At 45.4% G+C, this 71031-nt stretch overlaps 4 protein-coding genes and 1 long non-coding RNA gene across 10 annotated transcripts in view; 4 read left to right on the forward strand and 1 right to left on the reverse strand.

The window, feature by feature from the left end:
* Window positions 1–17114: 17114 nt before the first annotated feature.
* Window positions 17115–23552, reverse strand: LOC123093105 (protein CLT2, chloroplastic). The gene is made up of 10 exons (XM_044515014.1): window positions 23034–23552; window positions 22648–22793; window positions 22348–22385; window positions 21874–21989; window positions 19240–19339; window positions 19127–19162; window positions 18949–18999; window positions 18660–18783; window positions 18173–18298; window positions 17115–17875 (listed from the first exon to the last, which is right to left on the reverse strand). Exons 1-10 carry the CDS (start codon window positions 23408–23410, stop codon window positions 17718–17720), a joined length of 1272 nt encoding a protein of 423 aa, XP_044370949.1. The 5' UTR covers window positions 23411–23552; the 3' UTR covers window positions 17115–17717.
* Window positions 23553–23597: 45 nt separating this feature from the next.
* Window positions 23598–26817, forward strand: LOC123093106 (methyltransferase-like protein 2). 5 transcript variants are annotated; one of them, XR_006445050.1, is made up of 10 exons: window positions 23598–23888; window positions 24279–24492; window positions 24613–24743; window positions 24857–24890; window positions 25014–25089; window positions 25647–25824; window positions 25954–26040; window positions 26150–26249; window positions 26405–26637; window positions 26762–26817. XR_006445050.1 is itself a non-coding variant. In XM_044515015.1 (9 exons), the coding sequence occupies exons 1-9, from the start codon at window positions 23598–23600 to the stop codon at window positions 26542–26544; spliced, it is 1251 nt and encodes a 416-aa protein (XP_044370950.1). In that variant the 3' UTR covers window positions 26545–26817. The 5 variants fall into 5 exon arrangements, 4 of the variants coding, with proteins under 4 accessions (XP_044370950.1, XP_044370952.1, XP_044370951.1 ...); XM_044515015.1 differs by having other exon boundaries at window positions 26405–26817; XM_044515017.1 differs by having other exon boundaries at window positions 26417–26817.
* Window positions 26818–27569: 752 nt separating this feature from the next.
* On the forward strand, window positions 27570–50130 carry LOC123090193 (probable GMP synthase [glutamine-hydrolyzing]). Its single transcript, XM_044511604.1, has 3 exons — window positions 27570–27867; window positions 28191–28477; window positions 49831–50130. Exons 1-3 carry the CDS (start codon window positions 27570–27572, stop codon window positions 50128–50130), a joined length of 885 nt encoding a protein of 294 aa, XP_044367539.1.
* LOC123093107 (uncharacterized) lies at window positions 30572–47091 on the forward strand. 2 transcript variants are annotated; one of them, XR_006445051.1, is made up of 10 exons: window positions 30572–30991; window positions 39963–40074; window positions 40198–41796; window positions 41877–42221; window positions 42475–42565; window positions 42637–42721; window positions 43496–43714; window positions 44204–44315; window positions 44403–44527; window positions 46883–47091. It is a non-coding gene; the product is annotated as an uncharacterized lncRNA (long non-coding RNA). The 2 variants fall into 2 exon arrangements; XR_006445052.1 differs by having other exon boundaries at window positions 41877–42565; window positions 44210–44527.
* Window positions 50131–70322: 20192 nt separating the features above from the next.
* The window catches only part of LOC123095118 (homeobox-leucine zipper protein HOX12), a 1516-nt gene continuing 807 nt past the window's right edge, over window positions 70323–71031 (forward strand). Inside the window, exons 1-2 of the mRNA XM_044516939.1 lie at window positions 70323–70599; window positions 70731–71031. The exon at window positions 70731–71031 is cut by the window's right edge and continues 37 nt beyond it. Of these exons, the coding sequence (XP_044372874.1) occupies window positions 70509–70599; window positions 70731–71031 (392 nt within the window). The 5' untranslated portion in view covers window positions 70323–70508. The remainder of the gene's footprint in view (window positions 70600–70730) is intronic.

Genomic DNA, 71031 nt, shown 5'->3' on the forward strand with positions numbered 1-71031 from the left:
GTGGAGGCTATATATACCCCTCCACCTCCTCTTCATTCATGGAGAGAGCCATCAGACTAAACCTACACTTCCAACTTACCATTTCTGAGAGAGAACCACCTACTCATGTGTTGAGGCCAAGATATTCCATTCCTACCATATGAATCTTGATCTCTAGCCTTCCCAAGTTGCTTTCCACTCAAATCCTCTTTCCACCAGATCCAAATCATATGAGAGAGAGTTGAGTGTTGGGGAGACTATCATTTGAAGCACAAGAGCAAGGAGTTCATCATCAACGCACCATTTGTTACTTCTTGGAGAGTGGTGTCTCCTAGATTGGCTAGGTATCACTTGGGAGCCTCCGACAAGATTGTGGAGTTGAACCAAGGAGTTTGTAAGGGCAAGGAGATCGCCTACTTCATGAAGATCTACCGCTAGTGAGGCAAGTCCTTCGTGGGCGACGGCCATGGTGGGATAGATAAGGTTGCTTATTTGTGGACCCTTCGTGGGTGGAGCCCTCCGTGGACTCGCGCAGCCGTTACCCTTCGTGGGTTGAAGTCTCCATCAACGTGGATGTACGATAGCACCACCTATTGGAACCACGCCAAAAACATCTGTGTCTCCAATTGCGTTTGAATCCTCCAAACCCTTCCCTTTATTTTCTCGCAAGTTGCATGCTTTAATTTCCGCTGCCTATATACTCTTTGCATGCTTGCTTGAATTGTGTGATGATTGCTTGACTTGTCCTAAGATAGCTAAAATCTGCCAAACTCTAAAATTGGGAAAAGGTTAAGTTTTTAATTGGTCAAGTAGTCTAATCACCCCCCCCCTCTAGACTTACTTCAAGGTCCTACAAGTGGTATCAGAGCTTTGGTCTCCATTTGCTTTGATTTCCATAGCTTTTGGTGGTCATAGCCTTGGTTTCACAACCTAGGAGATTATGGCGTCTAGCGAGGGAAATTATCACCGTAGAGGTCCTTACTTTGATGGTACTAATTTTGCTAGTTGGAAGCATAAGATGAAAATGCATATTCTCGGACATAACCCCGCCATTTGGGCAATTATTTGTATTGGCTTGCAAGGTGAATTCTTTGATGGGAGAGAACCGAACCGTGAAGCGAATGCGGAAGAATTGAAGATGCTGCAATACAACGCTCAAGCTTGTGATATCATCTTCAACGGATTGTGCCTCGAAGAATTCAATAAAATCAGCCGTCTTGAGAATGCAAAGGAAATTTGGGATACTTTGATTGATATGCACGAATGTACCGAATCCGTCAAGGAATCCAAGTTGGATGTGCTCCAAAGTCAGCTTGACAAGTTCAAAATGAAGGATGGTGAAGGTGTCACTGAAATGTACTCTAGGCTTGCACTTATCACAAATGAGATTGCTAGCTTAGGGAGTGAAGAGATGACCGACAGATTCATCATCAAGAAGATCCTAAGAGCATTGGATGGAAAGTATGATACCGTGTGCACATTGATCCAAATGATGCCAAACTACAAAAATCTCAAGCCAACGGAAGTCATTGGAAGAATTGTTGCTCATGAGATGTCACTCAAGGATAAGGAGGAACTTCACAACAAGTCAAGTGGTGCTTACAAAGCCTCGAGTGAAGCCCCCACATCATCAAGTGAGAAACAAACCTTCAATGAAGAATTGAGCTTAATGGTGAAGAACTTCAACAAATTCTACAAGAGTAGAAGCAAAGAAAGAAGCTCCAAGTCAAGGTCTTATCATGACAAAAGATCTTCTAGTCAAGAGCGCAATTGCTACAATTGTGGGAGGCCTGGACACTACTCCAATGAGTGTACGGCACCCTACAAAAGAAGAGAAGATTCTCCAAAAAAGAAGCAAAAGAGAAGAATCACCACCAAGAGAGAGGAGGAGTAGAGATGATCGTTATGAACGAAGACCCTCATGGAGAAGCAAGGATTCGGAAAGGAAGGACAAGTCATCAAGGAGCTACACAAAATGAAGACATCAAGCTCATGTTGGTGAATGGGTATCCGGCTCCGACTCCGACAATCACTCCGAGAGAAGCTATCACTCCGACTCCAAACATACTCAAGATGAAGGTGTTGCCGGTCTAGCACTTGTGTCAACCAACTCCTACGACATATTTGATTCACCAAATGAAGGAATTGGAAGATGCTTCATGGCCAAAGGTCCAAAGGTAACACATCCTGAGTATGTTGATTTCAATAGTGATGAAGATGAATTGCTTGTGGATGATGATTTACTTGTTGACAACTCTAGTGATGAATACTATGATGAAACGTCAATTAATCATGCTAATCAAACGAATGACAATGATAAGGAGAAAATTGAGCTTCTAACTAAAGAACTAAACACTCTAAAGTTGGCTCATGAAACTATCTTCGAAGATCATCGAGAACTTTTAAGGGCTCATGAGAAGTTACGCTTTGAAAAGCTCAATCTTGAGCAAGAGCATGAGTTCTTAAAGGCAATCAATGATGATCTCCGAAAGAAAAGTTCTTCTTACATTGCCAAGTGTTTACTCTTATCTACTTACATGCCTCAAGTCAAGTCTGGTAACAAGTACAAGAAAGATACTTCCTCTAGTAGTAACAATAATAATGTTAAATCCAATATTGTTACTTCTAGTAGTTCTCTTGATTCCACTAATGATTCTCTTAGCCAAGTTACACTTTAGCAAGAAAATAGCTTATTGAAGGGAATTATAGAGAAAGGTGTTTACAAGAGCCTTGCCGGGAGTAAGCAATTCGAGGAAATTGTACGCAAGCAAGGAAGACACCGGAAGAATCAAGGTGTTGGTTTTGAACGAAAGTTCAATGCCAATGGAGTTGAGTGGGAAGAAGATCAATACCCCAAGACGAAGTTTGTTCCTCAACAAGAGAAGTATGATCTTACTTCCTTCAAGGGAACACAAGCTCAAGATGATCTTCCTCCACAAGACCACAAGAACAAAGGCAAGGATAAGCTTCAAGAAGAGATTGATGCATTTGAAGAAGCACCTAAGGTCTTGGTCAAGTGGATTCGCAAGACTACGTCAAGTTCTACTTCATCAAGTACAACTACAACTCCAAGGATTCCAATCAAGATGATGTGGATCCCTAAGAAGAAGAACTAGAGAGTTCTTGAGGGTGACTCCGCCAACATTCTTCACTCATATCTTTATGGCAAGGACAAGTGCAATCAACTTCCACATCTTGCACGAGTTCAAGGAGTCACAAACCCTCATGTTGGTAAGGCAAGGGACAAGGTAACCTAATGATTTCATGGACATCATCTTGTGTGTGCATCACTCTATGTCTATGGATATTCTTGTTTGTTCCTTGTGGGACTAACCCATGTAGGCAAGTTGAAAGTGCAACTCACTCCAAAGGATTGCTCTAAATGATCTACTTCAACATTGAGCATCCACATCTTCAACACCTACATGAAGTCATCATCGACAAAACCCAAGGTTAGTTCATCCCTCTAAAGGGGGGATCTCACATCTAGGGGGAGCTTAACTCAAAAAGATTGAGTCAAAGCAACTCTAATGGTGTGAACACATAAATGCATTATGTAAAAGTGGTAACCCCACTTGAGCTTAAATGATGAGTATGACCTATGATCAAATGTTCTCATTTGACTCCTAAGTCAATATACTCATATATAGATGACCTAGTCATCGCAAATTGTTTGATAGATGCTAGAATTGGTTGTGCATGCTTTGCCACATATTTCATTTGCCATTTCATTGTGTGAGCATGTTGGTGCATATTTTACTCATTCAAGGACATCCACTTGTTGTTTTGATTGTTTGGTTCTTTCTTCATTTGGCCAAGTGGATGGACAAGAATGCCTAAGAACCCTCTCTAGCTATCTATGCTTTTCTCGTCTCAAACTCTATTCATGCTACATCACAAAATTTGGTCAAGTCAGATTCGAACCACTCTGTGTGAGGAGCACTCGGAGTCCCCGATTCGTCATAGACTTAAACTTCCAAAACCTCTTTGTGATTCTCGGTCTGACCGATTCCTCCACTTCGGTCCTACCGAGATCATTAAGTTGATCTGAGTTTTCCATCTCGGTGCAACTGATTTGAACTTTTCGGTCACACCGAGTTGCTGTAACTGAACACAGTTATGCATCTTGGTGCCACCGAGTTGTTCCACTCGGTCACACCGATAGGGTCAGGCTATATATAGACACGGGCAAAATTTTGGAAATTTCTCCGAACCCCTTCGCCCGCGCAATAGCTCGCTCTGCCATCAAAGGTCTCCGGATCGTCTCCTCGTCGCCAGCCGCCTCCTGTCGCTGGTCTCCGCCGCTGTCAACAGAATTCAACCCCACCGTTGTCGCCGTAGCGAGTTCATCGCCGCACTAGGGTATGGACTCGATCATTGTGCTATCCACATCTGATTCCTAGCACATTGTACTCTTATTGATTCTTGCCACGATTGAAACAATCCTATCCAGCCAAAGTAGTCTGTACAGTAGATTAGATTCAAATTTTTAGGGTTAGGTTTCCGCCGAAACCATCTCGAACCTACCGAGTTGAAAAACTCGGTCTCACCGATTTGGCGTATGCCATTGCACAAGTGACTCTCGGTCTGACCGAGAATTACTAATCGGTGCGACCGATTTTAGGATTCTGTGAAACCCTAGCAGTCTCGGTACCATCGAACTATGACTCGGTCCAACCGAGTTCATCAGTTTAGGTTCCAAAAACTGCTTCGGTATCACCGAGTTTGAAAATCGGTTGATCCAAAATGCTTTCTGTGGAAATCAGTTGATACGAAATGCTTTCTGCATTTTGTGATGCTCTTCCACTCTATCTCATCAATAACTCTTCACAGGGTCAGCAGTCAGCTTTTGCAGCATGTCAGACCAAAGTGACAGTCAGAACAGGTCAGCAGAGCAGATTCACTTGAGTGAGGGCACTAGTCCCTCTAGCACTTCAGATGAAGGGAGCAGAAGCACTCCTAGCAACCTGCCTAAGGCTGCTAGCAGGCAAAGGAGAAAGAGAACCTCAGACTTAGAAGATGAGGACTACAAAGCTGAAGAAGATGAGGCTACTTTCAAGAAAGTGGTGCTCAAGAAGGAATATGGCTCGGCAAAGGATATAAAGCCAGGCATGAAGATTAAAAGGCCTGCAAGAAGACAACCAATGCCCAAGACCAGAGCATCAACTCAACTACCTGAAAATCATGATCCCAAAGAGCCAGCTGCTGAAAGCAAGAAGAGGAAGGAAAGGGTCAAAAAGACCATGGCCAGAGTTGCTGGGCAACCTTCCATGATGGAAGAGGAAGAGCTTTCTGCACCAGCACCAAAGGCACCAAAGCTTATGGGTGATGCTATTAAATCTGGGGTTGCAACATCTAAGCCAAAGAAGCACCCAAAGCTGCCCCCAAGGCCAAGTCTGCACCAAAGAGGAATACCAGGAGTATTCCAGCTGCTGAGAAGAACAAGGCCCCAGTGCCTGAGGTTGCTGAGGAAGAAGATGAAGAAGGACAGGTTCTAAGAAAGCTCAAGCCAAAGATACCAGATCACAATGATGCCCATCCTGTGGCTGAGGACATGAACATCAGAAAAGACTCAGGATTGAGGCTATGGAGGATGGCAGATCCATATGCCACAAGGAAAAGAACTGCTGTTGATTACAGGTTCCATCAAAGGAACAGCAGGACTTCTATGAGACAATCTTATTGGACAAGAAGCCCATAGTTTGTGATATGAGGTGGGTCGACTGGACCTACATGAAGGAGAATGAAGAGCACTATCCTGGAGTGCAGGACAGCTTTGTTGCTTGTGGAGTTGCAGATTTTGTTGGGCAAAAGCTCACAAACTGGAATGATGAACTTATCATGCAATTCTACTCCACGACACATTTTTACCCAGATGGAAGAATTGTTTGGATGTCTGAAGGTACAAGGTACCAATCCACTGTAGAAGAATGGGAAAAACTGATAAATGCCCCAAAGGAAAATGATGATGATTTGGATGTATATGCCAAGAAGAAAATGGGACACAATACCATGGCACACATGTACAAGGAGATCCTAGACAAAGCCCTAGAGACTTTCACTTTTGAAACAGTCCATTTTCTGTTGTCAGGGCTGCCTACTATCAATTGGATTCTGAGGCACACTCTGTTGCCCAAGTCAGGTGACCACAACATGATCAGAGGGCATGCCATCAATATGTTGCATTTAATTGATGTGCCACAGAAATTCAAATTCATGAGCCTTATAGTTGAAACCATAAAAAGGACTGCAGCAGATCATAAGAGGAGCTGTGGATATGCCCCTCAGATTCAGGAATTGATCAACTCAAAGATGGGAACTGACAAATATCTATTGGATAGGGAATATTTTCCACTCTATCCAAACTTTGAAGACAATGAAGTTGTCATGAATGAGGATGATCCATCATCAGTTCAAGCTCAAGAGAAGAAGGAGAAGGCTGCCAAGATGCCAACTCAAGAGGTGGCATCTTAGTATTTCTTGAAAAACAAGCAGGAGCAGCTTGGTTACTTGATAGCATCATCTTTGAGGATTGAGAAGGGGTTGGCCACCTTAACTCAAAACCAGGAGAGCTTGGAAAGAATCATGGAACAAAAATTCTATGATCTAGATGTCAAAGTAACTGAGATTCAGTCAGTTGTGGAGCAACTGCAGGATGACATGCAGGAGAGGAAGGGCAAGACAACCACAAATGTCTTTGCCAGAGTGCCTAGAGCTCAGAGGTCAGCTGCTGTGCCAGTGCCAGACACTAGAGCAACATCTTCAGCACCAGCTACTGCCCCTTCAGCTCCAGTGCAACCAGCTTCAGCATCAACTCTAGCACCCTCTACATCAACTGAAGCCTTCATCCTTGGAGTTATCCGGACACCACCAACTGAAGATCAAGCCTGAGAGTCAATCTAGCACTATGCATTTTCCATGAACTTTTTGGTAACTTGTTGCCAAAGGGGGAGAAAAATGTATAGATCATAGGCTTCGAGAGAGAGTGTGTTGCTTTTGTTCTCTCTTGCTTTGTTGGTTTAAACTTGTTTTCTTTTTGATTGGTTGAGATACTATGCTTGTGAGACATTGATGATCATGTGTTTGATCATAAGCTACACTTATGCATTTTTGATGATATTATCCTATCTATCTTATGTGATCATTCACTTTGCTTGGTGATGAGTGCATGTATTCAATGCTTATCATTTTGAGCGCTCCACCAAGATGTATGTGACATGGAAGAGTAACCCATGAGCCTAATTCCTTGTGCATTTGCAGTCCAAAGCAAATTTCAAACTATGCACAAATTTAAGGGGAGCTCTTGCTTATCACATACTTCTCAAAGCGACGATGTTTTTATTCTTATTATCTTTTGTCGAAGCTTTGATCTATATGTTGTCATCAATTACCAAAAAGGGGGAGATTGAAAGTGCAACTATCCCTAGGTGGTTTTGGTAATTCATAACAACATATAGCTCATTGAGCTAATGCTATTCCAAGACTATTATTTCAGGAAAGCTCAATGAATGGCATGGCATGGATGATGAAAGTGGATCCCTCAAAATACTAAGGACAAAGGATTGGCTCAAGCTCAAAGGCTCAAGACTCTTCATTTTATATTTTAGTGATCCAAGATCACATTGAGTCTATAGGAAAAGCCAATACTATCAAGGAGGGATGAGGTGTTGCTTAATGAGCCTCTTGCTTCATGTGCTTTGTGATATGCTCCAAAAACCTCAGCTACTTTCCCACATCCACAAATGACCTAAACCCAAAGCCAAAATCAGTCACACCAATTCTTCCAATCCGGCGCCACCGATTCCAAAAGTCATAGCCACTGCCACAAACCCTAAGCAAATCGGTCCTACCGATAGGGATCTCGGTCTCACTGAGATGGGATTGTAATCTCTCTGTTTCCCTTCGTAACGTTTCGGTCTAACCGAAGTGAGCGATCGGTCCCACCGAGATTGCAATGTAAACTCTCTGTTTCCCTTTTGTAACATTTCGGTCTCACCGAAAAGAGCAAATCGGTCCCACCGAGTTTACCTGACCAACTCTCTGGAAAGCTTATTACCAAAATCGGTCTTACCGAGTTTGTGTAATCGGTCTTACCGAGATTAGTTATGCCCTAACCCTAACCGAATCGGTTAGGGTTAGGGCATAACATAATCTCGGTAATGTGATACCCCGAAAATCTTAAAAAGATGCAAATAAGATCAAATATGAAATAGTTAATGGACTATTTAGATTTTGAATTTTCTCATGAGAAGACATACCACATAGAGACTAGATAATCTTGTATCAATAATAGGTGGTATTCCTCATGTACACACATTTATAGGATCATGAAGTGCACAAAGCACATCACTCCCCCAAAATGGGATGTTCCATTAATCTCTCACAAGAGCCAACTAAGATACAAACACTATGCAAAAAGGCTCAACACAAGACTCGCATGTACATGACGTGCAAACCAACATACACATGCTTGATTACTCAATATAAGCAAATTGTAAGCACAACATATACAAACACATGCAAGGTACAAAACCAAAACATGTTAAGGGGCAAGTAACTTTCGATGTAAACAATTAAAGTACAAGCTACCGCAAGGAGGCACATTGGATATAAGATATAAACTTGATAATCCAAATGACTTGGCTTGAGACACGATGAATGATGAAGACCCCTTAATTCTTCATAGTGTAGCCAAGTCTCCAATGCCCTCCAAAAACACCTATTGATCAAGTTTGAGCTTGTTGGTCCACAACCAAGTTGGGTCCTAAGAGGTTAGTCACAATAGTCTTGGCTACTCAAATGGTTCTTTGCTTGACACCACTTAGAGTACCAACAAACTTGGCAAACACATTTCCAACCTTATCCTTCAGAAGAGAATAAATATCATCAGTTAGAATCGGGTTGGATAAGGTACCACATGAAGAAGCAAGTTGACCCTTCTCATGGCATAAGTAACAACATCTACTCTTTTCTTTCTTCTTAGTTGACTTCTCAACTTGAAGATCACTACCTTGAGTCTTCTTGGGAAGTGGCCTTTCTACAACTTGTGGTTGAGCATGAGATTGAACTTGTGGTCTCTTCCCTTCTTGCTTGTCACTAATGGACTTCTTCCTCAATGGGAAAGATTTGACATGATGCCCTTCAATTTTGCACTTGAAGCAAATAATCTTGGCCGAATTCTTGACTTGTTCTTGGCCCTTCTTCTTGTTGATCTTGGACTTATTCTTATTGGAGTTGAATCCAAGTCTACCTTTGTCATTGGGGGATTTTTGTACATTCAAGATATTGTTGAGTGTGGACTTCCCTTCATGACACTTTTTCAAGTCTTTCTTCACATAAGTGACTTGGGCCTTGAACTCTTTTATTTCCTCTACATGGTTAGTATCAACACAAGTACTAGATAAAGTATAAGCTTCATCGTTAGAGCAACAAGGAAAGGAAAGAAATTCATCACAAGAAGTAGCAACATTGTGAGTAGATGAATTACAAGGACTGACACATGGCAATATAGCATTTTGACTTGAAGTAGTGCTAGTATCCCCATGAGGCTCACTAGATGTTACCTTAGTAATCATAGCCTCATGAGCTATCTTTAGCACATTATGGGATACTAGAAGAACATCGTGAGAGCCTGTGAGTTGTACATGACTTTCTTCCAATTTCCCATAATTGCTCGATAGCAACTCGAGTTGAGCCCTTAGCTCAACATTCTCCTTCAAAATGGATGCTTCACAAGAAATAGAGTTAGTAGCGCAACCATCATCATTAACAACAGAGGATAAGGAAACTTGGCAAGCTATTTTGAATAAGAAGCTTTAAGTTGAGCATGAGACTACCATGTGCAACCTCAAGCTTGGCAATTTTAGTTTTGGAATCATTGGCCACCTCAAGGGCTCTATCACGGGATTCCTTTATTCCAGATAGTTCTAGAGCAAAAGTCTCCTCAAGAGATTCCTTGGTAGTTTGTTCAAGTTCAAGAGCTTGAGAGAGGTACGTGATCTCATTAGTCTGATCACGCTCATGACCTTCCATTTTATCAATGGTGACCTCATGGTCCTCGAGATGATATTCCAGCTCATCAATGTATTTCTTGCCCTCAATGGCAATAGACATGATTTCCATGAAGTTGGAACGAGCAATTTTATTCTTATGAAGAGATCTAAAAATCATCTCCCCCTTAATTTTTAAGGAGGCAACATTATCATTCTCTTCATCAGTATCCTCATCATCAGCAGCATCGACATCATCATCAAGAGACATATTGTGGTTCAAAGTAGGAGATACATTTGAAGCCTTAGCCATAAGGCAAAAGTGAGACACAATAGATGATGATGTAGGATTCCTAGAGGCACCATTCAAGACCAAGTCTTGTTCCATAGACATTGGTTTTCCTCTACATTGTTAGCACAACAACTCAAGGAAATACAGGCATTTTTATCATGGCAACAAGATATAGCAAGCATATCATCAGAGATTCAGTCAAGCAATTTCTACATGATATGCACGGACTATCAACACAATCATGTGAAACATGTAAGGTGCTCGAAGTCTTAAAGTCCAAAGATGGAGAATTGCAATAAGATTGTGATGAGGCCTCATCAACGATAAGCACACTATCATCATTGCAATGACCAACACTACTCACCATATCATTACCTTGTGGAAAACCACATGTGGGTGAAGTAGAAGAAGTTGAGAACACAACACGGCCAGAGGTGGAGGGAGAACAATCATCCCCATAAATCTTGGACACGCCATATTTATCTTGAAGCTTTGTCCACAACTCATGAGCATCCCGGAACGACATGAGTTCAAATATAACTACATTGCTCAAAGCATCGAAAAGCACATTAGAACCTTGAGCATTGAGATAAGAGTTTTTATCATCCTCTAAAGATATGGTTTGAGGATCCTTTGGAGGATAAAACCCCATATCAACAATTCGCTCTAAATTTGGGTCCATCACCCTAAAGAGATTAAGCATGCGAGTTACCCAAACATCAAAATTTGTGCCATTGAAACTAAGTGTGTTAGAGAATCCTAATCCCCTAGTCGACATCTTTACTCTCTAGGAAGTTAAGCCTAATAAAGAGAGATGAGGCTCTGATACCAATTGAAATATCATGGATGTCGTCTAGAGGGGGGTGAATAGGTGCTTTAAAATAATTACGGTTTAGGCTTGAACAAATGCAGAATAAAACTAGCATTTAATTTGTCAAGCACAAAACCTAAAACAACTAGGCTCACCTATGTGCACCAACAACTTATGCTAAGCAAGATAAACAACTGAGTGATAGCAAGATATATAACATGATACATTATGGCTATCACAAAGTAAAGTGCATAAGTCAAGGGCTAGGGTAAGAGATAACCGAGGCACGCGGAGATGGCGATGTGTCACGAAGTTCACACCCTTGCGGATGCTAATCTACGTTTGGAGTGGTGTGGAGGCACAATGCTCCCCTAAAATGTCACTAGGGCCAGTGTAATCTCCTCACACCCTCGCACAATGCAAGATGCCGTGATTCCACTAAGGGACCCTTGAGGGCAGTCACCGAACCCGTACAAATGGAAACCCTTGGGGCGGTCACCAAACCCGTACACTTCAGCAACCATTGGGGGCGGTCAACGGAACCCATACAAATTGCTCTCCACAACTTAATTGGAAACCCCGATGCTTTCCCGGAGCTTTACACCATAATGACTGATATCTGAGACACCACCAAGCGTCTAGGGCGCCCAAGCACCCAAGAGGAACAAGGTCTAGGGTACCAAGCACCCAAGAGTAATAAGCTACTCAAACTTCACTTCCACATATCACTGTGGAGAACTCAAACCTATGCACCAAATGCAATGGCAAGGGCACACGGAGTGCCCAGGTCCTTCTCTCCCAAATCCCACCACAAAAACTAATTCTATGGAGGAAAAGGAGAGGAAGAACAAAGAAGAGAACATAAAGAACTCCAAGATCTAGATCCAAGGGGTTCCCCTCACTTCGAGGAGAAAGTGATTGGTGGACATGTGGATCTAGATCTCCTCTCTCTTTTCCCTAAATAACTAGCAAGAATCATTGGAGGTATTGAAGATAGCAAGCTCGAAGAAGGTCAACAATAGGGGAAGAACACGAGCTAGAAGTATAGGGACCATTGGGGAAGAAGGCCCCCTTAAATAGGGCCCCCCCCCCCCGGATCCAACCGTTATGCCCACATTCGTGCTCAAGCGGTACTACCGGTCTAGGGAGCGGTAATACCGCTTAGCACGGTCAAAATAGCCAAACAAGACAGAAAAACATGAGCGGTAGTTTTGCTAGGAGGTAGTACCGCTCGGGGGAGAGGTAATACCGCTTGAGAGGTGCTACCGCTTGGGGGAGTAGTACTACCTCTTAGAGAGGTACTACCGCTCAAGCAGATTGTGTAATAGAAGCATAAAATAAGCGGAAGCGGCATCAGGTGAGAGGTACTACCGCTTGAGAGGTGCTACCGCTCAAGCTGAAAAACTACCCAAGCAAAACAGAAGGATGCGAGAAGACCAAAACTGCCATAACTTCTGCAAACGAACTCAAGCTTGATAGAAAGCTGATGACAAGAGTTTCCAAATCACGACTGGAAAACTTCAGAAGTGGCAATAGATTATGCCTATGATATAGAGATGTGAAACCTCCATGAGTGAAGAACCGACATAAACTTCAACATCGAAAACATCATAGAAGATGCATATGAACTCCATTTTTGACGAACTCGAGCTTGTCTTGAAGATGACCATAAGCTCTAAAACTCATAAAGAGAAACACCAAATAAGAACCAAGAAAGATGATGCAAGAATGTCATGGTTTGAGCTCTATACAAACGATACGATCAAGCCACTCACTTGAGAGCCCCCATTGATAGTATGGCAATCGATGATATAACCCGGTCTCCCAACTACCACCATGAGACCGGCAAAATAGAAAACCTATCAAGGGAAAACCTTTGCCTTGCACATAGTCCACTTGAGCTAGATAATGACGATCTTGACTTCCTCAAATTGGACCACCTTTCTTGATTGTGTTGGCTCGATGAAGACTAGTTGATTGCTCACCCATACTCCACTATGGGTGAGCCACTCTTCGGCACATGTTCACAAGTCCATTGTCACCACAATGGACAACAAGATTCAAGCATGATCTCTTTGTAATGCTCCACTTGAACTTTCACACCGCAATCTTGATGACGATCACGACTTGATGTCATCCTCCATGGGATATATGATATCTTCCTTTTGATGCATGACCATGGAAACATGCCTAACCCCACAAAAAAACTCTCACATAGACCACGGGTTAGTACACAAAGCGTAATGGACAATGCTTACCATACCATGAAATCACTTGATCCCACTTGGTATATCTTCTACGCTTTGTGTGTAGATCAACTTAAATCACTCTTTGTACTTAAACTTGATCAACCTTGAATCTTTCCAACTCTCTTCATTAAGATGATGTCTTGAAGGTAAACATGAATGTTCGCACAATTTTCTTCTTCAAGACATGCTTGCAACATGCTCAACTCTCACGTGACTAATCTTTGGATAAATCCTTGAGTAGCACCTTGGTCAGCACACATTATTCTTCTAATAACTTTGAAACCAACAAATGGTCTTCAAGCAATACCTATGGACAAATCCTTCAAATATAAGTCAAGGCAACCATTAGTCCATAGAGATTTTCATCAATTACCAAAACCAAACATGGGGGCACCACATGTTTTTTCACACGTGGTGGGAGGCAAGGGAGGCACCCACCGCCGAAGATGCAGCTGCGGCCGTGCTCGTCCCGACGCTCCGTGAGGAGTACCAACTCCAGCAGAGGCTCTTCAGTATGCTGATCTACCACACCCTCCATGGCAACGAGCCCCGCCCCACGACGGTGACTCCGACGATGAGGGCGACTCCGGCGACTCCGGCGAGTAGATGTAGTATGCTAGCGTGTTAGATTTCCCTATGCTATGTTTAATTTCGGTTTGTAATAACGAACTCCCGTGTGGTATGTACCAGATGAACTCCCGTATGCTATGTATGTCGAACTCCGGCGATCTAGTTTTAAGCGCGAAATGCAAGTTCAAATATGCGGGCTAGGTATGCAGGATCTGCTCTGGCTCACCATCCGGCGGCCTGCAAAAAATGTTTTCGGAATACCATAAACGAGTTTTACGGGACGGCCGGTTGCAGGATCTTCTAGAGATGCTCTGACACCATGACATTCCAGTAGGGCTTAGGCAGTAGGACTCTGGTCCTGTTTAAACTCCAAGGAAGACATGGATGTCACATTCCCAATTTCTGGAGCGCTGTATGTAAAGCCTTGCTATGTTTTTTGGCCAATAATGAGAAACTTTCTGTTGTAGCACATTGCAAACCTGTTAATTTTCTCATATTTTCTAAAATGTCAAACAGATTCTTACAGAAGTGTGCATACAAAAATATGGTGAGGAATGTGGAGAGAAATACCACCGTGAACCTGGGTGACAGCGCACCCTATATACGAAAAATAATTTAGTAATTGTAAAAAAATAAAAAATAAAGTTCAAATCTTTTTCAGAATCAAACATGACGAAAAAGTCATTCTGAAGCAGGGCGATATTTTTATAAGCAGTACAAAAGATAATAAACGTCTTTTTTTAACAAGAAAAGGTGCCCAAAGCGCCAAACTTTCATTCAAACTCAGCTCAGGTACATAGTACAACATGAGCATATTAGACTTGGGGATTAACGACGAGTAATTGCATTGCATCCAAATTAGGCTGGTCACAGTGGGGAGGAACTTAGAAGTAACATCACACACTCCAATACAACTTTGCTTATGTGGCACGTATTTAATGAAGAGAGAGGTGCTTGTGGTAACTAGCTAAGTTACCGGAACATCACACACTCCAAGAAACAATGAGTCTATAACCTAATAAATACATCGTTGCATGACACTACATAGATGTTACTACCCACTATGGAGGTAGTAACATAGTCTAGGAAAGTGTGTAAATTACTAGCTTATGTTTTTGCCCATTGTGACCAGCCTTAGAGGGTGTTTGGATACTCTCTAGTCATGTGACTAGTAGTAGTCAGACTAGAAGTTTTTAGTCAGGCCCTGTTTGGAAGGTGACTACTACTAGTCAGCATTAAATGTCTCAGTATTAAATGTCCCTTGTGCAACACCAATTAGAGGAGAGAGAGGGGGACTTTAGTCAGTAAAAGTCAGGGGTGTTTGGAGGTTTACTGACTAAAGGTGACTACTACTAGTCTCTAGTCAGTAAAAGTTGGGGGTGGGGTGACTAGGGACTAAACTAGTTTCAGTCACCCACTAGTCAGGGGTGTTTGGAGGTTTACCGACTAAAGGTGACTACTACTAGTCTCTAGTCTCTAGTCTCTAGTGATCCAAACACCCTCTTAATCACGCGTGGTGGTGTACGCAACGGCCTAATTCTCATCGAGATATGTTGCGTTGCAGTGCAAATCATATTCTCTATAACACTATGTTTTTTTAAGAGCCCGCATTCAATTGAGTTCTCCAATTAAAATTGGGGATTTGACCGGGTCAATAGTTTCTCAAAGCTTTCTATTCAATTCTTTTATACTACCCCCTCTGTCTAGGTGTGTAAGTCATCTTACAGAAATCAAATAATCCCAAAATACTAAGGCTCGGTGCATTAACTTTTACCTCGTTTCTTGTTTCTTCACATATCAACCAATAAGAGACAAGGGGTGTGCATGCTTTTAATGACTTGAGACTATCAAATACGACATGCAGTGGTTGGTTCATTGCATGCAATGCTATTAATTAGCAAATAAACATTAACATCTCTCGTTTTCCCCTCCTCCTTAGTCACGGTGCACAACCTAAGATGACTTACTCACCTAGACGGAGGAGTATACACTATGCTTTCTAATTTTTAAGGCTCACAATTAATTAAGGTCTTCAATATGTAGAATCAGGTCACCCTATATTGGCCGGGTCAACAATTTCTCAAAGAGCTCCCCCATTCAATTCCTTTTTCCTATGTTCCTTAACTTTTGAAGCTCTACCATTTAACTGAGCTATTCATTTTGGATTTGGTTTACAATTTTGACCAGGCCAACGATTTTACAAATCAATAGTAGCAACCGACCTACAAAAAACATATCAATCCCACATACTCTTCCATCACATAGAATAAAGAAGCGCCACCATGTGATATTGTAGTATCAATATAGTATATGTAGCCACCGACGCAGAATTTTACTCACATAAATATACATTGGTTAGCGGATAACACAGAACCACACCACAAAAGGCCTATCAAATCACAACATTATAAATAAAAGTAAAACACACTCCATCATCTTCCCCATCCGCCAAACTAAATATTCCATCAAATTCAAAATATAAGCGCTATTCGTTTTTTGGAAAGTCAAATTCTCTAAGTTTGACCAAGTTCAGAGCAAAAAAATATCGACAACCACAATATTAACCAAAAAAAGTATGGAAAATCAATTCATGATGAATCTAATCGTACCGATTTGATATTGTGGGTTTTTATATATTTATATATAAATTTGGTCAAACTTAAAAGGTTTGACTTTTCAAAAACAATAATACACCTTATGAATATTTTTTGTAAGAAATCCAACAATATCAGTGACGCAGCAAAACGCGTCCAACCCTTGTAGTTCCTCTTGTTTCTCATTCTCTGACGGGTTCTGTCTCGAAGGAACGGGCCACGTAGCGGCGCATTTCCCTCGTGCTAAAAACTCGAATGGATCACCACAATCCGAACAGATAGATATTGATGCTATCGTACGTATGGCGAGAGGTTCCTTGCTGGAACTCCTGGGGTTTCCTGACAAGGACAAAATGCCCATTTCCTTGGCCCTCAAAAAGTGCAGCATGCGTTGTGTGGAAAGCCCATGAGCCAGTGGCGGAGCTCATGAAGAAATCTTTCACTACCCCTAAGCCCATTGCCCCTCCAGAATTTTGGCCCAAGCTACGCCACTGCCTGTAGGTACAGTTGCTTTCAATGCACATGTGTATAAGAAATCCGATTCTCAAAAAAAAAATGTGTATAAGAAATCTCAGCAAAAGGAAAGATGTCTACAAGAACCACACACACAAGCTAAAAATTCTAGTACCGGAGAGTGGACGAAGCAACCAACTCCGTCCTGTCAAAAAATTCTATATTTTTTCTCAAAAAAAAATCAATATTTTGTTAACTGAACATTTTCTCAGTACTTGGACTGTGAGGTAAATGGACAAGACAACCCCGTGTCTTTTGCGCTTGATGAGGATTTGCATGGTGGTACGAGTACTAAAGCATTTTCTTTTGGCAATACATTGACGTACAAGTAGAAACAACCTTTACACTGAAATGTGGATATGAATCATGAAAATAAATACTCCTTCCGCTCCATATTAGTTGTCACTGCTTTAGTATAAGATGGGAAGGAGTATGATTTGCAACCACATGAACACCGAGCTTCCGATATTTCCAAGCGCTCTCTTGACAGAAAGACTGAAGCTACTTGCTGGAGTCGCTAAAGAGGAGCTGGGGGCACCGGGAGTTCGTTATAGGCTAGAGCTTATTAGACCTGCCAGCCCGAAAAGATTTCTCTCAGGTTGCAGAGCGTCCCACTCTTCAGAAGTTCTGTACAAACATGTGCTGCTGACTGAATGCACGGTCTTGTATCAAGGTGCATCAAAAGCTTTCTGCCATCCTTGTGAGTATTTTGGTTTTAGATCACTCTGTCTTCACTTGATCAGCTGAGTTCTGAGGAAGGTTATATAGGAGCAACCCAAGCACCAAGACAGCAGCGCCGACCAAAAAGGAGGTGCTTAAACTTGTTCCTCCAGGCATGTATGGCAGAGGAAGCGACAGGACGTATATCGAAAGAGGTACTGCAGCGGAAGAAGGAATCAGAAAGTTAGAGATGAATATGATTGACCACACAGAAGAATCGTATCTAATTGTGTGTTTGCACGCACGTGCCAGGCGCTAGGTGCTTATTACTTATCAGGGCATATGTGCTAGCACAATCCTACGAAATGATTTGCATGCCAAGCTGAATGTTTCAATTTTGCAAACAGCTTCTTCTTGGCACGTTTAACTCAATACGAAAATCTGTGCCTCGCAGTCGTACGAACCATCATAGTGCTTCTTAAACTATTCAGAGGGAGTGTGTTTCGTTACTGAACCTGCTAATGTTGCTGTTAACGAAGCAACCAGTGCTGTAGACATCTTCACCAGATTTAGCACAGAAATGTTGAAGGCCATGTTCATGGTTATGAAGAGCAGTGGTAGCAAAGGGGCTCCAGGACAATCTGAAAACTCAAAACATCAGCACATGATTGCAGTATCATCAGGGAAAAGTGACTATGGCAGCCTCTCATCTTTACACATAGCTTTTACTAATCACTGGTCAAGGCATCAACGCGACAAACAAGGGCCCTTCAACATAATGAACTGCAATATATAGCGAGTGTTGTGTTCGTGTATGCCATGCATACAGAACAATTTGTCCAAGTAAATGTAAAAAGAAGAACGATACTTATTAGTGCAAGATTCTAGGGAAGGTTTTGTCGCCATTCAACAACAGATTTGAAGTAACACATGGTATACGGAGTACAAACAATGCTCAACTATTTAGCATCTGAAGATACTACGATGATGAGTAATACTCACCGTTCAGATTGCCACCAACATTCAGAAAGCATGCAGCACCACGGTTTACATATGCGGGGAGCTCAGTCAATGGAATGCCTTTCAAATTAGAGAGAAACGGCAGGAGTAGCAAAACAAAAAGAGCCTGCATAGTTCAACATGGCAGACTTGGAGTGCACAAAAAGGAGAAAATCCAATGGGTTGAGGAGTGAATAAGGATACCAAACAAGACGGTTTGAGTAACGTTCTTCTTTTCACCAGTGACTATTAAACCAACAATGTTTTATAATAGAGATGATTTTAAGCTTACCTGGAATCCTGACCCAAAAGAGTTGACCACAAATATGTCAGGCCGTTTTCCCTGTGTAAAAACAAAGAGAACTAAGCCCGTCATGCTTTCAGCTCAGAAATAGCTTAAAATAAGAACAAAAAAATAGGTACAACGAATATTCACATTAACTATATCTTGAAATTATTTTATTACGAACCTCAAGGCGTTTGGCACCATCAATGAAAACAAATTCCTGCCACAGTAATAACAAGACTTAGAGTTGGGATAACTGAAAGTTTCATCAGGGGTACACCAGCAAGTCCACTCAACCTTGATTATAGATGCACCAGCTTGACATGCAGATGAAGCCATCAAAACTGCTGGCCAAAAAAACTTGACATCAGACAGAGATGAACCACCATTTGCTCCACTGCATTCATAAAGTAAAAGCATGGCCAGGAAATTCTCAAAAGTCAATCAACACATAAAATGCAAGTATTCTACATTCATCATATTAGCCACATTATATCCATGTACCATACATGCACTACAGTGCTACCCTATCAGTGTCAAACCATGCTCATTTCTCAGTCCCCACATTTTGTTTTCCTCACTTTTGATCCATTATAATTTGTGCATTTTGTCTCGACCACTAACTGTACATCTGGAAGGTTGATCAGATGAGGCACAACGCTGCCAAAGCACCCAAGAGTTAAAGCCATATACAGGTGATCACATCACAAAAGCTTCCTTTAAGTTTTATTCCAATTATAACAAGGGTTTATGGTTATCAGAAGTATCTGGTACATGAGCCTAAAGCAGTGAGCCTTGCTGCAGAGAGACGCATCTACCGCACTTACCTTGGATGACTGACTACAATGCATACTTAAGTAACCAATAGAAGGGGTTAATCAAGTGTAAGTGCTGGTACTTAGCCACAGCACCTTCACATACAAATATGAGGGAGTTAGCTGCATGTCAGTGGAAAATTACATGTTAGAAAACTTACGGAAAATATCTTAGCTTATTATGCCCTTGATGCTACCGAGAAATTGGAAAGCAGAAAGAAAATACGATACTTTTGTACGAATTGATCGGGTTTATGCTAATAACTTTCCAACACAAATTCTAGTTACATTGCATTCTTTTAGTGGATGGAATCTAAAATATGTCACATAACAATCTTATTGTGTCCGAGTTCTACAATATAACCATTCCGATTCATGAAGGTGCTACAATAAATAGTTAGCAGCTGACAATTACGCCTTATCAGAAGCTTATGCGAACATGTCCAATACACAATACCAATGAATCCATGATGCCCAATATAACAGACAGTTGGAAACAATTCAGTTCAAATTATGTGAACAGTGATGTGAAGCACATAAAGTGATGGTTGGCGTCTATCTGAGCTCCGTGACCGCAGGGGATCCCCTCCTCCCTCTCGCTCCCGCGACGCGCCCTGCGCGCGCGTCTCGGGAGAAACCCTAGCGCCGCCGGCGGGCTTCCCCTCCTCCTCCCTCCTCTCCCTCGCCGCCGCCAGAGAGGGCGCGCCGGGCGAAGCCTGGTAGGCGCCGGCGGCAGCGGGGCTGCCTTGTCTCCTCGGCGGGGGCCTCTGGCGCGGGTCGTGGCGGCCGCCTGGGATGCGGCGCTGGCGGCGGGCGTGGCAGCGCGGCGGCGAGCTTGAGCCTGCTGGCGACGGCTTCGTGGCGGCGGCGTGACCGGCGCGGCGGTGGTGGGCGTGCCTTGGTCGCCAGATCTGGGTCCTTCGGCGCGGGTCGAGGCCGGATCTGGGACCTGGCGGCGCGGGCTGCTAGTCTCTGCCCCTGCCATGCCACGGCGGGTGGTGGTGCGACGCGGCAGCGGTTGGCTGGTGGGCGGGCTGGCCGGGATCCGAAGCTTCGGCGGCTGGACGACGGTGGGCCGCGCAGATGGGCTCCTCGGTGAGCTTCCTTCGCGATTGGTGGCGGCCCTCGGGATCTCTCCTTGCCGGCGGGCGGGTGTATGTTGGTGGCCTTACGTGGAGCTGCGGTCGCCGCCGAGGTGGGGCGACACCGAGTTGTCCGGTGGGGAGGCAGGCTGGAGGGACGGGAGGCGCCGCCGAGCCCGGGCCACCCGTCGCTGGCACAGGGGTGTGCCGGCCCGGATGCGTCCGCTCCCCCTCCTCCCCTGTTCCTCGGCCAAGTGTGGGCTGACGCAACTCCGGCGTTGTTCGAGGCGGGATGTATGCCGCGGTTTCTTCGGTCGGGTGCGCCCTTTGGCCCAAGCTGATCACTTTGGTCGGTCCTGGGGGTGTCTGGATGCAAGGCGGCGGCCCCGGCGGCGGGAGGCACGAAGTTCGTGGGCGGGACTTGCGCCTCGGGTGCGGGCGAGCGGCCACGGCCACGTGGGTGGGTGGTCGCTGGTGGTTGACGGAGCTAGGTTGCTTCGGAGGGGTGGGCGTGCTGGGGTTCATTACCTGCCCAATCTTGTATTGGCCGACGGTGGCGGCGTCCGTGGACACCGTATCCTTCCTGTAGGCTCCGTCGTAGTGGCCTTTCTCCTTCGAGTTGCTCCGGGTGAAAACCCGATCTTTGGGATCGGATGGTGGCGGCTATCGTGGTCGTTCCCTTCTTGGAGGCACCATCTTGGAGTCCTGGTTCCGTCGTTCCCGTCTCACCTCCCCTCGGAGGAGGTCTCTGGTGGCTCCAAGCAGTTCGTCCTCGCGCATTTGTAGTGGCTTGGTAGTCGTTGGGGTGGTGTGGCGGTGCCTGGCACCCTTGTATCTTGCCTTGGGTGTGTGTGTCGTGTGCGGTGGTGGCGTGAGTTTGTATCATGGTCTTTGTGGTTTGGTGCTTTATATATAAAGCGGGGCGAAAGCCTTTTTCGGTAAGCACATAAAGTATTGTTCATTTTTTTATGTGAACAGTGATATGAAGTACATAAATGAGTATTCCAAACAAGGCTAGATGTTCCAATGCATACCTCACTACTGATAGAATTACTCCAGTTGTAACAAGCAAGCATCCAAGAATTTGGTTTGCTCTATATTTCCTTCCCAAAACGATGACTGATAAAATAAGCTGCCATACCAAAAAAGACTGCAAAACAACAGCAAGTGTGTTAAGAGTACTGAGTCCGCACAAAATCACCGAAAGAAAGTACTAGTGGTCTTTATGCACAGATATTTAACCTAGCACTGCAGCCAGCAAGACTATCAAAGTAGTACGTCTAGAAAGCACTGAGATATGTAACAGAAGAACCTCAAGAGGGATGATTAGAAAATTGGAATAATAAATAAATCCAGGATATCGCAAAGATGGGATATGTATGACCAAGTTAATACAGGATTGAATATAAGCAGTACAAGAGAATGTTTGTACTTGGCAAAGGATATTAAATACTCAGAAGTGAAGATGTGAAAAATTTAGACCTGTCAGGCGAAATAAAAAATAGTACCTGAGACAACACTGGAATAGATGGCCCGGGTAACATAGCTGTGAGCATTGACAAAAATGCAAACACGGAACTCATTTTAGTTATGATCCGAATTCTGAAGAAACCATAGTTCAAATAATGTACTCCCTCCGTCCCAAATTACTCGTCGCTGAAATGGATGTATCTAGAACTAAAATACATCTAGATACATCCATACTTGCGACAAGTAATTCGGAATGGAGGGAGTACGTAGCTGTTAAGAAGTGCATTTGAAATACTTCATTCTGAAAGTAAAGTAGGGATATCACTATCAGTAATCACCTGCAGCAGCCATGCCTGACGCAACACCCATTGCTTCTAGTAAGCCAATTAACATGAAGCGCGATTTAGGAAGCGCTAGCATTTCCTTAGTGACAATACCTGCCTGATATCTTACGAAGAGAATAGAGAAGTACACTACAACATACCTGCAAAAATTAGGAAACAGTACAGGAGCATTTAGAATTAGAAAAATCGGTCTGTGCATTGACTTTACAGAAATCAGTGTGCAAAAAGGATGCGCAAAAAGAATTACACATGCATTCAGTTGGTATGAAACTCTGAAAGGGCTGCACTGCACATTGTTTTATACTACGTACTAGCGTGTAGCACCGGATGTAAATTTTGCTGGAATTGAGCTTAGATGTCCTTGGAAGAATCGAACTTACCCAAACGTGAGAACTTGGGCGAGGAAGAAGGGGTAGTTCTTCATCGGCACGAGGGCAAGCTTGTACAGCACCCGGTTCATCACCGCGAGCGCCACGGTGGCCGCCGCAGCCGCGGTGATCCCCGTGCCAGCCCCACTCCCAGCATCGCCTCCTCCCCCTGGAACCCCAACCGCCGCGGCCGCCCGCGCGCAGCGCGTCCCCACGAGCCGCCGCCCGCCAGCATCGCCACTGGCGGCGGCGAGGGCCGCGCGGAGCGGCGGGGGCGGGAGGGAGACGCGGAGGGGCGTTGGGACCCGCCGGCAGCCGTGGCGGAGGAGCGGCGGCGGCGGCGGCGGCGGGCAGGGGAGGGGGGCGGAGAGGAGCAGCGAAATTGGCATGGCGGTCGCCGTGGGGTTTGAAGATTTCGCGGGGGTTGGTTTCTGTGGACGGCGACACTGCCAGTTCGCAGGCCGCTGGTTGCTCTGGAAAGTGGGACCCACCGGCTAAGTTGCTGGAATTAAACCCCTACCTGCGGCCGACGCTCCCTCCCGACCCAAACCCTTTCGCCGCGGCGGCGCCTCTCCGATGGAGCCCTCCGACGAGCTCCGGTTGCTGGAGGCCACGGGGATCTACCGCCTCGCAGGCTCTCGCGCCGCCTTCCTCGACCCGGTGCGCCTCCTCGGCGAATCCTACCGGCGCTTCCGCCTCGTCCCGTCGGCGTACTACTCCCGAAGCTTCGGCCCGTCGCGGCAGGGAGGCGAAGCGCAGGCCGAGGGGACGGCGCCGTCTCCCGACCGGAAGAAGCGCAAGCGGAAGCGCCAGCCCAAGCCCCGGGAACTCAACGCCGTGGAGAGGATCGCAGAAGCGCGGCACCAGGTGACCATGTGGCACATTGGTTTAGATTAGTTTTTACTCATTTACTGCTGTTTCCTTCTTCTAACGGTATTAGTTAAGAGCTGAATCAGTGTAAAGGTTGTGGTCTGCTCATTCCTCCTTAGTGACATGAACTTTACATTTGGTTCATACGCAGCAACGACAGTAAACTAGAAAAAGTTTAATTGTGTCATCAGCAAACAAGAAATTTGGAATTGCCATTTTTTTAGGAATTTTTAGAGAGTGGCTGTTATTAACACCTGGTGTCTTGTTATGCCCTTCGTGAAACAGTCATAGTGTGCCTATACCAATTGGTAGAGAAAATAGGCTGAATAGTGTTCTACAGGTATTTTGATGTAATGTTTGGATCTCTTGTGGTGTTCCATTTGCTAGGAAGCAAGACCTTTGCTAATTAGCGCGCATAATTCACTCCTGGAGGCGAAAGATCTACTGGAGTTCCTTCCGGGGATGATCAGGGGAGATGAGTGCAGGCCAAATGTTGAAACTAGTTCTGAGAACAATTTTGTTGAGCTTGGGGGCTCATGGCGAGCACCTTTCTACGAGATGACTATTTGCTTTCAGAATCCTCATGGTCAGGACGAGGCAGGTAAAATAATCAAACCAAAAATTGTACGAGTACTTCTGCCTTCTTGGTGATCATATTTATAGAATTATAGGTATGAATGATGCATAAAAGTGCATAAAACCCTTCTCTACCATGTTCTAGGTACCTGTGGTGTCCAAAAGAGATCCAGTCCGTTATTTAATAGGATAGTCAGTGTTGAAGAAAATGATGAGGCAGAAGGAGAATTTCAGAGTAGACTTTATATTTTACCAAAACGAAGTTGCTTTATGATGGTGAGTTGATCATTCTTTAGTGCAGGCTGTCTCATCTAATTTCATCTAAGTGAACAGTCCATCCTTAATTCTTCTTGTTTTTTTGCATGATGCTGATGATACATAAACTGAAGACTGACTTCACACATGTTCGTGATCTCATTCCTGGTACGTGGAATGTAGCATAAAAATTGTTTTAATACGTGGTATAGATCTTGCTGTGCTTATTACGGTTCTATTGGCAGATGTACTTAATCCGTTTATTTTGTGGATGATGTCTTCTTTCTCCAGATAATCCTAATATAGGGTACAACCTTATAGTTATTGACCCACCTTGGGAGAATGGATGTGTTCGCCAGAAAGAAGCGTAAGTTAACTCTTCTAACTTTAGATTGTCGGGTCTTATTGATGGCTGACTTTCCAGTATTTCTCCTTTTTGTTTATTTGTGACATGCCTTAATTAAACTACACTGAGTTGTTAACTTTCTGCCTCTCTTTTTTACTAACTAGTTAAACTCTGGATTGCTTTGCTTTTTGAATGTTAGCACAGCTATGTGATATATGACCTATAATTCATGGTTCTTTTCATACTATTCCTGAATATTGCATTTGTAATTACAGCATTTCTTATTTCTTGAATCCTTCTTTTATATGTAGAGTATCTTTTGTGGTGTCCTATGATTTACTGGTGTTTATGATACACTGACCATGAACCATGTGTGCTGATATCATGTTCTCATGCAATAAAACCTGATTTGGGGATATGCTTGTTGGTAGTTTCATGAAAATTAAATGTTCTTGGGCTAAAACGGATCCATCTTCCCTATTGTTGTCATCTTTTTAATTGTAATAATCCCGTTTATGCATTGTCAGCTAGGCATCTTTATGAATTGCAGTTCATTTATTCAACAATTTATGCCCTAGGTATCCTACACTTCCCAATAGAAATTTGTTGTATCTTCCAGTTCAAGAACTTGCACATCCAGCTGGAGCGCTTCTAGTTTTGTGGATCACAAATCGGGAGAAACTGCGAAGGTTTGTTGAGGAGGAATTGCTTCCATCTTGGGGAGTCAAAGACCCCACAGAGTTTTATTGGCTGAAGGTTTGCAGCTAACACTCACGTGTCACCTTCTATCTTTCAATAATTATTTCATTGACACATTTGGTGATTTTACGATGGTTGCCGCTAGTTTTGTGCAATGTGGTCCTGAAAAATCTCAACAAATGACAGGTGAAGTCGGATGGTTCACTGATTGGCGATCTAGACTTGTTCCATCACAGGCCTTATGAGTGTCTCCTTCTTGGCTACATAAATGTTGTGAGTTCTTTCCTCTAGATTATTTGCCTTTTTTCTGGAATTTAATGTTTGATCTGGACCGTGTATCCTGAAATCGATATATTCTGTTCTCCTGGCTTTTTTCCTGCAGAATAGAGAATCTGAATCAGGATTGAAATTTAAGGTTGTACAAGGCAGCCAAGTAATTATGAGTGTTCCGGGTGCACACTCAAGGAAACCTCCTCTTCAGAGTATCCTTGCCTGTAATTTGTCACCGCCTGTCATGTCCTGTCTATTTTTTTTAGTTAATAATTTGCAACGAAGCATATGTTCTGTCGTAAATGCAATTCAGCTCTTTTTCTTATAGTTGCGGTGTGATTTATGTCCAATCCTTAACCTGCAAAAGAAATTCTTTCAGAATATATCCCTGGTCCAAAACCTCCAAGGTGCATAGAGCTTTTTGCAAGAGAATTGGGTTCCGGGTGGACCTCGTGGGGAAACGAGCCGCTCCATTTCCAGGATTCCATGTACTTCTCAAAGAAGTAAACTGATAGGCAAGAGCATGATATATGCACAGTTAAACAATTTCGTATCGACGTAATGCTTTGCCTTTCTAGCGTTATGTCTCGTGTGTTTTCTGTAAGTAACACTTTTTTTTCTGTTCTCTTGTAATTTCTAGTCATGCCTAGTATTTTACACCGATGTAGGAGTATTTAGCTTCTCTTATTAACTGATGGTGTCGTCGTGGCTTGTTGGTCTCAAGGTGCTGAAGAACACCTGCAACTGGATTAGTGTAATGCTACACTGATATTGGGCTACGATCTCCTCAACTGGTTGCCACTAGGGGTCAGAAACTGCATAGCAGTAGCTGATTGGCAACAAACAGGGTCCAATTTTGTCAAGAGTTGGTAGGTAGATAATCTAATCTCATCTGAGCTTGACTGAAGGACGATCCACATTACAATGCCGCTTCCCGCATAACTGTATTCTGCTTTCTGCTGGGTAACTCTCAGAGGCAGAGCCCGCTCTAGTGATCAAAATTTCCCGCCCAAAACTTGAGTTGAGCTCAAGGTCTCACGACTGGTTTCTGGTCCATTCTTGAAGGGAACGTTCCCGTGTAAATTGTTGATGCTCTTGGAGCAGAAAGACTGCTGCCTTCTGTTGTAGTAGTTGTGGGTTCTTCTCTGTTTCCTTGTACAGAGTGAGTATTTTCTCTTCTCTTCCAAGGAGGACTTGCCTTGAACAACAAAATGTCTACCGAGTAGAAGAAGCTGTTGTCGCTGCCGACGGGAACCACGTGCGTGCGTGGCGAGCCGCAGAGCCGGCTCAGTGCGGACGTGCGCCGCGCGCAAGCCGGATGGAGGAAGCGACAGGGAGGGGAGGTCCGGCTAGGGCTACGTGTGTGCGTGTGGGTAGCAGGGCGGTGCATGGCAACGCAACGCTTGCGCGTAACGGTACGAGGCGTCGGGCCGACGCCAAGCCACCCCTCCTCGTTCGTGCCGAGGCCGTTGCACCCGCACCCGACGGCGACGTCAAGCCCGAAACAACGAACTCCGTGGCCACATAACGGGATGACGTCTCTGCCCTCGCCCCTCGCCCCTCGCCCTGCGAGTAGGAGAGCAGAAGCTAACCACAGGGTAGACCCGTCCTTTCGCGACTCGTTTCAAAAACCTTATCAGCCGCTCGCTCTGCTCCAAACCATTGCAAGTTCATCCCAAAGAATCGTCGCAAGCTCATCTAAAAGAGTCGTTGCAAGCTCGACCGGTTGCCACTTCAGATATGCCGGGCGTCAAGTCGGAGTCTCTGGCGAGCGGCGGCTTGCCGGAGCTCCCGCGCATCTGCACCACTCGCCCTGCGGCCTCCTCCAAGGTAGTACCTAGAGCCAAGGCGTAGAGGCAGAGCAGTACCAAGGCGAAAGCAGGGGAGGATCGGGACTTGTGATGAGTCCGCGTCGTCGGCGACGTGCGGGACCTCACAGGCGCTTGTCGTCCCGGAGCTGGATCACTGCTAACTCTGGTGAGAACTTCGTTTCGTTTCCGTTGTGCCCTAGCGTCCGGAGGAATTAGTCTATGAACTCCATGATAAATTAAAGACTTTATTATCAGTCATCACAAGCATGTGAATCTCCAATTTGGAGCATGCATGGGGCTGCAATACGCATATAACTTTCGATGGTACCGTCACTTCTGTAGAACCCGTCTACGTTGCATTCCATGATGAAGAGTGGGGAGTGCCGGTTCACGATGACCGTAAGCTGTTTGAGCTGCTTACCTTATCACAAGCCTTGGCCGAGCTCTCCTGGCCTGTAATTTTGAGCAAACGGGAGGAGGTCAGGAAGATGATTGATGCTTTCTACAATGCGTCCGTGCCTGACTGCACGAACAAGAAGATAAACCAGTTGTTCAAGTCAAATGGAAGCACGTTGTTGTCAGAGCAAAAGATGCGAGCTATGGTCGCAAACGCCAAGCAAATTCAAAAGGTGAGTTGAATGGTAACATAATTTAATCAGTTTATTTATCATTGATTGAAGATATATACTTGTAAACCACACCCTTCGTTTCAACTTATTTGAAGTCCAAGGTTTGTCCCAAGTTAAACTTCTTTTAGTTTGAACAAATTTGTAGGAAAATGTTTCAATAGTTTGATCATCGTGAACAAGTTTGACCTACGAGAAACCTAAAACTTCCATTAATTTGAAACGAAGGGAGTAGCGTTGAACAAGAAACTTACTTTCCTTTTTTATTCATCCATTCATTCATAATTGATACTGAACAATTTATGTGCTCAAGACCTTAGAGCAACTCTAGCAGATGCTCCATATCCACTTCCTCCAAAAACGTTTTGGAGTGCACTCCATAATGTTATAGAGGTTGTTGAGGTAACGTGCAAAGTCCGATGCTGCAAAATTGTAGCCTCCAAATTTCTTCCACTTCACAGGACCCACTTGTTAGTGGGACACTTCTTTTTTCCTTTTTCTCAAAGGAGGGAGGCTCTCATTGCTGGTTGAATTCCACAATGCGGTGGCCACAAGGCCACCTCCCCTCGGACTGCGCCGCCAATGGAGCTACGACAGTGTTGGGGATACCATTGTTGGGGAATGTAGTAATTCAAAAAAAATCCTACGATCACGCAAGATCTATCTAGGAGATGCATAGCAACGAGACGGAAGAGTGTGTCCACGTACCCTCGTAGACCGAAAGCGGAAGCGTTTAGTAACGCGGTTGATGTAGTCGAACGTCTTCACGATCCAACCGATCCAAGTACCGAACGTACGGCACCTTCGTGTTCAGCACGATGACGTCCCTCGTGCTCTTGATCCAGTTGAGGACGAGGGAGAGTTCCGTCAGCACGACGGTGTGGCGACAGTGATGATGAAGTTACCGGCGCAGGGCTTCGCCTAAGCACTACGACGATATGACCGAGGTGTTAAACTGTGAAGGGGGCACCACACACGGCTAAGAGATTGTCGGTTGTGCCTTTGGGGTGCCCCCCTGCCCCCGTATATAAAGGAGGGAGGGAGGAGGCAGCCGGCCTAGAGGGGCGCACCAAAGGAGGGAGTCCTACTAGGACTCCCAGTCCTAGTAGGAGTCCCCCTTCCTTTTCGGAGTAGGAGAAGGGGGAAGGGGAAGAGAGAGGGAGAAGGAAAGGGGGGGCTCCCTTAGTCCAACTCGATTTGGCTAGGGGGGCGCGCGCCACCTCCTGGCCGCAGGCCTCCTCTTCCCACTATGGCCCATGAAGGCCCAATACTCTCCCGGGGGGTTCTGGTAACCTCTCGGTACTACGGAAAATACCCGAATCACTCTGGAACCATTCCGGTGTCCGAATATAACCTTCCAATATATCAGTCTTTGTTGTTTCGACCCTTTCGAGACTCCTCGTCATGTCCGTGACCTCATCCGGGACTCCGAACAAACTTCGGTCATCAAATCACATAACTCATAATACAAATCGTCATCGAACATTAAGCGTGCGAACCCTACGGGTTCGAGAACTATGTAGACATGATCGAGACACATCTTCGATCAATAACCAATAGCGGAACCTGGGTACTCATATTGGTTCCTACATATTCTACGAAGATCTTTATTGGTCAAACCGCACAACAACATACGTTGTTCCCTTTGTCATCGGTATGTTACTTGCCCGAGATTCGCTCGTCAGTATCATCATACCTAGTTTAATCTCGTTACCGGCAAGTCTCTTTACTCGTTCCATAATGTTTAATCCCGTAACTAACTCATTAGTCACATTGCTTGCAAGGCTTATAGTGATGAGCATTACCGAGAGGGCCCAAAGATACCTCTCCGAAACACAGAGTGACAAATCCTAATCTTGATTTATGCCAACCCAACAAACACCTTCGGAGACACCTGTAGAGCATCTCTACTCCTAATGTCTCAGTTGGTAGGTCGCGTTCCGGGTTTTATTTTCGTCCCACCTCACCCGGTCTTTTTTGGTACTTCTTTGGTACTTCCTCCCACCTCACCTGGTCTATTTTCGTCCTCACCGTTACCTCGTCCGTATCAGCGAACCACCCGCTGGTTCGAGCATCGATTGCCTACTCCCACAACGCCGAACGAGGAAAAAACCACTAGAAAATTAAATCTACGAAGTTTAACCCACGAAAAAAACCAGGGATGGGGAATCGATCGAGCGATTCCCCCTGATGTTCGCCCCCGCCGCACTCGAATCAGCCGCCGCCCTCGCCCTCGCAGCCGCCGCCGATCCCCTTCCCCATCTCCCTCCCTCAAACGCCGCCGCCCATCGTTGACGTCCTACACAAGTCGGGCCACGCCCGCAGCGAGCGTCGCACCAACGTCTCCATCAACAAGACGCGGCGTCTCCATGAGTGTGCGGGGCTAGGGTTTCGGGTGCGGCGTCGCCCTGGTCGCCGGTGCGACTCTTCTCAGTCTTTTACCGCGGCTCCGCCTCCTGGATGGCGCTCCTGTGGGCATGGGTGCGCGCGCGCGTCGGCTTCCTCCTCTCTATCATGGTGAGTTCATCCCCTCCTTCTTCCTCCTCTCTGCTCTGCATTTGATTGGGGTGTCGTATTGTTGGGGAACATTGCAGAAAATTAAAAATTTTCCTATGGTTTTACCAAGATCCATCTATGAGTTCATCTAAGCAACGAGTCAAGGGAGTGAGTTTGCATCTACATACCACTTGTAGATCGAGTGCGGAAGCGTTCAAGGGGATGGTGATGATGGAGTCATACTCGCGGTGATTCAGATCACCGATGACCAAGTGCTGAACGGACAGCACCTCCGCGTTCAACACACGTACGGTACGGGCGACGTCTCCTCCGTCTTGATCCAGCAAGGAGGAAGGAGAGGTTGAGGAAGACAGCTCCAACGGCAGCACGACGGCGTGGTGTTGTTGGTGCAGCAGTACTCCGACAGGGCTTCGCCAAGCACGTACGAAGGAGGAGAGGTGTTGGGGAGGGGAGGGGCTGCGCCTTGGCTTGTGTATGCAGCCCTCCCCTCACCCCTCTATTTATAGGGGAAGGGGCAAGGGGGGCCGGCCCCTCTAGATGGGATCTAGAGGGGGGGCGGCCAGGGAGGGGGGACTTGCCTCCCAAGCAAAGGGGGGCGCCCCCTCTAGGGTTCCCCCCCCCCCAACCCTAGGCGCATGGGCCCAAGGGGGGGCGCCCAGCCCTCCCGGGGCTGGATCCTACCCCACGCAGCCCATGTGGCCCCCCGGGAGGGGTGGCCCCTCCCGGTGGACCCCCGAAACCCTTCCGGTGGCCCCGGTACAATACTGATATGCCCCCGAAACTTTCCGGTGTCCGTTTGACAATTTCCCATATATAAATCTTTACCTCCGGACCCTTCCGGAACTCCTCATGACGTCCGGGATCTCATCCGGGACTCCGAACAACATTTGGTTTTCACATACAAGTCTTCCTAATAACCCTAGCGTCACTGAACCTTAAGTGTGTAGACCCTACGGGTTCGGGAGACACGCAGACATGACCGAGACGGCTCTCGGGTCATTAACCAACAGCAGGATCTGGATACCCATGTTGGCTCCCACATGCTCCTCGATGATGTCATCAGATGAACCACGATGTCGAGGATTCAAGCAACCCCGTATACTATTCCCTTTGTCAATCGGTACGTTACATGCCCGAGACTCGATCGTCGATATCCCAATACCTCATTTAGTCTCGTTACCGGCAAGTCACTTTACTCGTACCGTAATGCATGATCCCGTGACCAAGCACTTGGTCACTTTGAGCTCATTATGATGATGCATTACCGAGTGGGCCCAGAGATACCTCTCCGTCGTACAGAGTGACAAATCCCAGTCTCGATCCGTGTCAACCCAACAGACACTTTCGGAGATACCTGTAGTGTACCTTTATAGTCACCCAGTTACGTTGTGACATTTGGTACACCCAAAGCACTCCTATGGTATCCGGGAGTTACACGATCTCATGGTCTAAGGAAGAGATACTTGACATTGAAAAAACTCTAGCAAAACGAACTACACGATCTTGTGCTATGCTTAGGATTGGGTCTTGTCCATCACATCATTCTCCTAATGATGTGATCCCGTTGTCAATGACATCCAATGTCCATAGTCAGAAAACCATGACTATCTGTTGACCAACGAGCTAGTCAACTAGAGGCTCACCAGGGACGTATTGTGGTCTATGTATTCACACATGTATTACGATTTCCGGATAATACAATTATAGCATGTATAAAAGACAATTATCATGAACAAGGAAATATAATAATAATGCTTTTATTATTGCCTCTAGGGCATATTTCCAACAGTCTCCCACTTGCACTAGAGTCAATAATCTAGTTACATTGTGATGAATCGAACACCCATAGAGTTCTGGTGTTGATCATGTTTTGCTCGCGAGAGAGGTTTAGTCAACGGATCTGCGACATTCAGATCCGTATGTACTTTGCAAATATCTATGTCTCCATCTTGAACATTTTCACGGATGGAGTTGAAACGACGCTTGATGTGCCTGGTCTTCTTGTGAAACCTGGGCTCCTTGGCAAGGGCAATAGCTCCAGTGTTGTCACAGAAGAGTTTGATCGGCCCCGACGCATTGGGTATGACTCCTAGGTCGGTGATGAACTCCTTCACCCAAATAGCTTCATGCGCTGCCTCCGAGGCTGCCATGTACTACGCTTCACATGTAGATCCCGCCACGACGCTCTGCTTACAGCTGCACCAGCTTACTGCTCCACCATTCAACATATACACGTATCCGGTTTGTGACTTAGAGTCATCCAGATCTGTGTCGAAGCTAGCGTCGACGTAACCCTTTACGGCGAGCTCTTCGTCACCTCCATAAACGAGAAACGTGTCCTTTGTCCTTTTCAGGTACTTCAGGATATTCTTGACCGCTGTCCAGTGTTCCTTGCCGGGATTACTTTGGTATCTTCCTACCAAACTTACGGCAAGGTTTACATCAGGTCTAGTACACAGCATGGCATACATAATAGATCCTATGGCTGAAGCATAGGGGATGACACTCATCTCTTCTTTATCTTTTGCCGTGGTCGGGCATTGAGCTGAGCTCAATCTCACACCTTGCAATACAGGCAAGAACCCCTTCTTAGACTGATCCATTTTGAACTTCTTCAAAATCTTATCAATGTATGTGCTTTATGAAAGACCTATGAGGCGTCTCGATCTATCTCTATAGATCTTGATGCCTAATATATAAGCAGCTTCTCCAAGACCCTTCATTGAAAAACACTTATTCAAGTAGGCCTTAATGTTGTCCAAGAATTCTATATCATTTCCCATCAAGAGTATGTCATCTACATATAATATGAGAAATGCTACAGAGCTCCCACTCACTTTCTTGTAAACGCAGGCTTCTCCGTAAGTCTGCACAAACCCAAACGCTTTGATCATCTCATCAAAGCGAATGTTCCAACTCCGAGATGCTTGCACCAGCCCATAACTGGATCGCTGGAGCTTGCATACTTTGTTAGCATTCTTAGGATCGACAAAACCCTCCGACTGCATCATATACAGTTCTTCCTTAAGATGCCCATTAAGGAATGCCGTTTTGACGTCCATCTGCCATATCTCATAATCATAGTATGCGGCAATTGCTAACATGATTCGGACGGACTTAAGCTTCGCTACGGGAGAGAAAGTCTCATCGTAGTCAATCCCTTGAACTTGCCGATAACCCTTAGCGACAAGTCGAGCTTTATAGATGGTGACATTACCATCCGCGTCCGTCTTCTTCTTAAAGATCCATTTGTTTTCTATCGCTCGCCGATCATCGGGCAAGTCAGTCAAAGTCCATACTTTGTTTTCATACATGGATTCTATCTCGGATTTCATGGCTTCAAGCCATTTGTTGGAATCTGGGCCCGCCATCGCTTCTTCATAGTTCGAAGGTTCACCGTTGTCTAACAACATGATTTCCAGGACAGGGTTGCCGTACCACTCTGGTGCGGAACGTGTCCTTGTGGACCTACGAAGTTCAGTAGCAACTTGATCAGAAGTACCTTGATCATCATCATTAATTTCCTCTCCAGTTGGAGTAGGCATCACAGGAACATTTTCCTGAGCTGCACTACTATCCTGTTCAAGAGGTAGTACTTCATCGAGTTCTACTTTCCTCCCACTTACTTCTTTCGAGAGAAACTCTTTTTCTAGAAAGGATCCGTTCTTGGCAACAAAGATCTTGCCCTTGGATCTTAAGTAGAAGGTATACCCAATGGTTTCCTTAGGGTATCCTATGAAGCCCTATTTTTTTCGACTTGGGTTCGAGCTTTTCAGGTTGAAGTTTCTTGACATAAGCATCGCATCCCCAAACTTTTAGAAACGACAGCTTAGGTTTCTTCCCAAACCATAATTCATACGGTGTCGTCTCAACGGATTTAGACGGTGCCCTATTTAAAGTGAATGTAGCTGTCTCTAGAGCGTATCCCCAAAATGATAGCGGTAAATCGGTAAGAGACATCATAGATCGCACCATATCTAATAGAGTGCGATTACAATGTTCGGACACATCGTTACGCTGAGGTGTTCCGGGCGGCATGAGTTGTGAAACGATTCCACATTTTCTTAAGTGTGTACCAAAATCGTGACTTAAATATTCTCCTCCATGATCCGATCGTAAGAACTTTATCTTTCGGTCACGTTGATTCTCTACTTCATTATGAAATTCCTTGAACTTTTCAAAGGTCTCAGACTTGTGTTTCATCAAGTAGACATACCCATATCTACTCAAGTCATCAGTGAGAGTGAGAACATAACGATATCCTCCGCGAGCCTCAACGCTCATTGGACCGCACACATCGGTATGTATGATTTCCAACAAGTTGGTTGCTCGCTCCATTGTTCCGGAGAACGGAGCCTTGGTCATCTTGCCCATGAGGCATGGTTCGCATGTGTCAAACGATTCATAATCAAGAGACTCTAAAAGTCCATCAGCATGGAGCTTCTTCATGCGCTTGACACCAATGTGACCAAGGCGGCAGTGCCACAAATATGTGGGACTATCATTATCAACTTTACATCTTTTGGTATTCACACTATGAATATGTGTAGTATTACGTTCGAGATTCATTAAGAATAAACCATTGACCATCGGGGCATGACCATAAAACATATCTCTCATATAAATAGAACAACCATTATTCTCGGATTTAAATGAGTAGCCATCTCGCATCAAACGAGATCCAGATACAATGTTCATGCTCAAACTTGGCACTAAATAACAATTATTGAGGTTTAAAACTAATCCCGTAGGTAAATGTAGAGGTAGCGTGCCGACGGCGATCACATCGACCTTGGAACCATTCCCGACGCGCATCGTCACCTCGTCCTTCGCCAGTCTCCTCTTATTCCGCAGCTCCTGCTGTGAGTTACAAATGTGAGCAACGGCACCGGTATCAAATACCCAGGAGTTACTACGAGTACTGGTAAGGTACACATCAATTACATGTATATCAAATATACCTTTAGTGTTGCCGGCCTTCTTGTCTGCTAAGTATTTGGGGCAGTTCCGCTTCCAGTGACCCTTCCCCTTGCAATAAAAGCACTCAGTTTCAGGCTTGGGTCCATGCTTTGACTTCTTCCCGGCAACTGGCTTACCGGGCGCGGCACCATCTTTGCCGTCCTTCTTGAAGTTCTTCTTACCCTTGCCCTTCTTGAACTTAGTGGTCTTATTGACCATCAACACTTGATGTTCTTTCTTGATTTCAACCTCTGCCGACTTCAGCATTGAAAATACTTCAGGAATGGTCTTCACCATCCCCTGCATATTGTAGTTCATCACGAAGCTCTTGTAGCTTGGTGGGAGCGACTGAAGGATTCTGTCAATGACCGCCTCATCCGGGAGGTTAATGTCCAGCTGGGACAGGCGGTTGTGCAACCCAGACATTTTGAGTATGTGCTCACTGACAGAACTATTTTCCTCCATCTTACAACTATAGAACTTGTCGGAGACTTCATATCTCTCGACCCGGGCATGAGCTTGGAAAACTAGTTTCAGCTCCTCGAACATCTCATATGCTCCGTGTTGCTCAAAACGCTTTTGGAGCCCCGGTTCTAAGCTGTAAAGCATGCCGCACTGAACGAGGGAGTAATCATCAGCACGAGACTGCCAAGCATTCATAATGTCTTGGTTCTCTGGGACGGGAGCGTCACCTAGCGGTCCTTCTAGGACATATTGTTTCCTGGCAGCTATGAGGATGATCCTCAGGTTCCGGACCCAGTCCGTATAGTTGCTGCCATCATCTTTCAGCTTGGTTTTCTCTAGGAACGCGTTGAAGTTCATGTTGACATGAGCGTTGGCCATTTGATCTACAAGACATATTATGCAAAAGTTTTAGACTAAGTTCATGATAATTAAGTTCATCTAATCAAATTATTTAATGAACTCCCACTCAGATTTGACATCCCTCTAGTCATCTAAGTGTTACACGATCCGAGTCGACTAGGCCGTGTCCGATCATCACGTGAGACGGACTAGTCATCATCGGTGAACATCTCCATGTTGATCGTATCTTCCATACGACTCATGTTCGACCTTTCGGTCTCTGTGTTCCGAGGCCATGTCTGTACATGCTAGGCTCGTCAAGTTAACCCTAAGTGTTCTGCATGTGTAAATCTGTCTTACACCCGTTGTATGTGAACGTAAGGATCTATCACACCCGATCATCACGTGGTGCTTCGAAACGACGAACTTTAGCAACGGTGCACAGTTAGGGGGAACACTTTCTTGAAATTATTATAAGGGATCATCTTATTTACTACCGTCGTTCTAAGTAAACAAGATGCATAAAACATAATAAACATCACATGCAATTATATAAAGTAGTGACATGATATGGCCAATATCATATAGCTCCTTTGATCTTCATCTTCGGGGCTCCATGATCATCTTGTCACCGGCATGACACCATGATCTCCATCATCATGATCTCCATCATCGTGTCTTCATGAAGTTGTCACGCCAACGACTACTTCTACTTCTATGGCTAACGCGTTTAGCAATAAAGTAAAGTAATTTACATGGCGTTCTTCAATGACACGCAGGTCATACAAAAAATAAAGACAACTCCTATGGCTCCTGCCGGTTGTCATACTCATCGACATGCAAGTCGTGATTCCTATTACAAGAACATGATCTCATACATCACAATATATCATTCATCATTCATCACAACTTCTGGCCATATCACATCACATGACAATTGCTGCAAAAACAAGTTAGACGTCCTCTAATTGTTGTTGCATCTTTTACGTGGCTGCAATTGGGTTCTAGCAAGAACGTTTTCTTACCTACGAATAACCACAACGTGATTTTGTCAACTTCTATTTACCCTTCATAAGGACCCTTTTCATCGAATCCGCTCCAACTAAAGTGGGAGAGACAGACACCCGCCAGCCACCTTATGCAACTAGTGCATGTTAGTCGGTGGAACCGGTCTCACGTAAGCGTACGTGTAAGGTTGGTCCGGGCCGCTTCATCCCACAATACCGCTGAAGCAAGATAAGACTAGTAGCGGCAAGCAAGTTGACAAGATCTACGCCCACAACAAAATTGTGTTCTACTCGTGCAATAGAGAACTACGCATAGACCTAGCTCATGATGCCACTGTTGGGGAACGTTGCAGAAAATTAAAAATTTTCCTACGGTTTCACCAAGATCCATCTATGAGTTCATCTAAGCAACGAGTCAAGGGAGTGAGTTTGCATCTACATACCACTTGTAGATCGCGTGCGGAAGCGTTCAAGGGGATGGTGATGATGGAGTCGTACTCGCCGTGATTCAGGATCACCGATGACCAAGTGCTGAACGGACAGCACCTCCGCGTTCAACACACGTACGGTACGGACGACGTCTCCTCCGTCTTGATCCAGCAAGGAGGAAGGAGAGGTTGAGGAAGACAGCTCCAACGGCAGCACGACGGCGTGGTGTTGTTGGTGCAGCAGTACTCCGACAGGGCTTCGCCAAGCACGTACGGAGGAGGAGAGGTGTTGGGGAGGGGAGGGGCTGCGCCTTGGCTTGTGTATGCAGCCCTCCCCTCACCCCTCTATTTATAGGGGAAGGGGCAAGGGGGGCCGGCCCCTCTAGATGGGATCTAGAGGGGGGGCGGCGGCCAGGGAGGGGGGACTTGCCCCCCAAGCAAAGGAGGGCGCCCCCTCTAGGGTTCCCCCCCCCAACCCTAGGCGCATGGGCCCAAGGGGGGGGGCAGTCCTCCCGGGGCTGGATCCTGCCCCACGCAGCCCATGTGGCCCCCCGGGAGGGGTGGCCCCTCCCGGTGGACCCCCGGAACCCTTCCGGTGGCCCCGGTACAATACCGATATGCCCCCGAAACTTTCCGGTGTCCGTTTGACAATTTCCCATATATAAATCTTTACCTCCGGACCCTTCCGAAACTCCTCGTGACGTCCGGGATCTCATCCGGGACTCCGAACAACATTCGGTTTTCACATACAAGTCTTCCTAATAACCTTAGCGTCATCGAACCTTAAGTGTGTAGACCCTACAGGTTCGGGAGACACGCAGACATGACCGAGACGGCTCTCAGGTCAATAACCAACGGCGGGATCTGGATACCCATGTTGGCTCCCACATGCTCCTCGATGATGTCATCGGATGAACCACGATGTCGAGGATTCAAGCAACCCCGTATACTATTCCCTTTGTCAATCGGTACGTTACATGCCCGAGACTCGATCGTCGGTATCCCAATACCTCGTTTAGTCTCGTTACCGGCAAGTCACTTTACTCGTACCGTAATGCATGATCCCGTGACCAAGCACTTGGTCACTTTGAGCTCATTATGATGATGCATTACCGAGTGGGCCCAGAGATACCTCTCCGTCATACGGAGTGACAAATCCCAGTCTCGATCCGTGTCAATCCAACAGACACTTTCAGAGATACCTGTAGTGTACCTTTATAGTCACCCAGTTACCTTGTGACGTTTGGTACACCCAGAGCACTCCTACGGTATCCGGGAGTTACACGATCTCATGGTCTAAGGAAGAGATACTTGACATTGAAAAAACTCTAGCAAAACGAACTACACGATCTTGTGCTATGCTTAGGATTGGGTCTTGTCCATCACATCATTCTCCTAATGATGTGATCCCGTTGTCAATGACATCCAATGTCCATAGTCAGGAAACCATGACTATCTGTTGACCAACGAGCTAGTCAACTAGAGGCTCACCAGGGACGTATTGTGATCTATGTATTCACACATATATTACGATTTCCGGATAATACAATTATAACATGAATAAAAGACAATTATCATGAACAAGGAAATATAATAATAATGCTTTTATTATTGCCTGTAGGGCATATTTCCAACACGTATGTAGTATACGTGCTGGTTGGCAAACGTCCAGTGCTGTTTGGTTTGGATACACACATGCATCTAGGCTATTGTCTTCTCTCTCTACGCGGAGTGCAAGGTGATTGATTCATGATTACTTCCAATCTGTTGCAGCATATTCGTGTGGCCTCGACCAAAATGTCGGTGTTGTGCTCTTGTAGAACAGCATTAAGAGGATGTGATATCAGCTAGCTTAATTTTTTCCAAACTCCTGCAATGAAAGGATGTAAGTCGCCTTCGGAACGATTGAAACACACATGAGCCTGTAATATCGAAGCAATTTTTCTTCCTGTAGATGGTTATCGATGTGCAGATTTTAGTAAGCTTATGCTATCGATCTTCTGGTCAGGTGGTCCTGTCAAAATCAGATACTAATGGCAGTTTTGCGAGTGCATGCATGTTCTTGTCATTTCAACTAATCTGGCTGGCCATGTCTCCATAGAAAGGTTCAAGCTTCTCAGCCATACAATAGGTGTCAGACACCCAGACTTTATGAGCATGTGATTTGTTCAGGCAAGCAACGACAGGCACAGCTGAAACACATCCTACAAATTTTGCTTCTCTCAATTGCTCGTTTCTCCTGCGCCGCTCAGAGCATCCCGATGGACAGTGGTGTTCATGGCGAATCGATGGGGCTTGCCTTCCTCTACACAATTGAGCGCAGGTTCCTGATCATAATACAAACTTTTGAAAACATTATATTTCCTGCTTGCACTTTACTTGAAGCATAATTATACTACGTATATTTAGCGGATACTATTGTTTGAGTAATAAAAATTTGGAAGCTCAAATTATATACTTGCTTTAGATTGTTGCCTTAAAAAACAATATATCTTTTTTCACTAAAATGCAGGGTTCATTTTTCATTCAGGAATAAGGATAGTACAGGGTGTATCTGAAAAATACGGTAGTGAATGGTATGCCGGCAACAGCTCGCAAGGACCAAAGCAACTCTAATCTGGTTCGCTCGGTCTTTGAATCAGCTGGTTAAAAACCAAGAGGTCATTTGGGGTTTGTAGTAGTGTTATTTACTAGAGGCTACTTCCCTTAGTATTGTCGATGTCTACTTGACCTTTCATGGGAATCGGATGTAACCATCCCGCAACCTGCGACCGTTCTAGCAACTGGCAATTATTCTGTAGCAAAGCACATCAGTTTGTTCTATTATGTTAATCGGAAAGTCTGTACATATGAGTTCAGACTGAGACTGAGAGAGTGATATAGATTTGCTCGAGTTTACGAAATATATTATGTTGTTACTTGCATCTTTCTTGGATTTTTTCCCTTGCATTTCTTCTTCTTTTCCCTACCATCTGTTTTATAGAAGTTTCTACATCAAATTAAGCAAGTACATTATCCGTTCTTGTCCAAGTTTATCTTATTCCTTTCATCGGAAGTCTGTACAAATGAGTTTGGACGAAGAGAGTGACATAAATTTGCTTGATATTTTGAATTATTTTCTGCTTTTGGGTTTGCATGCTATACTGCTTGATTAATGATTATTGAGGAAAATTAGTGGCAAACGTTGGTTGAGAAAGCTCCTGCATTTACTGTAATGCACGGTAGTTTATTGCAATATGATCTGCACGGTAGAAAGCACTCATATTTGATTTGATTCTGTTCTGTGCTTGCCAATAGTAATAACTTGAAATATGCTTTTATCATGATTATAAAGTTTATTGATGATGCTTTGTTTCAGGATATGTGGAGAGGCTATTTGCAATGTGTTCAAGGCAGATAGTAGATTATATGGTTAAGCATCTCACTTATATTGGTAATTTTTATTTGTTTTATTTAAATTAAAATGGTTTATGTATTCTGCTCTATAGGTGAATTTGCTCCAATAATTCTGCAACCCTCGAGGAGGTGACATTTCCATCAAATGATTTTACAGTTCGTTTGGTGTCAACAATGGGTGGCAGTAAACTGCATTGCTACTAAGTGCGGAGTAAGGACTAAAGCATTTGTCTTATTATACACACATTACATATATCAAAATGACCATGAAGGATATAGTTGTTTCCTCAGCTTCTGTCTGCCAAGGACGTGGTGGATCCAAAGAAGTTTCTGGTGCAGAGTTAGCTTTGGAAGGAACTTCTTCTGCTCATTGTTTACATGCTGGTGGTACTCTTGGTGTTTTGCCAACTGGAAAGAAGATAGTTAGCATGGGCATTATTCATTCATCAATGCCAAAACACAAAAGGCTTAGACAACAAAAAAGAATGCCCGTTTTTCAGTGGTCTATTGAAGAAAAATCAAAGGGGGCAAAAGATAATACTCCCTCCATTCCGATTTACTCGTCGTGGTTTTAGTTTAAATTTGAACTAAAACCACGACGAGTAAATCGGAACGGACGGAGTAGTATTTCTAAAGGTATTTTTCTGGAGATCCGACATTATCCATTTCTTATATATTTTTCCTGAAAATAAGTAAATATATTAATTAGAAGTATCAGGTATAGAACTATTCTAAAGTGATTTTTAGTATCACTAGCACCACCAACAATTGGCATGTGGGCTTGTTTTCCTTTGTAAGACGATGATGACAAAGTTATCCCCGGGTCTGAGTGCCTCAAGTGTGCATACAATGGCTTACATATTAACTGAATATTGGGTTTGATCTTCAGAGAATTCTCAATGCGTAGAGCAGTCCTCTCCATATTAACACATAAAGCCCCATTCCCTCCCAACACTGGCCGGTGGCGGAGCTTGGCAACGGTTAGATTCTTTTATGCTGCCTCTTCATTTCCTGATAAATGAAATTGAAATCTAATTCTATGATGTGGTAGGTGGTGATGTGGAGGCGATGACCATCATGGAAGAGGGAAATATGCTGCTAGATACTGATGTTGATTGCAACGACTCCATGACATTGTAAGTTGGTTAATGGAACAATTTTGAGCTTACATATATTATGATGACATCTTTCTTGGAACTCGCAGTGGTAGAGAATCTGTTGTTTGCATAGGCAAAAAATTATAGAGGCCAACATTGGCCATAATATCCCCTTTCGCTTTGAGAACTGATGATGCATAACAAGAGGCAAATATTTGTAGGCTCGAAACCATGACCTTGGTCCTCTCTGCAGCCTCAGTATTCAAATTTAGATTTTCTTTGTAATAAGTCGGTATTTTGCCACCTTATAGATGGCCTACCATTAAGTATCATATGCTCCAAAGCTATATTTTGTTGTCGCATCGCTGCTTTAGTATTCTTCGCTTGCATAGCTAGATCAACAGTGCAACTTACACCAGGGGCAATCCATGTGAGATGACACCATTGCTAATACATCTCCCAACGAGTTCACCTTTTCCCTCTCATATGGAAGCAGCATACACCATGGACAATCTATGTGCTGTCCCAGTAGGAAGTACTGAGCCCCCAACTAAAATCGCCGAACATTCAGTCCGAATCATAAACGGTGGACCCTTTCCTGGATTCATAAATTTGGTCAGGTCGAGAGCGCAAGATTTCGACTTTAGTTCTTGGAGATGATGAAAGAATCTCAGTGCCTTTTAATTATTTACATCTCAGTGCCCAACCCGATTATTATCAGACTGTAAACTGTGTCTTTGAGTTGCGTGTAGGTTATTTGAATGTATTGAATTTCTACAGTAATATTAAGATCCAAATTACCAATTTTTGTAGGTAACGAGGGGATACCGCAATGGACAAGGCAGAAATCTTGTTCAGAGGGACAATGCCCACGGGTGACTGCGGTGTGAGCTGGTGTTGTCCCGTCGTGGCAATAGGGACGCAGAGGCAAGGCGGAGGCCAGAGATGGCATGGAGAAAAATTATGACGAGCAAAGCAGTGACATTGTACAGTAACACGGTCATGTGTGTGGCCTCTGCGCAGCAGCGACAGGTAGCCATCGGAGCAAGGACAACGACGCACACACATGTTTATGATGCTGCTCGAGGCCACAGGGCCAACCAGGATTTGTTATTCCTTCAAAGTGATATGAAAACGAAGATTCTACTTGTATAACTAAAGTTTGATCTTCAGTCCTACTCCCTCCGTCTGGAATTAGTTGATGCTCAAATGGATGTATCTAGATGTATTTCAATGCTAGGTACATCCATTTGAGCGCTAATTCCGGACGGAGGAAGTACACAACACATCCTTTTTAGCGGAATAAAAGGCCACAACTTCACCACATATGAGTGTAACTAAATCTCATGTTTCATGCTCTAACTTTTGTACTAAATTATGTTAAGATGACTAAATTCTTTTTGGTCGTATTATATCCCTCTATAACATCTTCAGTTATCAAACATGCCAGCGTTCACGTGAATGCTGGTAAAATATTCCTGTCCATTTTGGTTCAACATCAATTAATGTGTTTTTTGTTAGATACAGGCAGTGGCGGGTGGCGGAATAGCAAGGCATCCGGTCAGATGACATGGGTCGATGGGGAGTTGGTGGCTCTCGACTACAACAAAGATCATCGAGGCAATCTATATTGGTTGGTCAATTACTAACAACCTAACACAACATGTTTCGAATTGCATTTTTTATGACTAAAAGTAGCAGTTGCTGCTGTTGTATTAAGATATCAACGAGAATCCAGAATAGGCTCTTAAGGGAGCAAGGCTGTTTGGCGCCTGGAGGAGCGTCCGGGTTCAAGGATCTGGCCCCCGCCATCGAGACGTATGGGGTCGTCGCCGAGTACATCTGGTACGTACACATGAACCTCCCTCCACTCCAATGCCGCTGCTGTTTGTTTCGTCTGTCACTATGTTCCTAGAGACCACAACAGTAGCTTCAGGATAGGGGGCCAAACCTGCATCTTTTTATGATTTCTTTTTATTAGATTAGCACGGGAACGAGCAGTGCAGTGAGGATTTGGCCCCTTAAAGACTTGGTAGGTGATAAGTGACGTCCATATTCTGTAAACGTCTTGGTCCCGGTTCCAACTCATTGAATACATCTTTTTAATATGTGAATAAGTTCACTTTCGGTCTGTTTGCTAACTTGCTAATTGCCTTCTTACACCCCATGGCGGATCTGTGTATGAAAGTGTGATTGGCTATAAACATGAAAAAATTACCAAAACAAATAGTAGACCGTACTTCATGTGTGCATTGAGATGAAGTGTAAGGATCACGTGATATATATCATTTCATATATCATGTCAGCAAAAACATGCTGTGGTGGTCGCCATCGGCTGATGGCGTACATTCCTTGGCACTGGGATACCGTAGAGGGGGAGGGCGACGTCGTGGAGGGAAGGGGAGACGACGCTGGAATGTCGTGGCATGCTTTGATGCCAGCAACGTCAGTTTGGAGAGAAGCTGGGGGTAGATATGAGTGTGAGCATTGCTATGAAATGCGATATGATGGTGAGCGTTGTGCCATGCAATGAGAGAGTGAATTGCTTTTTCAAAAATAAAAAGAAAAGGAGTGACATTTTTTTTGGGAAAGTATTTGATTGCGATCAGAGAAATGTCACATACTTTTATATAGTTGAAAATATCAGATACCCTAACAAGTCATGTTTATAATGGACCAGACCAAAAAATCATTGAGTTTTAACAATCATAAGAGATGCATACAAATAATGCTTCTTAATATATTTGTTACACATGATAATACAAAAGGTGTGTTTATATATATTCTTAATATATTTATTTATTTTCATATGAGAGAGATAAAGATGGATTATGTCAACGTTTGAAAAAAAAAACCACCAAACAAGGGTGTAGGGACGATGCTATTGAAAGAGGTAAAAAATTCATCGAGTTTTGTACAACAAAAGGCCCGTGGCAACGCACGGGCATTCTACTATATAGGCCCGTGGCAACGCACGGGCATTCTACTATATAGATTGTATATGAGTTTTTTTTCTTATTTTAATATATGTTTATATGTTCACCTTTATATATCAAAGACAAAAACTGGTAGCTTATGATTGTGCTTTGAAAATGCTGATCGGCAAAGTCATTGACGTAACTATGATGGGCTGGCCTAAAAGCATGATTTCACAGAATTGGAAGAAATGCATACAAATAATTGTTCTTTTTTTAGAGATGTTGCACATGCATACAAATGATTGTATTAATTTATTCTATAGCAACGGATCCACTGTGGTAGTAGTAGTGGAGGCGGATATAGTGTTGTAAAAATGTTCGGCAATACCGATTGATTTGTATGAGGATCTGCAAGGACACGACACATGTTGAACCATTGAAATATTTAAGTCCACTAGATAAAAGGATGGACACATGAGCTCGGGACCTGGTTGTGGGCGCTGAACTCGGAGAAGGTGCGGCGTTGTGGTGAACAGGTTGTGTCGTTGTGGTGGTCACCCTCGGCTATGATTGCGTGCAACCCTTGGCAGTGGGAATTGGCCTGGGATGCCGTCGAGGGGAGAGGAGGGGCGGGCGACTCCGTGCAGGCTAAATGATGTGCCGTTGAGGGGAGGACAGTGAGAGGCCGTTGTGGGCAGAACAGTCCGGGGGGAAGGAGATGTGAGTGCGAGCGATATGTCGTGCTATTAGAGAATAAGAGGGCATATTGATTTTTTTTAGATAAAAATAGGAGTGGCTGCTTGTTTTTGTAGCGAAAAGCGATTGCTTGCTACAAAAGGCATGTCTCATTTTTTTATATAGTTAAAAATATCACAAACCCTAACGAGTCATTTCTGGAGAATAATTATCAACAAATAAATTACAGGAAGCACTCATGTTATTAAAATTTTGATGTGACTCACTCTACTAAAAAGCACAATGCGACTCACTGTGACTAAAAATGGTCACCTGCTTATATGAATATAGATTGTATATGAGTTTTTTTATTATTTTAATATATGTTTATATGTTCACCTTTATATATCAGAGATAAAAACTGGTAGCTTCTAATTATGCTTTGAAAATGCTGATTGGCAAAGTCATTGGCATAACTATGATGGGCTGGCCTAAAAACATGATTTTACAGAATTGGAAGAAATGCATACAAATAATTGTTCTTTTTTGAGAGATGTTGCACATGACAATATAAAAGGTGTATTTCTATATATGTTTAATTTTGCAGGTTATGAGAGAGATGGATATGAATTATGTTGACGTTCAAAAAGAAACCATCGACAAGGGACAATATTGATGAAAGGGGCAAAAAATTAACAAAATTTTAAGTATATATGTGCAATCAGAAAAAAATTATTTAAAAGGCCTGTAGCAACTCATGCAAGGTGCTCTCACGGGTGTAGGTTTGTCCATCGCCATTTGACTTTATAACCGTGCAAGACAGTTGATAGCAGATCGCTTATGGTAGGACCTAGCTATTACCAATGATTTATACTATCAAATGCAGTGGCAGTGAATGGTGTTCCTTTATCATGGTTGAAGGTTGCATGTCTTCTGCTAGGTTCATTGATACTTCTCGGTATGTACTTGAATGTTTCTTACCTAATTTTTTAGTGGCTACTATTCTTAGTGGACAGAGATAAGGTTTACATGATAATTGTTGTCGAGTCACTCAAATACATGCATGTTCGTCTGCTCTGACGGCTACAAGGAGCAAGAGATAGTGGGATGAAGGATGAGTGGGGGAAGGGCGAGACGGAGCTATATAGAGAGGGGAAGAGTGGAGAGATAAGGTTTACGTGATAATTTGATAATTATTGTCGAGTCATTCAAATACATGCATTGTAGCCCGTAGCAACGCGCGGGCATTCTGCTAGTCTTTATAATCACCCAGTTACGTTGTGACGTTTGATAGCACACAAGGTGTTCCTCCGGTATTCGGGAGTTGCATAATCTCATGGTCTGAGGAACATGTATAAGTCATGAAGAAAGCAGTAGCAATGAAACTGTAACGATCATAATGCTAAGTTAACGGATGGGTCTTGTCCATCACATCATTCTCCTAATGATGTGATCTCGTTCATCAAATGACAACACATGTCTATGGTTAGGAAACATAACCATCTTTGATTAACGAGCTAGTCAAGTAGAGGCATACTAGGGACACTATGTATTGTCTATGTATTCACACATGTACTAAGTTTCCGGTTAATACAATTCTAGCATGAATAATAAACATTTATCATGATATAAGGAATACAAATAACAACTTTATTATTGTCTTTAGGGCATATTTCCTTCAACCATGAGGGAGCGCGTGGACGGTGGTACGAGATCACGACGACGTAATATCAGGGTCACGGCGTGGGTGGTGGTGACAGTCAAGGCGTGGAGTGGGAGTACTGGAGGAGGGAGGAAGTGATGGTGTGCATGGCGTGGGCAGCGGTGACGGTCAAGGCGTGGAGGGGGGTGGGAGGAGGGAGGCGGTGATGGTATGCATTGCATCGGGGCAGGTGGCAAGGAGAAGTGTTGTCAGGGCCGAGGTGGAGACTAAGAGCATTGGCATGGAGGTGGCCGTCGACACCGGCGAGGTCTGTGAGTGCAATGCCTAGGCCGCTGACATGGACACCATGGCTCCACAGCTGCTGGTTGCAGGGAATCGTTGGCGGAGGAGGTAGTAGTTGATGTGGGGAGGAGGTGTCTCGCCGACCGTGGGAAGGAGGTGCCAGGAATCGAATCGGGATGGGCAGGGCAGACACGGTGGCACGGAGAGGATGTGCGGGGTGCCGGTGGGTGTGGCGCTAGAGGACGGTGCCGCCATGGTTGGGGCGATGTGGGGAAGAGGATGCAAGGGGCATCAGTGGTCGGGGAGGATTTGAGGGCGGTGGCGGTTATCTTGGGATTCAAGCGGCACCGGCGGCTCGATTCCGATAGGATTCACGCACCGGTGCTCGATTCTGAGCGAGGTGATTGAGGGGAACGACCCTTTTGTCCCAGCAAGGAAATTACCGAGTGCACACCAAATTTCCTCTCACTGTCTCCAAATATGGGGCTTGGGACTGCACATATTGAGCTCCCTCCAAAAAACTTGGTGATGGAGGTAGGTTTGGAGAATCTGCTAGAGTGCCTTTTTTTTACCTCTGTAGCCGTATTGACGGTTATTATTTGGTGCTTTTTGTGAATCTGCTAGAGAAGCTATTAGAAAATAAGGATGACACTTCTTCCACTCAGTGCATATAATGGGAGGGCGAAATGTTAACCTATCTATAAATAATTGAGAAAATATGTCTTATTATCTCAATTTGTTACGTCGGAAGCAAGCAATAAAACATTGTAGTAGATGAGCTTCTTTCAAAGTAAAATGGAACCATTTCCCACCCACTTGATGAAATCCCAACAAGACCTTGCATCTTTTAATGTCTTGAGAAACTTCAACAAGTTTCCGCCTGGTTTTTGGCGTTTCTTTCTTTCCTATGCTTTCTTTGTCGATTTTACCAAGCATTTTCTCTTTTCTTTCTTCTGGTCATTTTAAATTTTTTTTATTTATGAACTTTTTTTATAATTCGTGAACACTTTGTGAAATTCATGAAATTTTTTACAATTTATGAAATTTAAAAATCATAAACGTGTTTCGAATTGAAGAATTTTTAAAATAAATCATCAACACTTTTGACATTTCAAACAAATTTTAAAATTATGAATTTTTTAATTCGTGAGTCACTTCTAAATTCAAAAACTGTTAAAAATGTGAATATTTTAAAATTTCGATTTTTGAACTAATTTAGAAATAAAAATAAAAACCTGATAGGCATTTTTTTCCGGAGCCAAGCTATGCTGGTTTACTCGAATAGTTTTTCTTTTCCTAAAGAAGTGACAAGGCGAGTGAGCGAATGAGTGCTAAATGGGCGGGCCTGGGGTGCGATGTAGCGACATTTTGCCGCTTAAGGCGCTAGATAGGAGGTCCCGAAAAATGTCTCATATGAGAGTGTGAGTGTGACTCCAAAAATAAAAATCGGAGTGTGAGTAACTCAGAACAACAACACTGCTGCTGATCCATTCTTCCTGCATCATACTACTACTACTACTTTGCAACCTGTCGAATACAATGTACCCTTGGATTCCCCGACTAGGAGTAGCACTAACAATACCCATGGTATCGCCGATGTCTATCTGCAGGTAGTCCGTGAATTCGGGTCGTTCAGCAACTACTGCTGGAGCTTCGTGAACCACAGGCCCATCACAAACGGCTTCCGCTACGCTCGCCAGGTGCCCACCAAGACGCCCAAATCTGAGGCTATGAGCAAGGACCTGATGTGCCGAGGGTTCCGGTGCGTCGGCCCCACGACGGTCTACTCGTTCATGCAGGTCGCCGGGATCGTCAACGACCATCTGCTGTGCTGCTTCAGGTTTGATCAGGTTGGCGGCCAGCCAAAGGCTGCCGTGGAGAATGGTTCACGATCAGCGAGGTGTAGTTAGCCTATGACTCTTGCCTTGTATTGTACTGTATCTGATAGGTGTGCTCATGTTGTATTTGGCCTTCGTCGGATATGACAGTTAGTTTTGCAGTGCTTGTTTGTGTGGTGTGACTGGTGTCTGGTGACTTGTAGCGTGCATTGTGGATTGTACAAATTGTGGAACTGTGTGCATGGTCGATCAAGGTGTGGTTTGCTTTCTTCATTTCATGTAACGCATCTGTATTCGGGAGTGTAAAATTGGTTCGCCACCATGTATATAGACTGCAGTGAGCGGTGTGGTGGGTTTTTTTGTTTTTTTTTTTTTGAATTTTTGCATCTATGTACAACAGTACAAACAATGCTATATAATTTGTATCGGCCGGCAAATGTCCAATTTCAAGGTTGTACTTTTGTCTGCAGAATATAGCGTGTGCGTTTGTTATTGGTTTAGACAACACACGGAGTGTTGTGTTGGGTCGACATGGCAACGAACAATTCGTCAGCCCTTATGTCACACACTTGCCTTGTATGGCAAAATCACAAGATAAAGTTTGTTCCCTAGAGAAGTGAGCCCCTAAACAAACAAGCTAACCGTACCAACAAGAAAGTTCCACCACCTTTCGTCCATTCATCAAGCTGTTGTTAATTAGGCAACTAGAGTGACTAAGAAACACGTCCCTAAACTAATCACGACACGATGGCCACGTTTCGCCTCGCCATGGCCGTGATCTCCTTCCTTAAACCTCTCTCGCACATAAACCCTTTCTTTAACCATACACTTGGGGTTAGTGAGTATTAAACATTGGAATCAAATCATTTCGCCAAAACAAAAGCCTACCACACCCCTCGAGGGCGGCATCCTCGGTATGCGCGAGCCCGGGTCACTCGCTCCGCTCACACGGTCCGTGCGCCTTCCACGCACGTGTCGCTCTCCGGGTCAGCCAGGTCAGCAGACACGAGCCCACGTCATCGACACGCAATGCCAGGGGAGCACTTGTGTGAGCCTTGCGGTGTGGCCGAAGCTAAAGCCCACAAAGTTAACGAGTTTGTTTACATTAGCGTTAATGAGGCTTTGTCCGGATGTTTCCCGGCGCGCTGGTCCCCTACCTAGGAGCGAGCTAGCCTCATCCTTTGCCCGATTCAGTGGTTGGTGCTTAAGCTTTACGAGCATGCAACTGGGATTAGTTTAGACTCTTCTAGGCCTTAGATTAAGGGGAGGAGCAAAAGAAAGAGCACAATCTTAACAAACTATCATGGCCCAAAGCATGCCATGTGTGCGCCTGCGCCCCTAGTTTAGCCTGCGCGGAGTAGTACCAACCTTGGGGTTGAAGCTTTGCGCGGTTGCCGTCCAATGGGCAATGTATGGATTGATGCCGCGTTCCCTAAAATGTGGCGCCTTTATGGGAAAGCATGCATGCAAGATGGCCGGCCATGATTCCGGTTAAGCTTGGCATTAGCGCTGCTGTCAGTTAAAAAAACAAAACATCGAGTTTACACCTGTTGCCGCGGTCACTCCGCCTCTAGTACCGAGGTTAATTACGTACACATGTGTCGCGCCCTAGGTGGAGGGCCTCTCACAAGGTGAAACGTACGCTGTCTCCCTCTAATCTACTAGTGTGGACTGTGGAGTACTCTGCAAGACTGCAGCCATGGACACAAAGACATATTACGGCTGACACAGACGTCCGTATTTTGGATTCAGTTAACTAGTCTTCTACTACTATTCCTTGCAGAGATATACAGTGATATCTTTTAAGTTCTTTGGTGCGTTAGTAATTTACCACGTACGTACTGTGACAGCGGCGGTGCCTTGTCTTAACTAACTGACCTACTAGCTTGGAGTTGGAGAAGACACATTGACTGACTCGACGGCGATCGGTCGGTCAGTGATGGCAAGCTTCTAGCAAACGACGAGGGCAACGACCGGCTAGCTATTAACCTAAGCGAGAGGAGACCCTTTAGAATAACCCTAGTAGCGATTAGTGGCGCTATCACGCAAAAGGCCACGGAGGAGATCGGCCGTATCAAGCCAGCACTGTCACGCGCGCGCGCCTCGAGGAGGAGGAAGAGTGTGCGTACGTTGCTGCTGCTCCGTTCGGCGTGCACATGCACGCCAGGAGACGGCTGCCCAATCAAATAGAGTACTGTGATGGATTTGATTTTGTCAAAGCGCTACTCCTAGGCTAAGCTTTTCTTGCAAATTGCGACGAGGTGAAGCCTTGACCGCTTGTTCGATCGGAAAGCATGGTTAGATTAGGCGAGGTAGGCGAGCCTGTGTCAGAGCTAGCCGTGGCCCGTGGCCCGTGGCCCGCGGCCCGAGGAGATTAGGTTTGGGTACGGTGGTCACCATGGGGTTTAATTACGAGTATTATTAGTGAAGTGATCAACGGGTTGATTAACATATGGCGTTGGGATCCCGCAAGTTGGAGATGGGGAAACAGGAACGGGAGGTGTCCGAGATAAGGATGGCAGTGGCAGCGCATAGTTTAAGCCCGAGGCCAAAGCCAGCTCTGCCTAACCAATGGAGTAGTAGCACCAACCTGATTAGTTTAGTGCATAATTGAGCGATTCTGTGTGGTGCGCGTGATGCCAAAGGGGAGCCAAACTACGAGGGCGTGTAGCTATAGGCATGTGACAAGGAATCACTGCCCGCTCTGCATTAGTTTAGCATCTAATTCCAACCGGTACGTCGACAGAGCTTTCAGGGTTTTTTCCAAATGAGATACAATTTGGTCTCATTCACTTTGTATCTCATCTAGATGAGTTCTAACAAAACTGTATATACCCCCCTTCAAACATGTCAATTTTGGATAAAGCACATGGAAGGCTTAGTTTTGTGTATACAATTGAAAGTTGTTGAAGGGAGCTAGACTTTGTGACTTTAATCTGAGGTGCAAAATGAAAAGTCAAAAGCTGGTTACTGTGTAAGCTATGTGAAACTTGTGGAGGAACTAACCGTGCAACTTACCGTGCCCTAAACAAAGCTAATCGATAGTGTGGTCGACCATATGGATGATCCTTATCTGGTCTCCAAACCACGGGGTGGCCTGATTGATTGGCCGGGTGGAGCGAGGTTGGTAACCATGGGGGTTGGCTGCACGTGAAACGCCGACTAATCGTACGTACCACCTTTGGTCAGTCGATCAGGCCGGCGCGCGCAGGCCTGATAGGTCCAAACCCTATCTCGATCGTAGTACGAACCACGTGATGCTTAATTGGTTTGCTCTCAGTCTCGGAGGTGATTTGGCCAAAGCGCCAACACATGTGCGAGCCATGCACGCTCGGATTGGTTAAGTGATCTTCATCTGATTGTGGACGTAAAAGGGCGGGCTAGATTTGGACTAGTATGCCATCAATCAATCTCGCTCTCTCGCTGCGTGTCGACCGTCCTACCGGATCGGATTGAGATATGACGATTCTTTTTATTTTTTGTTTTGCAATTGGATATATCGATTCTTTGCTCCTAGAGTTTAAGCTGAGGTCTGCGTGGCACATCTAAAAGCATTTACGGTCAGACTTGGCAAATCCGACCTCCTATACGTCTGCGGACACGCTCGGACATGCCCGCGGGCGCAACCGGAAGGGCCTTCATATTTTCGTCCGGGCATCCACATATCTTAAATCCGGACTCTCAAATCCATGCAAATACATGCACATCGATCATATTGTTGGAAATGTGAACAATTTACCAAATAATTTTGCTAACGGAAATACTAGATAAAGCATGACTAAAATAGCAAATATAAAACAAGTCATGCAATCTGACAAAGAGAAGATAAACATCGTCTGCATATATGAACTTGAGCTAAACACATCTAGAACAGATACTGGATGAAGTTGCTTATACGACATAGAACCTAACATACGTAGGGCAGAAATTAGAGCCAAGAACTGTAGCAGGACTTCTAACAGAAAGGAGAAGAACACGTACGGCACAGCAGCAGCAGAAGCGCTAGACTTGGGGTCGGTGTCCTCGCCTACCATGTCGTCGAGGAGGTCGTGGACGTCAGGGAAGAAGTCGTCGTCGGGGAAGTAGTCGTCGGCGACCGGATCGTCCGTGATGAAGCAACCAGTAGTCGCGTTGAGCGCTCCCCAAAAACCTTATCACCCTTCTCCCGTACAGGATTCAAAAGATGCGGCCTCGGAGGCCTACTGTCCGGACGTGCAGTGCACGCCGCAAGCCGGGATGAGGAAGACAGCAGCAGCTCAGAGATGGAACCGATGGCGAGGGAATGAGTAGTTCTGGTACGTCTCTCTGAGAGGAGCGACCTCCCTTTTATAGGTGCAGAGAAGGAGGCGAGAGGGCAGCGACGGAAGGTGAAACAAAGAGATGAAGACGAAGCGAACAGCCAGCAGCCGAAGGGCTGCACTGTTCGCATTCAAACTCCACTATCGCAAAAACTTTTCAGCTTTCGTGTGACCTTTCGTATACCCGTAGTGCGTGGTAAAAATTTAGACATCGGCTCGGCTCATTCCCGCAACCCGCGTCGTGACGAGGCGTGGCGTGGCGTGGCGAGGCGAGCGGCGGAGGAGGAGCGTGCGTGGATGTCCCTCTTGTTCTCATGCTCATACAAATGGGGAAGGAGCCTCCCTTATAAAAAGGTCCAACTCCCTCTAAACTAGCAATGTGGGACTAAACTTTAGTTCCACCTCTTGCCTTGCACGAATGGGCTGCATGGGCCTCTAGGATTTATTAGGAATTTCTGAAACTGCTATTCGGCTATGCCCAAATAGACAAAAATTTCAGCAATCCCCCACCAGATCCCAGAGGCACACAAAATTTGCCTTTGGTTCCAAAACACTGTTTTATATACCGGTACTGCAGTGAGGACTGTTAAGTTGAACTTCCACCTAGAACCCTATGCTACACTAGTAAGCAACTTGAACAGTGGACTGGGCCTTGAACTGCAAGTTTTCTACGAATCTAGCTTCACATAAAGCCTTGACCGATACGTGGCTATCGTGGGTCTTCCCCGCGGGTGGAGCTTATGCGTCATATTCTGAGACCTTTCATGAGTTTACTAGAGAGAACCCTACTCTCATAGATTGCGACGTTTAACAATCAGACTCATATAGGTGCGTTCTTCAAAAGATGTTCTGCAGGACAACATCTCTGCTTCAAAGAGCCACTTAGGACACATTAAGATATACATCAACCTGCCATGCAGATTAGGAGAGTATTGCATCTTCATGGAGTGGTATTTTTAACAGTAAGGATACTCTCCTACCAGTTGACCAACAGTTTGTCTTCCACATCTAATTCACGGGATCTCCGATCACAAAGAATAGGTTACCATTGTGAACAACTCATATTGTGGGTCTCATACCCATCTCCCTCGATGCATTATCTATCACATTACGTGATAGACCCTTAGTAAAAGGATCTGCCAGATTTTAGACGTTTGGATATAATCCAATGCAATAACTCCGGAGTTTTTCATTTTTCTGATAGACTTTAACCTTCTTTGAACGTGTCTTGATGACTTCATGTTATCCTTTGAGCTGCTCACTTTAGTGATCACAGTTTGATTGTCATGGTTCATAAGGATACCCGGTACAGGTTTCTCAACTATCGGCGAGTCATTCAAGAGCCGACGAAGCCAATCTGCTTCGACCGTAGCTGTATCTAGTGCTGTGAGTTCTGCTTCCATTGTTGACCTCGTTAAGATGGTCTGCTTGCAGGACTTCCAAGAAACAACGTCACCTCCATGAGTGAATACATATCCGCTCGTGGCCTTTATCTCATCAGCATCTGAGATCCAGTTTGAGTCACTATACCCTTCAAGCACCTTTGGATGCCCAGTGTAGTGAATTCCATAATTCGCAGTGCCTTTCAAATAACACAAAACTCTCTCTAGAGCTTTTCAATGCACATCTCCTGGTTTTGAAACAAACCGACTCAGTTTGCTAACAGCAAGAGAGATGTCAGGTCTTGTAGCACTGGCTAAGTACATAAGCGAGTCAATAATCTGAGAATACTTCAATTGATCTCTAGCAATTCTTCGATTCTTTCGAAGCAGCACGCTAGCATCATATGGTGTTGGAGAGGGCTTGCAGTCACTATAGCCAATGCGACTCAAGATCTTTTCCACATAGTGATATTGAAGCAATGTAATCCCACCATCATCATCTCTCAACAACTTGATGTTCAGAATGACATCAGCCACTCCTAAATCCTTCATCTCAAAACAGCGAGATAGGAAATCCTTGACCTCCTTAATAACATTCAGATTTGTTCCGAAAATTAGTATGTCATCAACATACAAGCAAAGCATAACTCCCTCGCCCCCACCATGGCGATAGTACACACATTTGCCAGCTTCGTTCACAACAAATCCTGCAGTTGTTAAAGTTCTTTCGAACTTCTCATGCCACTGTTTGGGTGCTTGCTTGAGCCCATACAAAGACTTCAGCAACTTGCACACTTTCCCTTCCTAACCATCTATTACAAACCCATCTGGTTGTTCCATATAAATTTCCTCATCCAACTCTCCATTTAGGAAAGCAGACTTAACATCCATTTGATGAACGAGAAGATCATGTGAGGCAGCTAGTGAAAGTAGAACTTGAATAGTGGTCAGTCGAGCCATAGGTGAGTAAGTATCAAAGAAATCTTCACCTTCCTTTTGGGTATAACCCTTAGCCACGAGCCGAGCCTTGTACTATTCAATAGTACCATCAGACCTAAGCTTCTTCTTGAATACCCATTTGCATCCTATAGGTTTGCACCCATAAGGACGATCAGTTATCTCCCAAGTTTCATTCGCCAAGATGGAATCTATCTCGCTACGAACCGCTTCCTTCCAGTAGTCAGCATTTTCCGATGCATAGGCCTCCGAAATAGAACTGGGAGTGTCATCTATGAGATACACAAGAAAATCATCACCAAAGGACTTTGCAGTCCTCTGTCTCTTGCTCCTAGTAGGAACTTCATTGTTCTCCTCCACAGGACTTTCAAAGTGTTCCATCGAAATGGCAGGTTCAGTAATTTTAACTGGTTCCTGATTCGATGAACTTGGCATCTCCTGATTAGATGAGGTAGCCATATCCTTCATGGAAAAGATATCTTCAAAGAAAGTCGCATCATTCGAATCCATGATCGTACCGACATGCATGTCAGGTACCTCAGATTTTACAACCAAGAATCTATAACCAATGCTATGAAAAGCATATCCCAGAAAAACAAAATCCATAGTTTTTGGTCCCAGCTTCCGCTTCTTTGGAATTGGTACATTGACTTTCGCCAAACAACCCCATGTTCGCAGATAAGAGAGTTTTAACCTTTTCTTCTCCCATTCCTTGAATGGAGTTATCTCTTTGTTCTTTGTGGGGACTTGATTTAGGACATGACATGCTGTCAATATCGCCTCCCCCCACCATGCCTTGGAGAGACCCGATGTGTCTAACATGGCGTTAACCAAATCAGTTAGAGTACGGTTCTTTTTTTTGACTACCCCATTTGACTGAGGTGAGTAGGGAGGCGTCCTCTCATGGATTATGCCATGTTCCGCACAAAAAGCATCAAATTCATTGGAAAAATACTCTCCACCACGGTCGGATCTAAGCCTCTTGATTTTTCGATCAAGTTGGTTTTCCACTTCAACTTTATAGATCTTGAAAAAGTTCAAAGCCTCATCTTAGATTTCAGAAGATACACATGGCAGTATCTAGTGGAGTCGTCAATTAACGTCATGAAATATTTCTTTCCACCTTTTGTCAAAACACCATTCATTTCACATAGATCTGAATGTATAAGTTCTAGTGGTGCAAGATTTCTCGTCTCCGCAGTCACGTGAGACTTACGAGGTTGCTTAGCTTGCACACACACTTGACACTTAGATCCCTTGACAGTGGTGAAACTAGGGATTAAGTTCAACTTCGCTAGTCGCAACATGCAACCAGAGTTAACATGACAAAGACGTGAATGCCACACATTTGATTCACTATTGTTGCAAATATGATTAACAACTTTATTGCAAAGGTCTGATAAGGATAAACGAATCAGGCCTCCTGACTCATAGCCTTTACCAACAAAGGTTCCATACTTGGATATTACAAATTTATTCGACTCAAAGACAAGCTTATAACCATCTCTACACAGAAGAGATCCGCTAACAAGATTTTTATTGACGGAGGGGACATAATACACGTTCTTCAGCCGCACGATCTTCCCCGAAGTAAACTTCAGATCAATCGTGCCAACACCACGAACAGAAGCACTTGAACCATTGACCCTTAGCACAGTTGAAGTCCCTGCGGTCTGATAAGACAAAAACATGGAAATATCACCACATACATGCACATTAGCACCCGTGTCAATCAACCAATCGGGAGAATGACATACTGAAATAATAGTGAGAAATATACCATACCCAGCATCCTTCGTGTCAGTGTCTCCAATGACAACATTAGCGGTCTTGCCGCCTTTCCCAGGATGACGCTTATCATAGCGATTAGGACAACTAGGAGCCCAATGATCAGGATCTCCACACACATGACAAGCACCTTTCTTCTTGTCACTCTTCTTCTTGAAGTTCGTGTGTTGTACAGCCTTGTTCTTCCCATCGAACTTTGTTTTACCATCAAGCTTGCCCTTGTTCCTGAACTTGTGGGACTGGAAGTTTTTCTTCTGTACCAGATTGGCACTAGATCCTCCCTCAATACCTCGAGCACGTGTGTACTTTGCTCTCGCTTTTTCTTCCACATCAAGAGTACCGATGAGATCTGAAACGGAAAACTCTTGTCTCTTATGCTTCAGTAAGGTAGCAAAGTTCCTCCATGAAGGAGGAAGCTTAGTGATGATACCCCCGGCAACAAACTTGTTCGGTAGCATGCAATTGAAGTGCTCAAGTTCTCTAGCAAATGACTGTATCTCATGAGCCCGCTCAACCACGGAGCGCTCTTCAGTCATCCTGTAATCATAGAATTGCTCCATGATGTATAGCTCAGTGCCGGCATCCGAGACCCCAAACTTGGCCTCGAGTGTGTCCCACATATCTTTTCCATTGTCAATTGACGCATAAGCATCAACTATGTTCTCACCAAGAACACTCAAGAGAGCAGCCTTAAACAAGGTATCCATTTTCTGGAAAGCTTGTGCCTGTTGAGCACCTTGCTCTCCTTCAGGTATGCCAAGAGTGGCGTCATAGTAGCTCATGGTCTGAAACCATAAGACTACTCTCACGCGCCACCTCTTATAGTGGATACCCTCACACATAGGAGGTCTCATGGAAGCAGCAAAACCACTCGGGGTAAATTGCCTATTATAAGGTTTTTGGATTGTTGGAAATGTGAACAATTTACCAAATAATTTTGCTAACGGAAATACTAGATAAAGCATGACTAAAATAGTAAATATAAAGCAAGTCATGCAATCTGACAGAAAGAAGATAAACATCGTATGCATATATGAATTTGAGCTAAACACATCTAGAACAGATACTAGATGAAGTTGCTTATACGACATAGAACCTAACATACGTAGGGCAGAAACTAGAGCCAAGAACTGTAGCAGGACTTCTAACAGAAAGGAGAAGAACACGTACGACACAGCAGCAGCAGAAGCGCTGGACTTGGGGTCGGTGTCCTCGCCTACCATGTCGTCGAGGAGGTCGTGGACGTCAGGGAAGAAGTCGTCGTCGGGGAAGTAGTCGTCGGCGACCGGATCGTCCATGATGAAGCAGCCAGTACTCGCGCTGAGCACTCCCCAAAAACCTTATCACCCTTCTCCCGTACAGGACTCAAAAGGTGCGGTCTCGGAGGCCTACTGTCCGGACTTGCGGTGCACGCCGCAAGCCGGGATGAGGAAGACAGCAGCAGCTCAAAGATGGAACCGATGGCGAGGGAAGGAGTAGTTCTGGTATGTCTCTCTGAGAGGAGCGGCCTCCTTTTTATAGGCGCAGAGAAGGAGGCAAGAGGGCAGCGGCGGAAGGTGAAACGAAGAGATAAAGACGAAGCGAACAGCCAGCAGCCGAAGGGCTGCACCGTTCGCATTCAAACTCCACTATCGCAAAAACTGACCTTTCGTATACCCATAGTGCGTGGCAAAAATTTAGACATCGGCTCGGCTCATTCCCGCAACCCGCGGCGCGGCGCGGCGCGGCGCGGCGAGGCGGGCGGCGGAGGAGGAGCGTGCGTGGATGTCCCTCTTGTTCTCATGCTCATACAAGTGGGGAAGGAGCCTCCCTTATAAAGAGGTCCAACTCCCTTTAAACTAGCAATGTGGGACTAAACTTTAGTTCCATCTCTTGCCTTGCACGAATGGGCTGCGTGGGCCTCTAGGATTTATTAGGAATTTCTGAAACTGCTATTGGGCTAGGCCCAAATAGACAAAAATTCCAGCACATACAACTTAATGTCGCACGTAAATAGCAAATGTTGGTACGAAGCATAGATAGTGTTTACATAAAATTTATTTTAAGTGCCAAACTCAAGCATTAACTTGTTGGTTGCCATTATGGGTTCACATGTGCTCCACAAGATCATTGAGTAGTTGCGTGTGCACCTGCTGATCTCGAAGATTCTGATGCATCAACAGAAAGGTTATCAGCTAAGCCGCATCTTGATCTTCCGGGGTTTCAACTTGTTCTCCAGATGCTTCAAAATCATGGGTTTGGGCTACACCAACACCCTCATCCTCGACAATCATATTGTGCAGAATAACACAACATATCATCAGCTGCCACAAAAGTTTCTGATTCCCACATCATTGCGGCCCTCCACACAATTTCCCAACGAGCTTGAAGCACACCAAATGTCCTCTCCACATCCTTCCTAGCCGCTTCCTGCATTGTTGCAAAGTGGCTCTATTTCTTGTCACACGGCTTCAATATGGTCTTCACAAATGTCGCCCACAGAGGATAGATACCATCGGCAAGATAACATCTCATGTTGTAGTCTCCGCTATTGTCAGTGTAGTTGCACGGCGGTGATTCCAAAAAAAGCATGCCAAATCCATAAGTCATGTGATGCCACCGCTTCTAGTAATGGTGGCCTCTCTGGTGTGACCTTGATACATTCCCCGCAAACCTTTGGGGCGGCTCTTCCATTGCCAACGCATGCAATCAATTGATCTGAGCATTCCTGGAAACCCCCTTGCCTGTCCAATAGCCAACAACTTCTCTGTGTCCTGCACATTTGGTTCTGGTAGATACTCAGGTCCAAACACCTTCACCATGATGCGGGCAAACTTGATAGTAGTCTTCAAGCACGTGCTCTCCCCCATCCTGACGATCTCACCAACGACATCTGTAGTATTACCAAGTGCAAGCATCCTCAGAGAAGTTGTGCGCTCCTGCTTGGGAGAGAAAGAGAGTTATCCGCAGCAATCCCTTATGAGCTTGAAGTCATGTGCCTCCACTCCCCCACAATGCGCAAGAATAATGGTTTTTGCATGAGAAAACGGTGACGAAACCATGGGTCATCTAGGAAAGCAGGCTTGGAAGCAAAGTAGTCTCTGTACTGTAGTTTTGCTTCGGACACTCTATCCCGGTTGATCACTCTTCTTCCTTTGATTGAACGCTTGAAGTTGAGAATATGCTCCACTTGACGGTCCATTTCCTCTTGCATGCTCATGAGCATAATCATGACCACTTCTCCGTCCGAGTCCGAGGAATCAAAGAACTCATCTTGAGTGATTTCGTCAAGCTCCGTCGATCCATACTCCTCGTGCGACGAAGCATCGGAATCCATCGTTTTTCCTAACAAAATTACAAAAAATCTGGTTAGACAATATGTCGAACACGTCAAAGCAAGGCGGAGCATTTGACTTTTGAAAAATAAATACTCCATCGTATATTTTGGAACAAAGAAAGAATTTGCATGGGAATGGCTAGATCGCATCTAGATGAGAACTAAGTCTCATCTAACTCCTACACATTTGATTTTACGCGAAGATTTGTGTTGATTCTTTTCTTGTGATTAGTCAAATAATATAACAATTATATGAAAAGGCTTCACTAAATGAAGGTTGTGCTTTAAAAAGGAACTCACAATTTTCTCAAAAGACAAAAAAATAACAAACCGAAAACGTTGTGGCCAAGCATTAGAAGTTGAGTACTCCCTCCGTTTACTGTCAGTAAAGAAAAGTACTACCTTGAGTGGGTGTTAAGAGTTACGTGAGATACTTGTTTTTTAACACATAATCGCCCATATACATGCACATACACCCATTCCTATGAACACATATATGCACACCCCACCCCTATGAGCACCTTCGAAAGCGACATATCATCTTGAGATTTACGAAGTCAACGTCTTCTTCCACTATATGCGCATCGCCGAAAATCATGAAATAAATCCAAAAATAAATGCAAGCATCATGATGGAGATACCATAATCTTTCTAACCATTCAACCACAGGTTGATTCTCACGTAAAACACTTGTTGAATAGTCCAAGTCAAGGCAATCAATCAACGGCCCTACATGTCAAAAAAAAAAAAAACCGACCCTAAAGTGAAGACCATCAACTGCTACGTAGTACCGCGGTCCGTTCGACAGCTGACGGATGGAAGACAAGTGAAAGTGTACTGCTCATATCCGCGGGAGCAATTAGTTATGCACCCATGCTATCGTGTCGGCACATGTATACGTGACAGCTCGACCTATATATGTCAAGACGTACCTACAAGCTACAGTAGATCGATCGACTTGACCACTCTCCCACTCCGGCGCCACGCGCTCTCTCTTCTTTGAATTGTCTTCCCTAGGAGACCCAGCTGTGCCTGATCATGTATGTGCACGTAGAGCAACCCGCTATAGGGGATAGCTAGTTGCTTGTTGCTGTTTCGAGGAAAGCGAATGGCAAAACGATGACGGCGAAGGCAAAAAAATGCAGCATGATGCGTCGTCGTGCGATTCATTCATGCGATGCCGATGCGTGCGTGTGCGCCGAGACAGGTTCCTGCCCGTCTCCTGTGTACTTGGGATTAGCTAGCCGAGATGGATGGCGATGGGAGGGAGTGAGTGACACGTCGAGCCAGAGAAAGCGACGAGCAGCGACCGCAAAGCAACACAAATAGAAAGGAATCCAATAATTGCCGAACGATTCGGATTTTGAGCATTCGTCCTGAACGTTTTTACATGGCAACTTTAGTTTATAGGAAATGGCAACTTTAGTTTATAGGGGATGGTAACTTCATCCTATTTCGTTTTTTTGTCAGAAAATTATCATGTTTTTCTAATCTCACGCAAACTAAACTTGCCTTCTAAACCGTTCAGGTTGTCATGCTTAACTCCGGAACGAACGAATGGAAATAGGTGCTGGTGCTGGAGCCGGAGCTGCAACCGGAACCCATTCCACGCGACTACGTAAGCTAACATCTGGTGCACTTGGCCTCGTGCGTACGCCCGCTGCCGGCGGCTTTGTGCGATCCAGGTTGCATTTCGTTTGCAGGCAGCGCTGGGGCGCGCGCGAGCGGCAGGGCCAGATGCAGCGCACACAGACCGACGCGCGCCGTGGCGGCACGGGGGCAGGCGGCGAGAGCTGCCCTGCGCGCTGGATCGGTCGGCTTTTATCTGGGTTGGTCGGCCGGACCCTGGCTAGTGCGCGCAGGGCAAGCAGCTAGGAGTGGGACTGACTGGCCACGCACGCAGCATGTCCTGTGCGCGCGCGCGCGCTGGGCGCTCACCATCCATTGGCGTGGATAGGATCCGTCAGTCCGCCAGAGAGAGAGAGAGAGAGAGAGAGAGAGAGAGGAGACGTCGCTCTCGTCGGAAAGGCCGGGATGGGATAGCGCTGCGCTGGCCCCTGCGCCTCCGATGGTGCGCTCGCCAACAGGAGATTTGGAGGGGGAGGGGGCGGCCGGACGGGCCGCAGCGGCCGACGCGTGGCGGCACGGCGAGTCCCCCGCGCACGGCCCCGGGCGACGCCGGGGCCGCGTCCCATGTGCCATCGATGGCGACCCACAGCCAGTGTCCACTTTGGCTAATTGCGCACTGCCTTTCTTATCTACTCTTTACTCCTAGTTCTTGGCTCGATCGGTTCCAGCGGGCGGCCCCCCACATCGTCCTTGTGTCTCCTCTCTTCTCTTCTCTTCTCTCATGGGTGGTGAGTGAGGCTGTCGTCACTCTCGCCAGTCGTGTTCACTTCCCGCGCATCGTCTGTTCGTCTCTATGTACGTGGGCCATGCGTACTCACCACAAGCATGCAGCTGGTAGTACGTAGCACTTGGACACGATGTTATTTATTCCTGCAGAGGGCATTCCAAGACGGACGTCGAATCTTGCTGTTCCTCAGATGGTGCCACGCGCGGAATTGGGGCTGCGCCAGGACAGACCGTGATTTTTTCTGACGACGGAGCACTAGTCTTATGCTATCAGCACACACTCGCCGGTCCATCGGGGCCTGTTTCGATGATGTAAATCCTGTTTTTACGAGTGTAGCCCAGTCGACAAGAATGCATTATACGAGTACTAGCATTTTTCTTTTGACAGTGTGCACTATAGTCGTTGGTCTAGTTTTTCGGAGATTACACCGCTCATTTACGAGGCATCCTCGATAAAAAAACTAGAAGGTGCGGGAAGCTATTAAGAACAATGCTTGGATTTTAAAGATAAAGCCAGACACTATGGTATCCGTTGACCGCATAAGGGAATTCTTTACCCTATGGATGCTTTCACATGATGTCAATCTTGACGAGCACTCCGAGGACAACATCGTCTGGAAGCACACGACTAGGCAATACTCAGCCGCCTCCACTTATAAAGCACAATTCTTGGGCATGGTTAACTCTCCCATGGAGCAAATGGTGTGGAAGGCTTGAGCACCGCCAAAAGTCAAGTTATTTGCTTGGCTTGCTTTACAAGACCGGATTTGGCAGATAGATTGAAAAAGCGTGGGTGACAAAACCGTGGTCATTGCCTTCTCTGTGGGAGAGAGAGCAAGAAACATGGGCTTACCTTTTCTTCAAGTGCCGCTTCACCAACAGGCTGTGGAGATTGGTCATCGACAAGCTGAGTCTTGACCATATGGACCCTTCTACTCGGCACCTAGAAGCCTCGTGAAGGAATGGTGGGCGAACAAGACCGGCTTGGGTATTCCCAACAGGGAGGCCATGGCCTCCCTCACAATGCTTATTTCATTGACCGTCTGGAATGAGAAGAACGCAAGCATCTTCCGTCACAAGAGCGCGTCACTGCCGATCCTACTCAACAACATTCTTACCGAGGCTAGACTTTGGGTGACGGCGGGAGCTAAGAAACTAGGGGACATTCTAGTATGTGAGTAGTTGCCAGGTGGCGTGTTATCGTGGGTTGTAAACAATCAAACTCTATTCCCCTTTTAATTAAGGGTGTGGCTAGGTCTCAGTCGAGCGAGACTTAACCAACTCTCAGTTAAATGAGATAGTATGTAAGAAGAAAAAGAAAAATTGAAAATATATTTTTTTACAAATCTCCATGCAAAATCGAAGGAAGATAGCATCGACCTAGACATAACAAAGTCTCAGTCGGCTAAGACTTAGCAAAATTGTTTAATTGATTGATGAGGCAAATCTTTTGCCTTCGTTTCGAAAAAAGATAGTCGTTGGTCTAACTGCTAGGCTATGTACTCAAGAAAGAAAATCATGTATCTAGGTGCCCATATATGTTTACACGTTCGTAAAAAAATTTATCGGGAGGAAAGAGCTGGCCTGCGGATGAAAGCGAAATCTGATATATTCGACTTGACATCCATAGCTATAGCTAGTAGCTAGAATCTGAATCATGGAACCAACATGGATTGTGAGGCCTTTTAATTTCCTCTACGAAACCAACATGTATTCTTCTCACAAGTGACAAGTCACAACAGTCGTCTGGAACTTGCGACTTGCGAGCGACGGGCCCGTGTGTTTGGTGGTGGTAACAAACCCACTCCATTATGTATGCATGCACCTTTCAGGTCGGGACGGGAAGGCAAACAATTCTGCGATGGATCGATGTGCAATCACCATCCTCTCAGGTCATTGTCACGCACGCTACCAGCACCAGGCCACACACACCACCTTTGGGCCTTGGCACCTCCTGTGCTCGCACGCCGGCCGCGAATATATGTCTCCGCCACGTCCAAATCCGTCACTCAACCAAAAAGGAATTAATACTAGTCACTGGTTACTTCAAAGCTAGCTGACTAAACTGATCGATGCGCACCGAGGCCAATTTCTAAAGGGAACATCAAATCATCAAATGCGACAACTGGCTTTATACTACACCATAGTTTCACAGTGTGACTGCGAAGGTGAAAGTCTACACCGCACAACCCTAGTAAAAAAAGACCAGCAAGGTATTGCCTGAATACCACTAGTGCATGTCTGATTTCTACTTTTTGAATTGGTGGTTAGAATCATTCTCAAAAAAAGGTGAATAGAACGAGGACATAAGAAACCATCTATATATGAAAATTAAAGCTCCCGCCTCAATTTTTGCGGGTTTTGACAAGTTGTCCTCAAAAACTCGTCATGCATGTACATAAATCATCTTCTCCGTCTAAATGAAATGGCATGCTCCTCTCGGTTCCTCAAGAAAAAAAAGGTGAGATGATACGGCATCTTCTATCATTTTAACGGTACTGCTAAAGCTTAGGCAACTGCAAATTCATGAACTTGCAATCAATTTCTACACCTGTGTTGTGTACTCATCGAGCCAAAAACATCGACGACGCGGAGTGGGTGTGAGGATGGAGTTTCATTGGTTTGGGTTGGGGGAGGGGCTTCCTGACACCGAAGAAGATGACTTGAGGCATGCCAAGGTTAGAGGTATGGCGGAGGTGGCATCAAGGCAGCCAAAGGTGGCAGTCGGGTGAGGGATGGATGGCGATGTGATGAGGTTCGAAGAATAGAGTCTAAACTTGCTCGAAAATAGCAAAAAAAAAGTGGTATATATTTTCTTAAAAAAATGGTAACTACGTGTAGATAAGGGCTGCTTATTCTGATCTATGGCTCGAGTAAACTCGGCATCGATGGTAGCATGGCCAGCCATGGGCAAGGGAGGCAGTTGGTTGGACTAGTTAGGAGGGTTGTCGAGTGTAGGTTGAAGAAAAGGGAGGGGTCATAAGATTGACATTCAATGTTCTGGTGAAATTGACTACAGAAATTCTCATAAAATTGTTCTCCAAGCATTAGGTGGCTTTTTTCATTTATTTTTTCCCTTATGCTTTCTTTGGGCATGATTGTGATGTTGCCCCAACTATCGTTTTAGCTGTGACTTTTGAATGTTGGTTGTATGGATGGTTGCTTTGTTTATAAAGCGGGGTGAAAGCCTATTTCGACAAGCACTTTGTTGCTTGAATAGTGAAAAGGAAATAATTCACCCGCACATAATATCTTTATTGATTATATAAACCGCATATTTGAACTATGAAGTGATACAATGGTAAGACGTGTAAAATGGGATATGAACATGTAGGAGTAGGACTGATGGCAAGGGCTAAACAAGAAATTGTGTATGATGAGTTCATCAACATTGATCATATGCATTTATTTATTTTTGTGTGGAAATAGTATTGGTCATGTGATACGTAAATGGCAATGGTATAGCATCGAGTTTGCAACATCATGTTTTTTTAGTAAACCACACACAATTTTATTCAATTGGACTACAAAGTACAACACACACGGTTATTACTAGAGAAACTGGGAGATGATAGAAGTTCTGAACACTATGCAGAAAGTACCCCAAGACATGGAAGAATACAAAGATCCGTAGGGGTCCCTGCAAACAAAACGAAGTCAGCGGCTGCAACCAAAATACAGGGGCACTGAGGCACTCATCGGAGAGGAATCATAACCTCCACTGTAATTAAATCCAAGTGAACACCATCGCCAGAGAGGCTTTCAGAACCGATGAACGGACCTGATGCAACCAGCAAGCTACATGCATGTCGTTGTGGCACGTCGGCCGGGGGCATCCCCGTGCATACCTGGACTCAAATCGGCCGCATCCCGCCGAGGTGGTCGGAGAAGAACGCTAGGTATCAATCCGTTCCAGAAACTCCATCTCATCCCGGTCATCGGCGCCACAACAAAATACAGCAACCGTTGGAGAGGAAATAGAAACCCTAATCTCACCACCCCGACTATACAGCAAGAAGACAAGGTCAGCGGCTTCTCGACACCGTCATGGAGAACGTCGCCGTGGTGAGCAAAAGAAGCCAAGTCAATTTTATTTGACGCGACGCCATCCTCACTCCTCCGGCACAACCACTCAAAACCTAACCTCACCTATGAAAGCAACCCAAGAGAGAAACGAAGACCCCCCCCCCCCCCCACCACCACCACGCATTGCCGAAGCAGCAGCAGAGCGGCAATGCTAGACTTACGTAAAAATTTCTACGTAACTTACGTAATAACCAATGTGGAGTATGGTATTGGCGTTTAGGGGAGTGAGGGGCCCACACCCCTGAAAATCAGGGAGGGGGGAGGGGTGATGTTTAGTTTAGTTGGAAGGCTTCGTAAATGTAGGTAGCGTTTTTGTAGGTGTAGGATTTCCCCCAGCAGAGGTGTGCAGAAACCTCAGGGCTCAGGCTCGCCTGCTTTCCAAGGGTGGAAACGTCGCCCACTCGTCCATCCTTTTTCTTGTGAAGAGGAAGAGGGCGATTCTAACTAAGTAGTAAAAAAGTTTATAACTAAGAATTTGCAGCATCATGTTGCGACTTTGTACAGCAGTTTTGCCTGGTCCCGTGGATGACGCGCCTCTAGAACGTCAACACGTAGCAATAGCAGTTGCGTGGGGTGTGGACGCAGCAGTAACTTGCAAGGGAGGAGCCAGCATTTTCAAAGACAACCTGTGAAAGCATGCGGGAGACGTACGACTGAAAACGAAATCAAATGATAAGCTAGCCATGCATAGGCAATATAGCTAGGCGATGCACACGTAAGAGTAGTAGTACGTACGTACGCGCCTAACTTCTTAATGACCTAGAGTGGCCTTTTGGAGGACAGTTTCTGAGATCTATCTCTCTGTTTGAAACCGACGGCTGATCAAGGGAGGCTTAATTAGTTTTGTCCATTTCGTAATTTTTTCCCCCAGCTTGGTCGTCGTCAGATCTGTGCCCGTGCAGACTGCAGGGTAAACGTACTAGTATTAAAGTTCCTCCATTGATAGTGTTTGACCGTATGCACGCAGGCATGGATATTTGGATAAGAAACAGCACCGCGTGTTGTAATTGTACTACGTTCATTAATTTGGCTATGCATGCGGCACGAGGAGTTGCGTTCCTTGGAGCAGTGGAACACTACCTGGGTGGCGAGCTGCCAATCGGCCATTGGCCATGCCACTATTTTAGCAAGGGCAGGCACACCAGCACGCGCGCACGCCAATGGTGCGAGATAAATACTTGCCAAAATTTGTAGCCGCCATTCAGTACCTCGCCTAGGCTAGGTCGACGCGCCATCAATCCATCCACCCATCGACCCGTCGTGTCGCACAAAAGGCACACTGTTCACACAGACTTTACGGGTCGTCGTATCGTACGCACCGCAAGAGGGGTAGGGGTAGGGGTAAACTATACAGAAGAAAGAAGAGACCGTAAGGAACCGCCTGGATGACGGACGATGCACCCGTGTCCACGCCAACGCACGTACGAGCGCCCTGGCTGGCCGGTCAAATGATTAAGCGATGGATCGAGAGGATGTTTCACATGGTCGCTCGCTCCATCGGTCGATGGATGGATCGTCGGCTGCTAGCCCTATCCACACGTACAGGCATACTTTACGCGAGATATGAAACAATTAAAGCGTGTGGCATGGTACACTTGGAAATGGATATCTGGCAGCCGCGCCAAACTTTTCTTGAAGAAAGGTACGGCGCAAGCGTGCGTGCGTGTGTGCATGGGTCTCGTTGACGTCAAGCAGCTTGGCCTTGCTAGGCCCTGTGCTGTTAATCTGGGGAGATCAGCACCTGCTTAGTACAGTAGAAGAACGTACGTACTCTAGCAAGCATGTCACTCAAGCTCCGTCGCTCGGTCGCTTTAATTACGCTGCTCCCGTTCCATTTTCCGTTATCCAAAACTAGCACACGATTAGCCGGGGAAAGCTAAGTGGACACACTGATCGATCGCGGTACGTAGATGACACAATTCACAGCGCGACACACGCATCGCTTTCTCGTGGCTCCCCACACCACGAATTATTAAGCCCCAACTCCTATCTACTACTACTCCTAGTGCCAGTAGTAGAGCTGCTACCACACACCTCTCCACAGCCCTCGCTGCTTCTCCCTCTATAAATTCCCCCGCCCGAGCTCCAGGCTCACAGACTCGGACACCGGTCACTGGACAGCACGGCATCTGCTCTCTCGCCCCTCGAAATATCCCAAGCTCCAAAGCCCAAAGCATCGATCAGAGCCGATCAAATATAGTATTTCTTGAGCACTACTAGCTAGAGAGAAGTATTCTCGTGTTGCTGTTAGCCTGCTTTACTGGAAAGATGAGCCCCGAGGAGGGAGAGAGGCTCTTGTTCCCTTCCTTCGTCTTCCCGGACGGTTTCCCGGCGGACGACGCCACACCAGCCGTCTCCGGTAAGTTCGACTATCCATGTCGTCGTTGATTTAGCTAGCGCACCATCCATATGTACGTTAGTACGTAGGTGCTCGATCGAGTGTTCAACCGCAATGCGCTGTTGCTGATTCTCAAGTGCGTGTGGGTGCAGGTGGAGAGCAGAAGAAGGCCGGCCGGCAGCGGCGGCGGAGGAGGGCGAGGCAGGCAGCGGCAGGCGAAGGCGCGGGAGGGGACGATGCGGCGAAGAAACGCCGGCTGAGTGACGAGCAGGCGCAGTTCCTGGAGATGAGCTTCAGGAAGGAACGTAAACTGGAAACGCCCCGCAAGGTGCAGCTCGCCGCGGAGCTGGGCCTGGACACCAAGCAGGTCGCGGTGTGGTTCCAGAACCGCCGCGCCCGCTACAAGAGCAAGCTCATCGAGGAGGAGTTCTCCAAGCTCCGCGCCGCCCACGA

Source organism: Triticum aestivum, chromosome 4B (genome assembly GCF_018294505.1).
Source record: "Triticum aestivum cultivar Chinese Spring chromosome 4B, IWGSC CS RefSeq v2.1, whole genome shotgun sequence".
NCBI classification, from domain to species: Eukaryota; Viridiplantae; Streptophyta; class Magnoliopsida; order Poales; family Poaceae; genus Triticum; species Triticum aestivum.

Coding starts and splice junctions, on each gene's coding strand:
- LOC123093105 (XM_044515014.1), bottom strand. CDS start 23,410: ATGCCAATTTCGCTGCTCCTCTCCGCCCCCCTCCCCTGCCCGCCGCCG. Junction 18,299..18,659: donor TGTTGGTGGCAATCTGAACG/GTGAGTATTACT, acceptor TTGAGTTTTCAG/ATTGTCCTGGAGCCCCTTTG. Junction 17,876..18,172: donor GTTAACAGCAACATTAGCAG/GTTCAGTAACGA, acceptor CTTCCGCTGCAG/TACCTCTTTCGATATACGTC.
- LOC123093106 (XM_044515015.1), top strand. CDS start 23,598: ATGGAGCCCTCCGACGAGCTCCGGTTGCTGGAGGCCACGGGGATCTAC. Junction 24,891..25,013: donor TGTTCGTGATCTCATTCCTG/GTACGTGGAATG, acceptor TTCTTTCTCCAG/ATAATCCTAATATAGGGTAC. Junction 25,090..25,646: donor TGTGTTCGCCAGAAAGAAGC/GTAAGTTAACTC, acceptor TTTATGCCCTAG/GTATCCTACACTTCCCAATA.
- LOC123090193 (XM_044511604.1), top strand. CDS start 27,570: ATGACGTCTCTGCCCTCGCCCCTCGCCCCTCGCCCTGCGAGTAGGAGA. Junction 27,868..28,190: donor GCCCTGCGGCCTCCTCCAAG/GTAGTACCTAGA, acceptor TCACTTCTGTAG/AACCCGTCTACGTTGCATTC. Junction 28,478..49,830: donor ACGCCAAGCAAATTCAAAAG/GTGAGTTGAATG, acceptor GTCTATCTGCAG/GTAGTCCGTGAATTCGGGTC.